This window comes from Adiantum capillus-veneris, chromosome 9 (assembly GCF_014529385.1).
Source record: "Adiantum capillus-veneris isolate H3 chromosome 9, ASM1452938v2, whole genome shotgun sequence".
Lineage (NCBI taxonomy): Eukaryota > Viridiplantae > Streptophyta > Polypodiopsida > Polypodiales > Pteridaceae > Adiantum > Adiantum capillus-veneris.
The window spans coordinates 34,569,685-34,641,773 of NC_140939.1; the positions used below are offsets into that span (position 1 = coordinate 34,569,685).

General features: G+C 40.6%; 1 protein-coding gene across 1 annotated transcript; it reads right to left on the bottom strand.

Annotated features, from left to right (window-relative positions):
* Positions 1-21,281: 21,281 nt before the first annotated feature.
* Positions 21,282-39,291, bottom strand: LOC147450321 (sulfite exporter TauE/SafE family protein 3-like). Its single transcript, XM_086520699.1, has 9 exons — positions 39,132-39,291; positions 23,800-24,000; positions 23,636-23,713; positions 23,459-23,532; positions 23,299-23,382; positions 22,519-22,569; positions 22,034-22,127; positions 21,773-21,913; positions 21,282-21,690 (listed from the first exon to the last, which is right to left on the bottom strand). Exons 1-9 carry the CDS (start codon positions 39,184-39,186, stop codon positions 21,617-21,619), a joined length of 852 nt encoding a protein of 283 aa, XP_086376825.1. The 5' UTR covers positions 39,187-39,291; the 3' UTR covers positions 21,282-21,616.
* Between the last annotated feature and the right edge of the window lie 32,798 nt (positions 39,292-72,089).

Here is a 72,089-nt window from a genome sequence, read left to right on the forward strand (position 1 = left end):
CTTCATATTGTGTCAGAGAGAAGGGAAGCCTTCCAATTCAAACAAGCTACTTTAAATCTTGTATTGTCTTTAGAACCATTTGAGAAATGGGGTTTAGACTTTGTGGGGCCAATCAAACCAAAGGCAAAGAATACACGAAATAGGTATTTTTTGGCAGCTTACTAATTATTATACTAAGTTGGTGGAAGTTGTAGCATTGAATAATAATTCAACAAATTTAGTGGAAAATTTGTTGTATAAAAAATATCACGACTAGATTTGGATGTCCCATTGAGTTGGTCAGTGATTAGGGAGGTCATTTTTTAAATCATGTCATTAAAGGGTTGAATCAAACACACATGATTTTTTACAAAAAATCAACAATTTATCATCCTCAAGAAAATGGGAAAGTAGAGAGTTTCAATAAAGTGTTGATTAGATTTTTGAAGAAGATAGTGTGAGAAAATAGGACTGACTGGGATAGAAAGTCTAATTCATCTCTGTGGTCATTCAAAATAGCTTACAAGGCAACTACATGGATAACATCTTGAAGACTTGTTTATGGATTTGAAGCAATATTACCAATGGAATTCGTGGTTTCAAGTTTGAGAGTTGTAGTTCAAAATAGATTATTACGTGAAAATTCAGTTCAACATAGACAAAGGTACTTATTACAGCTGGAAGAGTATAGGATAGTGATTATATTGTTGAAGTAATTTAGAGGAGAAGATATTTTGACCTTTAAACATCATTGAGGACCTTGGTCAGGAAACATTCAGAGTGCAAGCTCTTTATGGCACAAAGGTGCTTATTACAGTTGAAAGAGAATAGGATAGTGCTTATGTTGTTGAAGTAATTTAGAGGAGAAGATATTTCAACCTTTAAAAATCATTGAGGACCTTGGTCAGGGAACATTTAGATCTGTATGGCACAAAGTGGAGAAACCTACTAATGGCTTCAGATTAAAGAAGTGTTTTGGCAAACTTCCAATTCTTGACATTGTGCCAAAGCAACAAGTAGTAGTTGGTTCTAATTGTGTGATTACAAAGACAACAAAGAGATCAGAGATTTTCATATCAAAAAAACAGTTGTCCATGACATCGTAGGCAAGAGGAATTCAAAAATCAAGGAAATAAGGGTAAGCATTGTAGAGATGTGGTTACTGTCATCAATTACCACACCATATCAAGTGTAGGGACTCACCGCCTGGGGGGGTGACAATGGGGAACCATGGTGACTTTTTGAGAGTGTACAAAGCAAAGAAAGGACAAGAAAAACAAGAGAGAGTGTTACCATATACATGTGTTAGTGACGTGTGTGAACACACTTAGGGCCGTCGAGGCATTTTTTCCCTCACTAGGAGGTTTTTTCCCCTGTGCACTGTATATACGCCCATCACTCTAGGGATAGTTTATCCTTCCATTGCGCAATAAGTAATACAACTCTTTATTGTGTTCCTTGAGCTTCTTTGTCTTCTCGAAGCTGTGTGTGTTTCCCTACAACACTATTTTCAACAATTGATATCAGAGCAGGTTGCATCCTCCCAAGCTTAGTTGCCAGCATTGCCAGCACACGCCTGCTCACTTTCTTATATTTTTGTGATGTTTGGTGAGCATCAGTAGGTCAAAAAATACTTAGGGCTCATATCGGTCTTCATTTCCACTACATGAAATATTGTGCAGTCAATTTCTTCCTTTTATGAAGAATTTTTTTCAGTGTCATGCTCTGCATAACAAGTCCCTTACATTCTTCTTTGGGTTGTGCTTTATATCACATGCTGGTCTCGCTTTGTTTCTCCTCTTTTTAAGCAGTTTCCACATCAGATGCAATCACACCATGGCTAACAACAACACAGATGTATTCAAGATGTTTGTTGTTGAGGATGATTTGGATGGGAACAATTACCTAATGTGGGCTTACATGATGCAACATGTTCTTGTGTCAAAGGTGTTTGGAATGTTGTGTAGGGCATTGACGTACATCCTGGTTCTAAGGATACAGACAATGTTGAGGATGTTGCACGTTTTGGTGGCAGATTTGTTGTCGCCAAAGCTATTTTGCCTACAATTGAGCAAGCTTGTTGGGATGTAAGAGATGCACAGGCTCATGCATTGATTGCATCTTTGTGAAGCGCACTACTACTCCTCACATTCATCACTAAATTTGCAAAATAGGCTTGGGATATATCGAGTGGTCTTTATGCAAGTCGCAATGAGGATAAAATTGCATTGTTGCATAAAGAGCTAGAGTCATAGATTATGCATGAGAAAGATAAAATGGACACTTTCCTTCCTACTAGCAAGGATATTAATGAGCAACTTATTTATGCAGGCCAAGTCATTTCTAACAGCTCCCTTGTGCAGACTATTCTTGATGCTTTGCTTGATTCTTATTGGACCATTAGGAAGAGAATGAGGTGTAGGAGGGCCTCTTTATTTTCCATGAGCTTATGGAGGTGACTAATATTTTGACAAATAGGTGTACGCCATGTGTGCAAGAATGGTGGGTATGTAAGAGATGTGTACGAGTGGTCAAAAAATGCACTATTCCCTCCAAAAGGGAGGTGGACAATTTTATGATTTTTGGCCTTCCATAACTCCCACATATGATCTCCGATTTGAGTGACAATCATAGATCTGAAATCTACGCATCGAGCTCTTTCCATAGATATGCTACATGATATGGTTTTACCCGCTAGATTTTAAATTTCATTTTGGGGGGAAACTTTGAATTCAAATAAACTAGCCATTTTGCCTATTTGAATTCAAAAATTGTCCTTTGATTACCTTCCTAATATTAAAGGTTTGACTTCCTTAAACTACCAAATAAAGAGGCCCTCCGGACCCCATTCTCTTCCTAATGCTTTTGCTAGTACTTGGAGATTTATGACCCAAGTAAATCTTTGTAAAGGCTTCCTTCTAGCTCGTACTCATGATCAACACCTCAAAGTCAATGACTTGAAAGATAAAGAGTAAACATGAAAATAATAATATTCGGATTAAAAAAGAAAAAAATTCGGGCCAAATCCCAACACTGAAGTATATCCACGTGACATTTTCAGTTGACACCGCGGAAACATGGACTTAACCAATGCATGAAAATTAGCTTTTTTCTTCAATAAAATTTGTAAAGAAAAAATAAGCTTGGAGCAATCCATAGAGTTCAGCCTTCTTTCACACACATCTCCTATACACACTCCTTTCTCCATGAGTAACCATGCCAAAACCATAATTGAGCTTGTCATTACGCTTCCTCTTCTCTTCTCTAACATTCAAGCTTTCCATAGCTTGAATCACCCTTATCTCCTTTCCTCCTCTCATTCCAAGTAACGAATTGGTGGTCTTCAAGAGAAGTGAAAAAACTGGAGAGAGCCTTCCACAACAAACATCCTCCTTCAAATACTCCACAAAATCAAGGAGAAGACTAGCACATACACCGAAGTAAGGTTTTGCATATTGTCTTCATCAATTGAGTTATTTTCCATTCTAAATCAATTTATGCTTAAGCTCTTGAATTTTCTAAGCAATATTCTCTTTTTTTTAAAGAATAAATTACTAAATAACCACGTTGCTAACCGACACTAATCCGATGTTATTTCAAGTCTTGTACTCTAGATTACTAGATTAATACGGCATAGAGAGAGTAGAAAGCACTCTCTTTAACCATAGGTGAATGGAGATCATACTTATATTTCAAATTTTGTTGTTTCAAGTTCTATAGATTACCATACTAATATGGCATAGAGAGAGTAGAAAGAACTCTCTTTAACCATAGGTGACTGGAGATCATAATTATATTTCAAGTTTCGTTCTCTAGATTACCAGACTAATATGGCATAGAGAGAGTAGAAAGCACTCTTTTTAACCATAAGTGACTGGAGATCATACTTATATTAAAATAGCATGCATGTTTGATGATGATTAATATCTATGTGTACCTTTAAACCCCCGCCAAAAAATTTCTTTTTCTATTTTTAAGATGCACAAGCTAATTGCCACATAATCACGGGCAATCAAGTAATGGAATTTTTTGGAATTAACATTTCTATTTAAAGTGGCATTATAATTTACTCTAAAAAGAATGCTCTTATGAAAGGTTCGCAAGTTTTTCTTTAAATTGAAGAAATAGGATTTTTCTTCTTTCAAAGAGAAAAAGAGCATGTGTGTAAAATTTGTTTAGTGATACAAATAAGTTAATACTAATTATCTCAAGGAGAGTTAAGTTTTGAAGGGTAGCTCTCTCTTAATCAAAAGAGTTTTTCCTTAGAAAGGGGAATTTTCTCCCAATTAAGGTTATCCCCCTCTTATCAATTGGAAGTCCCAAAAAAATAAGACTCTTTTAGCTACATGATTCATTTTCTCCACAAAAACAACGGTAAGCCTAAATCCCATTGTACAAAAAATACTTGTTAATCTCTCATAACATGAACATTTTCCACCTACATAAGCATGCCCACTCTTAGGAATGTGGCATTTTCTTGTCTTATACTATCATTGATAAAAAGGGTCGTGCTCATGCATAAATACTCATCATCTCTTGCATAATCTATTAAAGAAAGTTTAAGATTATTTGCCTTAAGAATTGAAGTCTTTCATTCTAAAGTCAATTATTGACAACTCAAGAAAGGGTCAGTGTAGAAAGCATGTGCGTGGCTCATCTCAAGTTTGTTACTTTCAAGTTTGCTTTGTGATTGGGAAAGGGCAGAGAAAGGGATAGCTTCACGGAAGTGATGACCATGTTGCTTGAACATAAAACTCCCATGGCTTCCATGAAGATGCCCCATGGATTGTAAATAATGCAAAGAAAACCAAGGGGACTCGCCCAAGATGGGATTAACTTTAAATTTATGTTGAGACAAAACTCTAACTCCCAAGAGACTCGTTGTTTTTTTTTCATGTCGTGTTTGAGTAGACATTAAAAGGATATAAGAGCCAAAGGATTTTAATGCAAAATAACCTAATCTAAATTTTACCTAGGACTAAGAATTTATCGAGAAGGTTGGAGGTGGATATCCCTAGCATAACATAGCAGTTTAAGTATATAATTGTTTCCTACTAGTTGGTAAAAGGCCGACGCAAGTATTAACCTATGAGATACAACAGAAAATGATCCTTTCTAGCTAGGACTGAGAACCGTTGGTCTATATTTTGAGCTCAAGATCATTCAATGCCATAAAATTAGGAATGAATGGGAATGAGTCCCGGCCAGGTGATAAGGACCCGCGGACACGTTTGGAAATTGGCCTAGTCCGGGTAGGCCCGATGCTGACAGTAAAAGGAGAAAGGGAAGTGGATTCTTGAGGATCGGATAAGGAAAGAAGGAAAGGATTTTGGGAATAAATCGGATAAGGAAGGGAGTTGTGATTAATTAAGAAACCTTATTTTTAGAATTGTTTGGTAAAAATGAAACTTAGAAAGGCTAGGAACCTAAATGGGGCTATCCTACACTTGTCCATTGTGGGATGGGTGTCTACTCTCACTCCTATTTTATTGCAGACATATCGAGAACCACAAATATAATTTTCAATCCATGGGATGAAGCTGACTCAACTAGTACATAGAGGCTACAAGAGGTTGTCAATCTCTTGGAAAACAACAGACAACTCGCATCTAACTCAAGCTACACTCAAATGACTCAAATCACCAAAAGCTAGTTGCTAATCGGCAAACAAATCATAACCGTTACAACATCAAATGGCATCCAAACATTATGAAACTTCTAGGACATGTTTATAAGACCTAAGCACACATGCTTATGATCTCAAATCTCACTTTAGGTCAAGTGCAAAAATCGCAATTATTAACAGCAGTGAGTTTTTGGCATAGTCGTTTTCAACCCAGAATGCATCTAAATGCTTAGACACTACCTATACTTATTTTATGATTTTAAAGCTTAAATTCCTACTTATGTGATGAAATTAGGCTGTGGCTCGGCGACGCCAAAAGCTCTTACCTGTGGTTGTTTACGACAATGCGTAGAGCTCTTACCTGTGGTTGTTTACGACAATGCGTAGAGCTCGTACCTGTGATTGCAACACAATAGACGGCACTGCAATGTGACAACCAAGAAGGGAGTAGGAAGCGCAAGAAGGAGAGAAGTGAGCCGCTTTAGCTCACGTTGTGTTCTGTTATCCAAAAACTTACAAAATACTTACAAAAATTGGCTGTTATACCTTAGCCAAGGTTTCCGTGGTCAAAACTAATAATCTAGGAGCTCTAACTAAAGATAGGTTGATACAATCTAGAAGCTTGTAGCCCTGGCTCATCAATTGCACTGTTTATCTGGAAAGTAGGAGTTACAATATTCCCGATTTATCAAAATAATAAGTGTTTTTACAATAAAAGCTTTGAAAAATGTTATCCGAGTTATCTTGCTGCTAACATTCCCCCCCTCTCGACTGTGTCGTACCTTGACACAGCTTCATGGATTGAAGTAGTCTTCCGGTTGACAGCTGGCGAGACTGTCTTTAAGTGCATGGAGGGCTTTTTCATATTTGATTCGTCTTTCTTTATCTAGGACTTGCAAAAACTGCATGTGACTCTGTTCTTAAGTTCAATGGCTGAATAGCCAATAGACCTTGATGTAAGGTTGCTGATCATTGGCCCAAATATCTTTGTTCGCCATGTGAAGAAACCTATTATAGAATGCCTCTTTGATTGCCAACATATTGCTAGATGGCAGAAACTTACATTTGGCATAGAAGCCATAGAGGACTTCTTCTGAAGGCTGTCCACTTAAATCATAGCATAGACCTTTGTTGCCTTTGAGGAAAGACATCCATGGTGCTCCTCCTTGCTCAGGATCATTAAAAGTTTGAATGCAGGTGAGCAGCATTTTGCGGATCTTATAAATCATTACACATGAGAGGTCAGGGAGGCTCTTGAAGAAGTTCATGGCACCTGTTAGGGTTTTCACCATGTATTCTTTAGTTGCTAGTCCCTGCTCTAGAGCTGGTAGTTGTGGTGGGTAATTTAGCCATGTTGGCCTCTTCTTCTTCAGTGCATCGTGTGTCTTCCATGTCCTTACCCTTGGTACATGATAGAATGTTAGGTCCTTTTGTAGGGCTGCAGGTGCTCTTGTGAATAGAATTAGGTATCTGGGGTTCTTGTTCAAGCCGTTTTTTCTCCATTTTGGGTGGATATCATCTGAGCCTTCTGCCTACATATCCTTGTAAAGTCTTTCCTTAACCTGCAATAGCCCCATCTTTATCGATGGGTAGGGCAGTGATTGCTGATGCCATTGAGCATTGATTTGGTTGGGAGTGAGCTGAGTTACATTTACTGAGTGGAGAATTCTCAACTCCCAATCCATTTCTACTTTACATTCAGTATCTGCTTCTTGGACAATCTGCTCTTTAAGTGCATCTTCATGAGCTTTAAAAAGCTAGACCATTGGCACTTGCTCGGCTTCAGTGATTGGTACTTGAAAATCTTATTCTTCTGCTAGCCCTTCTGACGGCTTTGTTTCCATATCAGCAAAAGAAAATGGATGGTATATCAATGGTTGGTTGTTCAGAGGTTCCTGCCTCATCCAGAGTTTCTGTTTTTCCCTCTCTTAGCAGCTGATTGACTCTCTTCAATTCCTCTAGTTCCTTGAGCAATTACTCTTTTCTTTGGACCCGCATCAATGCAAGGTCTTGTCTTTGCATTTGTTCCAGCTTCAGCTCAAGTTCAAGGTTCTTGTTCCTCTTTTCTCAAGTCTTATAGACTTCATCTATTCCCTTGATTGAGGCTAGAGCTGGGTTTTCTCTTATCTGTCTTAGAAATGTTGCTTACTCATTGACCCGCTGCTCGGAGTACTGGAAAGAGGCATTAGCTACATCGAGCTACACTTGGACCTTTTGTACTAACAAAGTAGTGGTTAAAAGTTCATTGGTTACTTTTTTAGTTGTTGATCTTTGATGTTGCATGCATTGCATAACTTTGCCAGGAGCTCTACCAGCTCTTCCATCTCTTTCTATTGTTTCTCCTTTGCAATCTGGTGTATTGCTGCTTCATTTTTCAGCTCTTTAATCTATCTTTGAAGATCTACAATGATGTTCATTCTATCATCTAGCTCTCCTTGTAGAGCATCAATGACTAGTTCTAGCTCTTTAGCCTTGGCACTGCGGCTAAGTGCTGATGTTCTCATCTTGTCTGTCATCAGCTGCATTTTCCTTGCATAGTCATTTACCTGCATGATGACTTCATCATTGGTTTCCCAGCGTTCACGTTCTACCTGGGGTTGTTTAGAAGTTTGGGTTGTGTCGGTATGTGGCTCTTTTGTTGGTGCAGTGGCTTCTGCTTGTGGCCGTGGAGGTGGTTCTACTTCTCCTCCTTGAGGCTTTGTGGATGCCTCAGCTGCTTCTGATTCTTGAGGCTTTTTGGATGCCTCCATTGCTTCTGCTTCTTGAGTTGTTGTAGAGAAAGGTCCTGCTGCAGTTGTTTTGCCTTCCTTGGGTTGTTAAAAATTTGCTTGTTCCTATTGTTCGGGCTCTTTTTCCTTTGCTGCGTCGTCTTCCTTAGATTTATCCATTGGTGAATGGCTTGGACTCGGCATGGGTTGGTATTCTTGTTTTGTAGTTGGTGAAGAGGGTCGTGGAAACATCTCTTCGTGGTCATGATGTGACTCACTTTGTTTAGCCATTTTTGCTTGTCTTTGTTGCTCAGCCGCTTCTTCCATTGCTTTTCTTTGAGCTTCTAGAGCTTCCTTCAGCTTTCGCATACATCCACTCAAGCAAATCTTTGGAATCCTTTGGAACCTTCTTTGCAGGGTTCTTGGTTCTTGGTCCCTTTACCTCCCTTGGACTCCATTTTTTGGGGTCTTCACCTACAGCTTGGCGGCTCCTGTCGTATGTTTGCTTTTCTCTTTCAATTCTAGCCTTCTTTTGTTGTGGCTCCTCTTGGTGAGCTGCCACTACTTTCTTTTTCATCGCCTCTCTCCTTGCCCTGGTTTCTTCATTGTCAAAGCTTTCACTGCTAAAGGATTCAAGGGAACTTTCTTCAGATTCCTCATCTGATTTGTATACTCTCTCTGTTGATCGGGTGGTCCTTGGAGAAGGTTGAGCTGACACGATCTAGGTGTTTCGATCTAGGACTAGCGACAAATTGTCAGCCATTCCAATAGCATGATATGCTATTATTGTTAGCACTTCTGGAGAGCCCAGATATGTGATCTTTCCCTCTTTCTTTGTGCTCTTCAGTGTTGTAAGCACATACTGTGCGTGATCTCCGAGTGGCTCCACTAAAAATGCAGCTATTGTTGAGTCTCCTGTGAAAGGAGACTGTGATGTTGATGTTGACGTAGAATGGGCTTTGACAAATCTCCGAGTTACAATTTCTACAAGTCACATGCAAAACTACCTATCATAATATATATGAGTGGTTAGATCTTCAAATAAAGAATTTAAAAACACAAGGTTCAAAAAGTTTTGACCTAAACTATAAATATTTTACCAGTCCCCACTTTTTCATTGGTAGAAGTAAAAAAGGTCCTTTTTTTGTACCACCAAACCATGCTTTTACCCAAAAGTCTAGTAAGAATCTGGTAAGGCATCAAGAACAATTTGCACAAGGGAACTGTCTGAAATGAATTAACCTACAAAACCAAGTTGCTCATTGATATCCTTGACACCAGCAAGGAAAGTGTCCATATCATCTTCCTCATGCATAAGCTTTGACTCCAGCTCTTTACACATCAATGCAATTTTAGCCTCATTGCGACTTGCATAAAGACCAACTAGAATATCCCAAGCCTGTTTTGCAGATTTCACTGAACGAATGTGAGGAGTAATAGTACGCTTCACAAACAACACAATCAATGCATGATCCTGCACATCTTTTACATCCCAACAAGATTATTCAACCATAGAAAAAACAACTCTAGCAGCAACAATCCTTGTAGCAAGACCTTCAACATCCTCAACATCGCCTGTATCTTGAGAACGAAGAAGTACATCAATGCCCTGCACCTGATGTGAAAATTGCCCGAGAAGAGGAGAAAGAAAGCATGAACAACACATGCTATATAGCAAAACCATAAAAGACTATAAAGGACCTGCTATGCAAAAAACGGCACTGATAAGATTTTCACACAAATTGACAAAATAGCCTGTGTAGTATTGCCTGTAGTAGAAATGAAGGCCAAAATGAACCAGAATAAAAAATATGAGGAGACTGATCTCTACGAGGCAACCCTGAATATTTGTCAACCTGCCTGTGAACGCTGTCGAGAAATTTGCGGTCTTGCCGGGAAAGCACCGCGCTTATGGCTGTGAGAGTTTGTGAGAGAACTCAACAAAAACTATATGAAGGAGTTAAACCATAGATTCCATGAAGAATAGGGTTTGGAAAGAAGTGCAATCAAAGAAGAGTCACTCTTTCTCTCTTGCACTCACACACACAAAGAAAGAACGCAAAAGAGAATGTCAAAACAATACGAAGATGAAAACATCAAGGCTATGGTCATATCGTATCATGGGTAATATGAAAGGGTTAATGGATGAGTTAATGGCATTCAATCTTGGCTGACCAAATAGGCTACGAATTGTTCTTTGGAATTGTAGTTTTGTGCTTACCATAATATATATATTTTGTCTAGTGATTGGATTAACTGTGTGTACAAATCCTCTTGGTTCATAGCAAGATAACTACGCTTACATCAAAAGAAAAATTATAGTCTATGAGAGGTAGTATGATGGGATCCGGTGATAGAAGTATTTCATTGAGCCTTTCAGGGCCGAAGAGAAACACTATACGTTGTTGAAAGTGTATTTTACGGCTAATCCATACGTTAATTCTAATAGATCGTACAGAGTGAAAGCGATAGAAATGATCATCCTGTGGGTTATTCATCTAGGATAGTATGTGAGAAATGTAGATATGAGAGAAGTGAAGAGATGAGAAGTTTCCCTCCCAAGCCCTATTCTTGCCCGTAGGCAATAAGGATACTGCGGGGAGAGATGCACCTGTAGCAAGAGAACCTAGAGAGGATGAATTACTAAGAATGAGAGAGATAGGTTTGGTTAAGGAGATGAGATTAGATACATATATATATATATATATGTTGGATTAGAGATGAAAATGAAAACAACAAGAAATCAAGAAAACATCAATGTAGAACACATCTTACTTGAAACCCTTCGGCACCATTATTGATGGGAGAGAGAAGAAGAGTGGATAATTCCACTTTGATTGATACACCAAGTGCAAGACCTTCTTTGATTAGAGTTGATCTTCCAAGGTTAGCTTGTTGCAAGAATGGCTAGTCTCCCTCTAGGAGAAAGTGTAGGCTTGGGCTTATGTTAATGGCTAAGTACAATTAGGCATTACTACTCACTCCCTCGAGAATTCCTCTCATCAATGGCTTGAATGCTTGAGTTCCTTCCAAGGAAGAAGAGGTCCCCTTTTATAGGTGAAGGGAACCCCCAAGGGTTTACACAAGAAGAGAGGAGCCAGTGTGAACAGGAATTGGAAAAGTTGGAAATGAGCTACCCCTGCATGATGTGGGCAGACTGGGGTCCAGTATTTTGTTCATATCTCCTCAACCGTGGCTCCAAATAAAAAAGTAAAAATATGGGCAAAAACTTCAGCTCATTAGCTACGATTTTCAATTTAAAATTATTTTCCAATTCGGATTGGAACCTTGTGTAAAAAATTCATCAAAATAGGGTCCATTTATGGCAGCAAAAGTCTTCATGTGGTCTCCTTAGCCTAAACTTTCATTTAATTCCAAAGGACACCTCATGCCATATGAAACCATGAAATTGCTCCTTGACAAAGTTTTGTAATCATGCTTGCAATAATGCATTAAAATAAGTGTATCTTTGAAATCATGCCACCTAGTGTCCCACTAGGATTTGATTCTCTCCTAGTAGCTATTTAAAAAGAAATATAAGAAAAGTATAAAAAATACATAGAATATATATATATTGGAGTTTACCCTAGATATAGGATCTAGCTAGGGTGTGAGATGATAATGAAATAGTAGAAATAAAGAATCAATTCTTTTTGCCCCAAGTTAAAGAGGCGGAGCTATTGATGCTTTTCCCATAGTATTTTCTGATGGTAAAGTAAGGATATGTTACCCTTGAGAAAAATAATAGGATGAGATAGAATGCTTATTATTATACTTAAATATGTATATGTACACTATAGGAAATATAATTATGTATCTAAAAAAATACAAGATAGATCTTGTAGCATGCGTTCCCACTATGTACGTGTCACAGCACGACATCCACCCCCTCTAAACCTGCACATCCTCCGGTATGTGCCACATTGTCTCTTTGTAAGATTAGACCTCTTGTACATCTTCCTTGTCTTCTTCTTCACTGGATGATTCCAGAGCTTCATGTTCACTTTGATCTTCACCTGTGTTTTTCTCTTCTTCCTCATCCATATCTTCTAGATCATTGTCTCCTCTTCTCTTAAACATTTTAATCCTTTTTCCTACAATGGGAATCTTTACTTCTGTACCATCTAGTTTGACAAGCTGTAAGTAGCATTTTCATGCACATGCTTTACAACATACGGTCCAAACCATCTTTTTGAGAACTTACGCATGACTGTGTGCTGGTTATCAAAGCTACTATCATACACTAAAACCCAGTCACCTTTGTCAATTGCTTTGCTCCTGAGTCGATGTCGCTTATCAAAATAGTCCTTGTTTTTCAACCTTGCATTTTTGAGTCGTTCTTTTGCAGCTTCAATGTCTCCAGGTCTTCTCTCTAGCTGCCTTATACGCAGTGCAAGGAGATCTTCCCTACTAAGCCCCTCTTGCCAAGGTAGTACATTCCATGTGAGAATTGTATCCTCAATCGGCATCACTGGCTTTTGACCATGCATTAGCTCTGCAGGCATGTAGCCAGTTACTGAGCTATGTGTTGTACGATCAGCCCATAAAGAATATGGTAACAATTTTGGCCACTCACCAACTCTTCCTTCGCAAGCCTTGGCCAAAGCTTTGATGATAGGAGGATGCCCTCTTTCACTCTTTCCATTGCCTTCAGGGTTGTAAGTTGTAGTAAGAGAAAGCTTGATCCCTAATCTAGAAAAGAACTCCCTTGCTTCTTCGGCATCCAGTTCACCTCGATCTGCAGTGATTTTTCCCACACAACCATAACGGCAAATCACCTCATCAAGAAGTAATTTGCACACAGCTTCTGTGGTCTTAGATCTTAATGCTCTTCCTTTAACCTGGGTAGTTAGGTCCTCTCGTGCAAGAACCAAGTATCTCATCTGCCAGAGTCTTAAAGGCATCGTGACTAGATCCACAACCCATTTATAGTGCATGGCTAGTGGATATGTAGGGTGCAATCCATCACGATGTCGAACATTTGAATACATTTGACAAGTTACACATGACTCTACAAACTGAGATACATCTTTATACATACCCTTCCACCAGTATTTTTCTTTCAACTTGGAGAAGGTTGCCCACACACCCCTGTGTCCAGCCCATAGACTCTCATGAAACTCTTGCATGAGCTTTACTTGAGTCTCTTTTTTACATATAACCCATTGTGGTGTAGCACCCTTTTGTTTAGGATGCTTTCACAAGTAACCATCCCTTAAAAAGTACCCATATGCTTTCCTGCGTATCCTCTTGAATTCTTGTTCAGACCAATCATCCTGTTTTGTTAGAGTACTCAAGTACCTTCCAATAGAAAGCCAATCACCTTCATAAAGATCTTTCAAGAACAATTCAAGTGAATTAGTCATGCAGACATTGTTACCTTTGACATGAGAGATAGAATAGAATTTTGTGCCTACATCATCTCCCTCATCAATCATTTGTGACTCATCTTCATACCTTGCCCTTGATAGCATATCTGCCACTGTATTGTCTTTACCTGCAATGTGCTTAAACTCGGGATTTAAGGACTTAATGTAGACAATCCACCGCAACATAGCAATGTCTGGTGTTGAGCAACTTGTAATCATCCCAAGAAGTGGTAGACAATCTGTTTCTACAACCACACATGCACCAATTAGGTACTCTTTTCCACTTTTCAAGGCTGTAACCATACCCCATAACTCTCTCTTTATCTGTGGATAGTTTCTTTGGCGAGCACTTAGTACCTTTGCTCCAAATCTTACCACATACCTGTGTCCTTCTTTGTCATCTTGCCCTATTGCCCATCCAATCCCTGTAGGACTGGTATCTACTGTCACAATCACTGGCCTTTGACACTTATAGTTTACCTTTCTCAAAGTCGTTGCTGACTGGAGTAAATCCTTTAGCTTTTTCATGGATTTTACATGTGCTTCTGTCCATTTAAACTTTTGATTCTTTCTAAGCAGTTGATAAAGAGGATCAGCTACATGTGCATAATGTGGAATCCAAATAACATAGAAGACACATGCTCCCAGAAACCTTCTAACCTCAGTGATGCTAGTGCATGTTTCTTTCATTCTTTGGATGGCATCTACCTTTGATGGACAAGGTTTCCTACCATATGGCCCGCACATGTGCCCCACAATGAGCACTTCTTTGACACCAAACATAGACTTTTTCCCTGACAATGTAAGATTCACTTCTTCCAACCTAGACAAAATTTTATCACAATCATTTATGTGATTTACCACAAACCTGCAACATCCCTTGAGATCCAAAGCTTCATCTTTGTCACTTTCTTCACATCCTTTGATAGGCAAATCATCAATGAAAGGCATTGTGATTTGAGGAATAAAGTCACGTAAGACCTTATTCATCCCATTCATCATATGCGCAACCGAGTTGGTTGCTCCCTGTGGCAAGGTACACATCCTTACCAAACCCAAAGGTGTCCTCATGGTTGTCAAGTCTGTGATTTCGATTGCAAGTTGAAATTGATCATACCTTGAGTAGAGATCCCCCATTGAGTAGATTGCCCTCCCTGCAAACGCCTCTGCAAATTCATCCACAATTGGACCTGTACCTACATTTCTAATTGTCACCTTGTTCACTGGTTGCATATCTTGGATGAAGCATAGAGAACCATTCTTCTTTGAAACTGTGAACCACCTGTTTGAGTATGGAGCACAAGAAGGCTCCAAGATTCCCATTTTGATTTTCTCATTCAGTAGCTCTACTAACTTTGGCAAATGAGCCTTTGGAATTGGAATAGGCCGCAGATTCCAAGGCACATGAGGTATTGTGAAAATTACCATAGGAGCTACAATATAAGGATCAACACATCCTATCTCATGTGGCTCAAATGCAAAAGCCTTACCATGCTTTGAAAGAATTTCTTTGAAGCACTTTGTCTCCTCATGTGTTAGAAACTCCTCGCAACCAATCTGCAACTCTTGAAAGGGCTCCTTTGTGAAGGTATGCCCGATCTTTTTAGGATTCTGCAAACTTGGTTGTAAAGAAGCCTGTTCAATTTTTTCCTTGTTGTTGGGTGGTAAGGGTGAAGCTACTGGTTTCACCTTCTTTGCTACACTCTTGTATTTAGTTTCAACATGGACTTCTGGGCCAACTGTTTGGCTTTCTTTAAAGGCTTCTATTACTTGATACATTTCCATAGAGCAAACTTCCACAACTTCATTTTCAAGATGCAAACTTGACCTCATTATAGCATCAAGCTCACCCATAGTATCTACAAAAGAAACTTGTTCACACAAATCCAAAACATTTTCAGTAGGCTTTAGCAACCCACTCTTTTTCATGCCTATTTGTACATTATGCACATATTGCCTCTCATATCTCTTCAAATCTTCAAGTTTTGTAAAACATACTAATCCATTCCTTGTTACCAAGGAGCTCATTGAGAAAGTTTCACCTATTTTTGGATCAGGCGAGACCCTTTTTCTTTCTGTACCACTGCAATCCCGCTTTACAATGGTACTTGGCAAAAACCCATCATTTCTCTATGATCATGAAACTCTTTGCTTACCTTTGGTAGAGGATGTTCTCTGAGGTTGTCACGATTTCTTTCATGGTTTACACAAACTGTGAGAAATTGGACAGCACGTTTACCATCTTTGCTACGTATTCTAGCATATGCTGAACCATCGTCCATTACCTTTGTTTCCATTCGAACTCCCACAATGTAGGGTTGTCCAAGGATGAGATGATATGAAGATGTATCCTGTACAAAGAAGTTTTGGTCAATCTTTACATCACCTATTGTTACCTTCACACCTGGACATGCTGCATACAATTCACCGGATGAATTGTTTGCCACTTTTACCATCCAGCCATGATCTGTGTCCATCGGTCATTTGCACTTGTTGTAGAGACTCTTTGACATTATGTTTATTTTTGAACCATGGTCAATCAAGGCAACAAATGTCTCTTCAAGATCACCTACCTTGGCCAAAGTTTCTGTAGTAGCCCTTGCCCAATGACTTCGTGAATAGTAACTCCTAGGAATATCTTCAACTTCTTTATCATCATTTGAGAAATACACTTGCTTCACTCTCCCACTAGATTGGTAGCATCCTACCACAGCTCCATCATTCTCCTTATTTTGCAGTTGCATCCCTTGTGTCTTTGAGGTTTCCCCTTCAACCTGTGGACGAGAAACTTCAGCAAGGGTTTGCCTCTTTCTCTTGATGATGTCAATGATCTCCTCATGGAATTCACGCTTTGCAATGCCAAGAACTTCTCCCAGAGTAAACTCAATCTTGCTATTCAAGATCCTTTCCTCCAAGACTTTCTTTAAATCTGTAGCAACCTCAATATCAGATTGTAGTTTATAAGTTGGGCCTTTTGTCTTACCTTTCGTTGGCTCTTTCTTCTTTCCTGTTGTAGACTCCTCCATGAGTACTTCAGGTGGAGATGCTCCTTGTGTTGAGGGTGTTTGAGAAGGCATTGAGTCGCTTCTTCCCCCACTTCTAGAAGCTCTTTTTGATGGTCCTTCATCAGCATTCTCACGTCTGCGCTTCTCTTCTACAATTGCCTCATTTTGTTGGCATTTTGTAATGTAGGCATGCATTGACAATGAGTCCACTGGATCATTCCATCCTGTTTCTAGACGTATGCAATCACCTGCTTCATGTAGAATCTCTTTTGTAAGCTTTCCCTTTTTAGCTAATTGCATGACATTTGGCCAAATTTGACCATGATGGTCACTCACCTCTTCATCACAAAAATGTTCAATTTTTACTCCATAAGTAGCTGCCTCAACTGAAGAGGTGGCATGCTTGGTTGCCATATCTTCAACTAAGGTTTGCATTCCCCCCTTCCCAAAGTTAGTTCTCAAGGGTAGACCTGTCTCTCTTAAGTGGATTTTACCATCCTTAAAAAAGACAACATCTTTTGACAAAGCATCACTAAAACCATCACAATCCCTTCTTACATGGTCTGTACTATCACACCAAATACATCTATTAACAAACCCTTCTTTGGGCTGTTGTCTTTGCTTAGGAAGTGGCCCTGATGGTTGGCCTTTTTCTTCAAGCTTTGCAAACTTCACCTTCAAGTCACGCATTCCCTTCACAAGCTCATCTAGCATGGACTCATCAAACTTAGGAGCGATAAAAGTAGGCTTTACCATTTTGTCAGAAGTTGAGGTGGAAGGACTTGTAGTGTTTACTACCATCTTGTCCCTTCTTCTTTGTCGTTTGGCAAGCAGTGAGACAGCACCTTCAACCTCATTCCAGCCGGTCTTTATTCCTTGCTCAGCATCTTTATCTTCAAGAAGAAGCTCCAAATTTTCTTGAAACTCTTTACCTGCAGCTTGTAAGAAAAGATCTGTCTTCTCTGCATCTAGTGTGGCCCTTTCTGTCCTAGTGAGTTGTGCATAGCGCCACTCAAATTCCCTAAGTAGCTCTGTTATTGATAGTCCTTGCTTTGGCTTGACTACCCATTCTAAGAATGTCCTTTTGGTCACTCTCTCCGAGTCCTCCATGAAATATTCCTCCTTTAAAGCTACTTTGAGTTCTTCCCAATTTCTCCCATGCGCATCTTTAATTGCCCTAACATGCTCCCTAATTTCTAGAGCAACAACTAGCTCAAAGCTTTGAATCATCTCACCTTCTGACACGCGATGCAGCTCCATCTCCTTCACATAATCACGTAAGTACTTGGTTACATCTTTGCCATTGAACTGATCCATTCTGTTGACTACCTCTTGTATGGCCTTCGTTGCTGAAATCTCCCTTCTTTCAGTAGCATGTTGTTGTTGCATGAACATTGCAAATGCTTGAAACATTTGCATTGTTGCTGAGTCAAAATGCATACCCTGTTGCTCAACATGATCACCCATGGTTACCCACAAACTCTCACCCTGGCACTTTCGCGTCGGGTTCACCAAAAATATGTCGAGAAATTTGCGGTCTTGCCAGGAAAGCACCAGGCTTATGGCTGTGAGAGTTTGTGAGAGAACTCAACAAAAACTATATGAAGGAGTTAAACCATAGATGCCATGAAGAATAGGGTTTGGAAAGAAGTGCAATCAAAGAAGACTCACTCTTTCTCTCTTGCACTCACACACACAAAGAAAGAACGCAAAAGAGAATGTCAAAACAATACGAAGGTGAAAACATCAAGGCTATGGTCATATCATATCATGGGTAATATGAAAGGGTTAATGGATGAGTTAATGGCATTCAATCTTGGCTGACCAAATAGGCTACGAATTGTTCTTTGGAATTGTAGTTTTGTGCTTACCATAATATATATATTTTGTCTAGTGATTGGGATTAATTGTGTGTACAAATCCTCTTGGTTCATAGCAAGATAACTACGCTTACATCAAAAGAAAAATTATATTCTATGAGAGGTAGTATGATGGGATCCGGTGATAGAAGTATTTCATTGAGCCTTTCAGGGCCGAAGAGAAACACTATACGTTGTTGAAAGTGTATTTTACGGCTAATCCATACGTTAATTCTAATAGATCGTACAGAGTGAAAGCGATAGAAATGATCATCATGTGGGTTATTCATCTAGGATAGTATGTGAGAAATGTAGATATGAGAGAAGTGGAGAGATGAGAAGTTTTCCTCCCAAGCCCTATTCTTGCCCGTAGGCAATAAGGATACTGCGGGGAGAGATGTACCTGTAGCAAGAGAACCTAGAGAGGATGAATTACTAAGAATGAGAGAGATAGGTTTGGTTAAGGAGATGAGATTAGATAAATATATATATATATATATATATATATATATGTTGGATTAGAGATGAAAATGAAAACAACAAGAAATCAAGAAAACATCAATGTAGAACACATCTTACTTGAAACCCTTCGGCACCATTATTGATGGGAAAGAGAAGAAGAGTGGATAATTCCACTTTGATTGATACACCAAGTGCAAGACCTTCTTTGATTAGAGTTGATCTTCCAAGGTTAGCTTGTTGCAAGAATGGCTAGTCTCCCTCTAGGAGAAAGTGTAGGCTTGGGCTTATGTTAATGGCTAAGTACAATTAGGCATTACTACTCACTCCCTCGAGAATTCCTCTCATCAATGGCTTGAATGCTTGAGTTCCTTCCAAGGAAGAAGAGGTCCCCTTTTATAGGTGAAGGGAACCCCCAAGGGTTTACACAAGAAGAGAGGAGCCAGTGTGAACAGGAATTGGAACAGTTGGAAATGAGCTACCCCTGCATGATGTGGGCAGACTGGGGTCCAGTATTTTGTTCATATCTCCTCAACCGTGGCTCCAATTAAAAAATTAAAAATATGGGGCAAAACTTCAGCTCATTAGCTACGATTTTCAATTTAAAATCGTTTTCCAATTCAGATTGGAACCTTGTGTAAAAAATTCATCAAAATAGGGTCCATTTATGGCAGCAAAAGTCTTCATGTGGTCTCCTTAGCCTAGACTTTCATTTAATTCCAAAGGACACCTCATGCCATATGAAACCATGAAATTGCTCCTTGACAAAGTTTTGTAATCATGCTTGCAATAATGCATTAAAATAAGTGTATCTTTGAAATCATGCCACCTAGTGTCCCACTAGGATTTGATTCTCTCCTAGTAGCTATTTAAAAAGAAATATAAGAAAAGTATAAAAAATACATAGAATATATATATATTGGAGTTTACCCTAGATATAGGATCTAGCTAGGGTGTGAGATGATAATGAAATAGTAAAAATAAAGAATCAATGCTTTTTGCCCCAAGTTAAAGAGGCGGAGCTATTGATGCTTTTCCCATAGTATTTTCTGATGGTAAAGTAAGGATATGTTACCCTTGAGAAAAATAATAGGATGAGATAGAAGGCTTATTATTATACTTAAATATCCATATGTACACTATAGGAAATATAATTATGTATCTAAAAAAATACAAGATAGATATTGTAGCATGTGTTCCCACTATGTACGTGTCACAGCACGACAACGCTCACCAAATCTCACAGAAATCAAAGAAAGTGAATAGGTGTGTGCTGGAGGAGCAGGTGGCGACTAAGCCCGGGAGGACGCAACCTGCTCTGATACCAATTGTTGGAATTAAGGTTGCAAGAAAACACACACATCTTAGAGAAGACAAAGAAAGATCAAGGCACACAACAAAGTGTATATTACTTAGTGTGCAATAGAAAGATATATAGCCCTAGAATGATAGGCGTATATACAATGCACGGGGGGAAGGACCTCCTAGTGAGGGAAAAATTTCCACGAAGGTCCTAAGTGTGTTCACACACATCACTACCATATGTATATGGTAAGGAAAATCTCTCTTCTCATGGGTGTGTGTGTGTGTGTGTATGTGAATAACAAGTGGAGATTAGAATAACCTTTCTATCACCCAAGTGTGGTAGATTGGCTATCCCAATTCCCTCTCAAGTACCAAGTCTTGAGTTCAAGACTCATTAGATAGAACTTTGATGTCTATTGGGATGTTCCTATGACATCAAAATCTCTCTTCTCATGTGTGTGTGTGTGTGTGTGTGTGTGTGTGTAGAGAGAGAGAGAGAGAGAGAGAAACAAAAGGAAACCAGTATAAATTTTCTATCACCTAATTGTGGTAGATTACGTATCCAAGTTCTCTCTACAATATTGGATCTTAGGTTCAAGACTCATATTTGAGGTCTCTTGGGATTTGTCCTATGATTTTAAAATCTCTCTTCTTCTTCTTCTTCTCTCTCCACACAAACAATGTGTGTGTAAGTTAGTACTTAATCACATGCATAGACAACTCTGTGTGTGTGTGTGTGTGTGTGTGTGTGTGTGTGTGTGTGTGTGTGTGTGTGTGTGCATATTAAGTTTATTCATCTTCCTCCTTGGATCTAGCCTTAATTTCATCTTATATTATTAATATAATGAACCCAATGTTTCTTTTCCAATATTATGTTATTAAGTGTTGCTTAATTGTAGCCTTTGAATGGAGCTTCAAGTTTTTACCGTTGATTTTACAAGATCTAAAAAGTGGGAATGATTTTCTTCTATTGATGAAGATGAATTTTTTTTAAAATCCTTCTTAAAATACCAATTGGGTATTCTAGGAAAGTAGGGAAGTGTTCTTATCTATTGGGAAAAGGAAGAACTATGATGAGTGAAATCAAGCAATCCTAGTCATCACAATCACAACTACGAACATCACAAAAGGTTTCTTCCATAGTAGCTTTCATTAGTATGAGGTTGTGTAGCTCCTATATGTATCTTGAGGCCCCTCAAGGATCACCACATTCTTGAGAGTGATTGTACATCCCTTTATGGTGAGATTAATTCATCTACTCACAATTGCGAGTAGGAAAAAGAAAACTGATAGGGTGCAAGATTTCTTAACAAAGATTGGTAAACCCCATTTGTTTCCCTTCTTTCCAATATAAGATGGCCATTTTCACACCCAAACCACCTGTCAAACAATCACAATCATTGGTGGAAAGAGTATTTAAAACCAACAAACTCAACACATCTAACAAGAAAGGATCCCGTACCTAATAAAGTGGTGCAAAGCAAACCCAAAAAGCATAATAGAAAGATGATAATTGAGGGCCTTCCCAAAATCTTTACCAATTTTTGCATGGCATGTTGTCCCACAAGACCTCCAGTAAATGCCACAAATGATAAAAGCAATCCTACAAATACAACACACATTTGATTACATTGAATTTATGGGGGTTTGTAATACAAATATATGAACCAATATGATTGTTTATTCCTTAATAAATTTGTATTAGCAAATGAAATTGGCATACCATATGGTAAAGGAAACCTATGAAGGAATGAATATTCAATGACTGCCAATGCTGAAGTAAACATCATAACAAATGTGGATGTTGCAGAGCAAACCTGAGTAGGAAAAATAATTTTTTGAACATCTCCAATGATACATATCAAAATAATAATTATCCAGGCATGATATACCTATGGGTGCAAGCCAAATTCTAAAAAAAGTGGTCCCAAAATAAAACCTCCACCAAGCCCAACGATGCCAGCAATCGTGCCCCCTAGTGTGCTACCTATTGCGCTGATGACTATTAACTTGAATGATCCATTGCTTCCATCATTCTTAGAAGCCTTGTAGACCTTGTGGGCCACCAAACCAAAGGTAAGAACTGCTAATGGAACCTATGGTGAAAATATGCACAGAAGACCATCATTATTTTTGGCCAATTTTAATTAGACTAGAGAAGTCTACATGGTTAGTGTGCAATCAATATGGTTACTATGTAATCTATACCTGTAAGGAGTTGAATACCCAATACCATTGACTGCATGTTCGACTTTGGACCTACAAGCCACACAATGAATATTATGGGTCTCAAAACATAATAACATTCTTCATTTTCTATGTAGTAAACCTTTGATTCCCAATTTTTCCTTACCTTATCTAGTAGTGGGAATTATAGAACTCACACCAGGAAGATTATTTTTCATCACTTGGGTGACCTCCTTGAAGTTAGTATATGAAGGCTTGTCTAGAACAGAATTCATATTTCTTCTTAGGGTAGTATCCATTTCTTACTAAGATTTTTTGACTAGAATATCATTATCACAACAAGTTCATTTGGATATTTTTCAAATGCTAGCTTACAATTATGATATGTGAGTCCAATCCATTTTCAATATTTCTACTTAGCTGCTATAGGAATTCACTATTCCATAAGCTATCAAGAATGCGTTTAAGACACTCCCAAGGAACAAGCGTGCTTAATAACTTGAAACCATTTTTACAAAAACTGGAGGTGGGTCATAGATTAGGCATTTCATGCAATATCCACATATCAACCTATTGCTCTTGGGTGTTTTGAGCTTTGCTTTTGCTGGTAGGTAAATGTTGCACGCAGAAGCCTTCGTAAACCTAGTAGGAAAAACATCTAAAGTTGATATTTATATTGAGGATTGTTGAACTCTCTCTATGAAATGTTTTTTCTGTATTTGGACACCTTAGTGATAGTTGTATAAAGGATTATGTAAATAAAAACGTCTCTTAATCCTCTCACAAAAAAAGATGACGTACCTGTAATACTTGTAGACCGACAAGTACCACCCACACGAGGACCATAAAAGCTATCATCCATGAGAGGTTTTGTTTCAATATACCCTAAGGAATTATATACATGATCTCAATAAGACATTCTTGGTCAGTTAACGAAATTAATATTCAAGAAATACCTTACCAACTTCAAAGAAATTGTCTTTAAATGAATCTTCTTATGTGGAGGAGTCTTCAAACAATCATCACAGCTTTGCTCTACCGTCAACCAATAAAAGAACCTTGCTTAAAAGTCCTCTTTTGTCTAGTTAAAAAGCCACAAAATTTAAATTATCCCATTTTGTCAAAGAATAATACAAACCATCTTGTGTAGACATCTTTTGGTTTGTTTCATCTATCCATTTGTTCCTTGCCTTGTGAAGCACCCTAAAGCTAGTGACTAAGTAAAAACTAAAAATGAGAATCATTTCTCTAAACCAATTTCTCTATCCTATGTAGGTTAATAATATAAGTGATTGGAGTTACCTAGTGTAACTGTCACAAGAATGATCGTTATAAGCCATCCAGGAAACATGACATTGAGCTTAATTCCTATTGATATCCCAAGTAGCATCATGGGCATCAGAAGAAATCCTAATAGGTAATTTACAAGAGGGGCATCATCAGTTGGATGCCTTTGAAAAAGGTTGTAAAATATTGTTGATATAGAAGCCCCCAATATCATGCCTGAAAAACAAGAAACAAAAAGAAAACCATCATAAACACTTCTTACCATATGTGGGCATTGGGAATTATTGGAGCATTTTAAAAACTAGTGAAAGCAAAGAAAATAAAGAGTTTTGGCCCTGAAAAAAGTATACCACACGATAGATCTAGTCCACACATATAACAATGGTGTGTATTAGTAAATTGTATACTCTTTCCCCTAACCTATTAGACAAACAAGTATGGTGTCTTCAAGACCTTAATTTCCTTTTGCATATCCTTGTACCATCTCAAAATTTAAATGTTTCCATATTAAGTTTGTTTTAGACCAATGCTTGTTCACTTTGCACTTAATTCATACCAAATTACACAAATATAAGTTGACTAGATATGTAAAACTTCATACTTATTTTTAGGAGTGTGCATGAATAACTTTCATGTTGTGTGCATTGGCCAATATCATTGGCTAACTAGATCCCTATACACCTCAACACTATATCCTCCTTTGGCTCTACATACATATCAACCTTTTTATTTATATTCCAACATTATATACAAATTCTTTCTTGTAAAGATTGTGGGTTTTTCTTATGGAAATTCTAGATTTCTCCTCTTTGAGAGAGGAATCCAATCCACAAGGAGTCTGCCACTAAGCCTCAAATTCCTTGTCATCCACCTCTCTCTCTCTCTCTCTCTCTCTCTCTCTCTCTCTCTCTCTCTCTCTCTCTCTCTCTCTCTCACACACACACACACACACACACACACACACACACACACACATAGGAATGCACAAACTGGCTTGTAGATCACCCTAAGGCGTAAGCATGTTAATGTGACACACATTTTTGTTGACTAGCATGTGTCACATAACATACCTGGATAGCACAAATGATATTCCAAAATAGTTTGTTTTCATTGAAAATGTTATTAGTCCTTAATGACTCAAAGGTGTTTTGACAGTGCGATACGTTACAGAGTAGCGGTGGTGTAAGGAGGAATGGAGGGAAGGGAGATACGAGGGACGCCATGAAGAGTGGGGTGACCAAGTGAACTAACTTTTATTTTAACAAGCAAACAGAGCCCACTCCCTTAAAGGAGAACCTGCAAACACTGAGGAGTATAGTGTAGCAAGCTATGTAGAAGAATGCAGACAAAGGGTTCAAACCGCATCAGAATTTAGCTAGAGATTCTTTGTCTCAACCAAGGAGGAAAGAATGGCAGGTTGAGAGGACATTGAAACAATCTTAGTCATTCCAAACTGTCACCTCACCTGACAGGAATACCTCTAGCTAAACATCAAGTACTGCTCTACGTATTTCTCTGCATGCAACAAGGGAAAATTCATTAATCTTTTCAAAATTTCATGCTCAGTCTTTGGGTTAGATCATGCATATGGTCCAAGCTAGATATGATATTCCAAAGATGAAATTGCTCCAGATAGAGCTCCACTCACAGCTTACAAAATTGGCAGTTTGTATAATTGACCTTCTCTAGGGTATGGTGAGGCTTGTTAAAATGAGTTGACTAGTTATGACATTTATTCTAGATTGGTCAGTTAGAGTTAGTTCAGATCAAGACAAATTCAAATGAAATACAAAGACTAGAACTGAATGCAAAGATAGGAACTGAAGTATAAACTCAAATTGAAAATTGGGCTGGAATATATTTAGATCAGTGTAAGCAAAGTACAACAATGTGAGCCAAGTCTGCTTTGAGCTTAATGGTTAGAGTATAAAAGTACAAGAGCATCAAGAGCTCCAACTTGACACTAAGCAGTGATAGTGGTATATCCTAGTGATAAGTCCCATAAAACTGAGTAGTGAGCCCTATTTATAGTTGCCAAACTAGGCCTCTAAACGATTTTCCCTTGCATCAATTATTGTAGTAATTGGTCTTGGTAATTACCAACCGAGCCGCCCATATGAATCTTTGTTTGGGGGCCATTCCCATCGTTTACACTTGTTTGCCATTAAAAGGTTTTGGATTCCTTGGGGGAATAGAGAGGCTAGATTGGTGGATGGAAGATGCTAAAGGGAGCTCAAGAGTGGAGGCTAATGAAGATTAGTAGATCTTTGATACCATGTGGAAATGAACCATCTTAACCTTAACATTAACTAAAACAGATGACTGAAAGAGAGAGAAGAGACTAATGAAAAAGCTGAACATAAATGGTAGAAGAGAACACACCAAAAACTAAGTTCACTACTCAAATGAAAAGTGACAATAGAATGTGTTTATAAAAAATTATGGGAGAGGAGGTTGGCGTGATTGGGATTAAGTTTAGGTAGCTATAATCTAGGTCAAGTAGATCCCACTTATCAAGGGTAGGTAATCCAAACTAGGTGACAAATCTATATAGTAAACTATGTGAATCTAATCTAGAGTAATCTAATGCACCATTACAATTCAATACATTCAAGCCAACCCTATTGCTTTATGCAATTGTAGACAAATTCCCTGACTCACACTTTGAATGGAGAGAAGGCACCACTTTGCATACGTAAGAGGTCCTTTGCATGTGTAAGAGAAGGCACCACTTTGCATGTGTAAGAAGTCCTCTTGCTAAGAAATGGCCCCAACAATGATTTGGAGTTCATCTAATTGGCAGTAAAAATGGGACTATAGTGAGGCTCACTACTTACCTTTTTGAGCCTAAGTACAAGTCCAAGAGGGTTTTTACTTTCAAAGGGGTGAAATTTATCTAGGAATGAGTTTGCCTTTTTCCAAGCATTGTCCTGAAGTGCAATCCTTAATTTGTAGAGGGAGCACAATGGTACAAGCTCTGTGTGTGTGTGTGCGCACGCACAAAAAAAAGGTTGAATACTATGTACAAACAAACCACTAGGGATTCTCAAAAGCCTATGATGTACAAGACGTGGAGTACAATGTGAGGGCTATATGGGTGCATCAAGGTGGTCAGTATAAAGAATTCAAAATGAACCATTGGGGAGATCTGTAGTGCCATGTCATGTGTGTATAGTCTAGATTGAAAAGGAATGATAATTTGTCCATGTCTGAAACAGCAAACTGACAAAATTCAGATGACCAAAACGTGCATGCCAAAGTTTTGCATTTGAAATAGACTTTGAATCCACAACTGCATTTGCAAAACTCTTCCCACACTTTTCATACAAAGTGAGCTTATACAGCCCATGACATAAAATGCCAGATGCAACAATTTCATCACCGAAACTGAGATCATGTACAGTACATCTGTCATCCACAAATTTGGCTACAAGACGAAGTCTAGCAAGTGCACATACAAACAAAAGATTCTTCTTGATCCCATGTACATAAAGTGCATCAACAAGTGTGAAAGAACTGGCATTTGTAGCAGTAAGCACAATCTTTCTAACTCTCTGAAACGGATAAGAGGCATTGTTGGCACAAGTAATTGAATTCCCATGAGGGACAGACTCAAGAGAGGTGAACAAATCACGATGTGAGGTAATGTGCTTTGTAGCACCACTATCAAAATACCACACATGTGAATGTGTAGCAAAACTGACATGCATGCATCATGGACATCAGGATTATAGGTACACTCTGCACTAAAATTCCATTCTGTATCAACATCACTATCACAGTCTCCTTTCATAGAAGACTCAACAATAGCTGCATTTGTAGTGGAACAATCATTCTTCTCAGTCTCTTTGGCCTTCAACTTAGCTCACTGCTTGATCAAGTGATCATTATCTTTACAATAATGGCAATTCATCTTCTTTTTTCCCTTATCATTAGAATTGCCAGACGAATTTCTTTCAGCAAAAGCATTAGGAACATGTGATTTTTCACTTGCAGAAGAACCATAAGAAGTGGCTGCATTGCTGTTACCACCCTTTCTTTGAGCAGCAATAAAAGCCTGCTCAACTCCACGTTGTCTAGTCTTGTTTTTTTTGAAAAGTGACCCTTGCAACAACAATGTGCACAATGCATCAAACTTGACAACTTCAGGATTTCCTTGGGTCATAAGTCTCTAAGTACTAGCAAAAGTCTGGTAAGAGTCTGGCAAGGCATTAAGAACAATTTGCACAAGGGAACTGTCTGAAATGACTTCACCGTAGAAATAAGTTGCTCATTGATATCCTTGAGACTAGCAAGGAAAGTGTCCATGTCATCTTTCTCATGCATAATCTTCGATTCCAACTCTTTACGCAACAATGGATTTTAGCCTCATTGCGACTTGCATAAAGACCATCCAGAATATCCCAAGCCTGTTTTGCAAATTTCACTGAACGAATGTGAGGAGTAATAGTGCGCTTCACAAACAACGCAATCAATGCATGAGCTTGCGCATCTTTTACACCCCAACGAGCTTGTTCTATCGTAGGAAAAACAACTCTAACAGTAGAAATGCTTGCAGCAAGACGTGCAACATCCTCAACATCGCCTACATCCTCAGAACTAGGACGAACATCAATGCCCCGCAAAATATTCCAGACACCCTTTCACATAAGAAAATGTTGCATCATGTAAGCCGACATAGGGTAATGTTTCCATTCAGTTTGTCCTCAACAGCAAACATATTGAACACATCTGTATTGTTGTCGGCCATGGCAAATGCCTGCACATGATGTGAAAAATGTCCAAAAAGAGGAGAAACAAAGCGGGAACAACACGTGCTATATAGCACAAACCATAGAAGACTCTAAGGGACCTGTTAAGCAAAAATGACACTGACAAAAATTCTGCACAAAATGACAAAATAGCATGTGCAGTACTGCTTGTAGTGGAAACGGAGGCCGAAATGAGCCCGAATAAAAAATCTGAGCCCGAATCTTGAAATTTTTGTCGACTTGTGAACGCTCACCAAAGCTCAAAAAAAGCGGAGAAAGTGAGCAAACGTGTGCTGGAGCTCCTGGTGGCGACTAAGCCTGGGAGGATGCAACCTGTTCTGATACGAATTGTTGGAATTAGGGTTGCAAGAAAACACACACAGCTTCAAGAAGAGGAAGGAAGCTCAAGGCACACAACAGAAAGTGCTTTACTTAGTGTGCAATGGAAAGATAGATAGCCCTAGAATGATGGGAGTATATATAATGCACGGGGGGAAAAGCCTCCTAGTGAGGGAAAAAACGCCCCGACGGTCCTAAGTGTGTTCACACACATCACTAACACATGTATATAATAACACTTGTTACAATAGAACACTAGTTGTCTAACCTATGGATCTCTATATTATTGGGACTGAGGCTAATTGGCTAGACGCTCATTACTAGCCCATCATTGCTAACTCACTTATTTTTTACTTGACTATAGAATAAGGAGCGAGAGAGGATAACTCACTCTCTATGCTTCACCTGCTTTGTACTCTCCATCCTCATGTAGTGCTACACCCATGCATCCACACATGTGCACTCTTCAAGTTATGAGAGCCGAAGTTTGTGGCGCTCCTCCTCTCCTAGCACTTTCCTCTTCTCGGCAAGCTTTACATCGGTAACATATCAAAACTGGAAGCTTTTGTGTCTAAGGAGGCATTATGAGCTCAGCAATAGATCTCACATATCTCCACAGGGGGAGAGAGATTGAGCTTTCAGTGAGCTCAAAGAGAGAGAGAAGTAGGTCACTCAATTTAGGACAGATTGACAGTAGGTCATTGTTTTGCTCATAACTTGAGCTAGAAAACTCGAATTCAAATTTTTTTTAAAATCAAAACGGATCTCTCTTTGAGCTCTACAACTTTATAAAAAAGCTTGTTACCTGATTTGGAGTGCAAATATGTCTGAAATAAAAAACTGTGAGACTATTTTCTCAAAACATATTGTGTATTTGAGTTGAGTAAGAGAGGGGCTTCATCTCAACTTCAACATTAAAGGCCTCCAGGGAACACATAGTGGAGCAGTAAGAGAGATAGAGATAGAGATAGAGATAGATAGATAGAGAGAGAGAGAGAGGATTGGACTTTCAAACACTTCCAGCATCTTCAACTTTGACATAGTGAGAGTGTAGCTCTCCACTTGCAACTACCCAAAGAGAGAGAGAGAGAGAGCATATATTTTACAGGTTAGAGATGGAGACACAGACATAGATATACAAGCATACAAGTTATGCTTCAGTGGAGCACAATTGTCTCTTTGCTTGAGAGAGATTTTTTTTGCAGCCAATGAATTCTTATTTGTGGTTATCAATAGTTGATTATCCCTGATTCATACTCATGCCCATGTTAGCTCACAGATAGGTGAAGCATTATTTGTTGTTAGAAACAGTTTTTATGTGCTCACAGATGGTTTGATCTCTCTATGAATTTTGAGAGTGATTTCATATGCATTTTGGGCATGATGTATACACTTGTGGTTTACTTTTGAGAATGCAATCTCCATATTTCTAGATTTTTAGTCCTCTTACTGATAGGGTCTACAATAGATAGAAATAGGTAGCGACTTCTGCACTAGATATAGATCTTGTACACGAAGTATTTTCATGCACATTTTTATCACTCTAGTGGGAGGTTATGCGAGTTTATGCATAATTTTGACCCTTTGATAGTGTTGTGCTCTTCTGGGAACAGATCCTCGATGGGACAGTAATTTTGATGCTTGCATATCTATTGACACTTAATTATGTGCATATCTTACACTTTGCAGTGATTCTATGACTCATATACATTGTGTTGTAGATATTACCTATGTGTGCCAATGAAGAGCCTATTTTGGCTTGATATGGTAGTTACTCGATTTTTTCTCAGACTCGATCCGAAAGAACCCTTTCTCAGACTATGGATAATCATTGAGTGTGCTAAACCTTTGGAGGGCCTTGTGTAAGGTTTTTTTGAGCTGGCGTGTTCTTAGATGTATGAGACACCTTCGATGATACAGGTTGTTGGTGGAGATTCCCCTATTTGTGGCCTCGCCATAGGATATGTATAAAGGTATGTAGGTGCTTTTGACGCCTAGATGACAGTCTTTTGATATATATTTTTAGCAGTATATGCAATTTGATACCATGTTAGCACTCTTTTATGGTTTATACATTGATTTTATTGTTTCAAGGTTGTGCTTTTGATCTTTGCACAAAGGAGACTTTGGCAAAATTTCCACACAATATTTGCCAACAATCCTTAGTCTCACTCTCTTGTGTTTTCTCTTATCAGTTATGGCTGGATCTTCTAAGAAAGAAGAGTATTATATCCAAAAGTTTGATAGCACAAACTTCACAATATGGAACCAGAGTATGCTTGATGTTTTTGTCAATAAGGGTCTTGAAACACCATTGAAAGAATGCAGAGAAGATGTTTACCCTAATGATCAGTGGGAGGAGCTTGATGCTCATGCTATGGTGACCATTTTCCTACACCTTGGTGAGTCCATTTTCTTTACGAGTATGCACAAGACCAATACAAATGATTTATGGAAGTCATTATGCTCAGCTTGGGATGACAAGAGTGCCAACTCAAGTAAGTTTTTTCTTATGAAAAAGCTGATGCATTTGAATATGAAAGAGGGAAACAATGTCAATCTACACTTAAATGAGGTCAACAGCTTGTTTACACTTAAATGAGTTCAAAAACTTGTTTATGCAACTTACATATAAGGGAATCACGTTTGATGATAAATGAAAGTTGTTTTCTTGCTATGTTCTTTGCCTTCATTGTGCGATACATTTAACACTGCCATTAGTAACTTTGCACCTAGCGGTAAGCTTGCTTTTAGTGATGTTATTAGTGCTTTGATCACGAAAGATATTAGATGTTTGTCTCTTAACACTAATGGGCATGGTGATGCATATATGCCTACTGATGGTCATCCCAAGAAAGCCATTGCCAAGTCTGATCCTTCTAAGAGAAGAGTGAAGATAAAGGAGCTTAATGTATCTGAGTCTCCATGAGTTGAGTTTGTTCTCGATATGCCACAACCGTCAACAGATATCTTGATATTCACTGCTGACTTGAGTCTGAATGCATTATTGGATCTTGATGAGTGCTACACATAAAACTCTGTCATTGACTAAGGTGCCAATTGTAATGGGATTTATTTATGATGCATTAACAATTAAGTATCGTAGATGCATTTATTTATGATGCATTAACAATTAAGTATCGTAGATGATAGGTGGAAAAGTACGACTAGTTTATGGACGACAAGATATGATATCATTTATGGATATAGATTGTTCAATGCTAAAAAATAGTTACAAACTATCTACCCGGACATAAATTGACCATTGCTCATTAAGAGCACTTTAATAATGAATTATCCATCAATGATATCATATTTCATCATCTAAAAATTGGTCATACTTTTCCAGTTATCATCTGTAATAATTAATTGTTAATGCATTGGCATAAATAAATCCCATTACACCAGTTTCCATGTTACTCCCCATATGGAATGGTTCTCCAATTATACTCCTATGCATGGTTGGTCAAGCTAGGTGATTCGTATCCGCTTGACATTCGTGGAGTTGGAGTTGTGAAGTTATGTATGTGTAACAACACTGAGTTTATGATTTGAAGTGATAGACATGTGCTAAAGTGGACTAAGAGCTTAGTGTTAGTTGGTTCGCTTGATTTGGGCTATCCTATAGTTTTTAAAAATGGTTCTTGGATGATCGGCAAGGGAAATTTGGTTATTTTGAAGGGCTAAAAAGTTGACTCATTGTACTCTTTGTATGTTTTTTCAGTGAAAGAGAATTCCATTTATGATGTTGAGCTTCCTTCTACTGAGTTATGTGGCATAGCTGACTAGGTCATATGAGTAAAAAAGGAATGAAACAACTTGAGCATTCAAGCTACTTGCTTGTCTTCAAATATTCTCATTATAGCTTGTGTGAGCATTGCATTTTTGGAAAATAGACTAGGATTACCTCTTTGCCATTGAATAAGAAGTTAGGGAATCCTCTAGACTTACTAGATAGTGATCTATGTGGGCCTATGGATCTCTAGGGGGGGGAAATCTATTTCCTAACATTCATCAATGACTTTACTCAAAAGGTGTGGGTCTACAACTTGAAGAGGAACTAAGAAATTCTTTTTGCTACGTTTCAAAACTTCCTTGCAATGGTAGAGAACTAGCCAAGCAAGAAGCTGAAGTCTTTGTGCACTGACAATGAGGGAAATTATATCTCCACCAAGTTTAAGAATTTTTGTTGCAAAAGAGGCATTAAACAACAATTTACTATGCCATACACACGTGCTCAGAATGGAATTGCTGAGCATATAAATAGGAAAATCCAAGACAGACTCACGGCCATATTGTCTATGGTGAACTTACCTCCAGAGTTTTGGGGATAAATTGTTATGAAAATAGTTTACATCATCATCGATCACCTACTATGCCATTGAACTATAAGATTCTGTAGGAGACGTTGACTAGCAAGAAGCCGATTATGACATATTACATTTAAGTGATGGGGCATTCTCAAATTTCCCTAAAGATCTACACAAGAAGCTAGAGCACAAATTTACACAAATGCATCTTCATTGTATATTGTGCAGGATCGATAGATGGGCTTTCATCTATGGCACACGAAATCTAAAAACTTCATTTGCAACTCACAAGCTATCTTCAATGAGTGAAAGATGTGTAGTCAACCTATCAAAGAGCTCAAGTATCACAAGGTCAAATTTGAGGATGTAGCCTTCGAAGAGATCAAACAAACAACTCATCCTACTAGTGATTTTCCTACCACTGGGAGTGCTCTAGAGAGAGAAGAGTCTAGTAGTCAAGGAGTGAGGAAATCTAGTCAAGTCTCTCATGCCTTTAATCGTTTTCAAATAGGGCTAGACTATTTGTTGGTCACTGACTATGAAGAGTCTCCACGCTACCAAGAGGCTATTTATATGGAAGATAGGGTGAAGTGGGAACAAGCAATGCAATCAAAATATAACTTGATTGTGGAAAATGAGACTTGGGAGCTGACAAAGTTGCCAGAGCGAAGACAAGCCTTGCCTTGCAAATGGGTGTATAAGAAGAAATACATGACAAAAGATCTCGAGCCTATGTATAAGGCTAGACTGGTTGCTAAGGGATTCAAGCAGAAGAAAGGCATGGAATTTGATGAGATTTTCTATCTAGTAGTCAAGATGACTTCATTGCATCTTGTGCTTAGACTCGTAGCCACTGAGGGCATGGAACTCATCCAAATGGATGTGAAGATGGTTTTCCTTCATGGGGATCTAGAAGAAGACATCTACATGAAACAACCAAAGGGTTTTGAATTTAAATCTGAAAGGCTTACAAGGGAAACATTGGTGTGTAGACTTCATAAGGCATTGTAGGCCCTAAAGCAAGGCTCAAGTCAATGGTACCAGAAGTTTGACAACCGCATACAATCCCAAGGTTATATACGGAGCCAAGAAGATCACTACTTGTATACTCGGAATTTGAACGATCGATCACTTATCATCTTGATACTTTATGTTGATGATATGCACATTGCCAAGAGGTCTAAAGACAAGATTTCCATCTTGGAGAAGTCACTTAGAACACAATTTTATATGAAAGATTAGAGCTATGAAAATCACTTTCTTGGTATGCGTATCAAAATGCATATGCTTCTTCGCATGGTGTCAGTTACAATTGCTCTTCTTGGTTGTTGACTAAGCCATTGAGGTGACAAATTTATCATTAAGCACACAAAAGCCCTCTTTTACAAAATAAGATTGGGGGCCTCTTTTATCAAAGTCAAGATTGGGATGCGTGATTTCAATAAGAACAATGTCACTTACTTTGCACATGGGACCTAGTGGATTGTTCATTAGGCCTAAGAGGGTGCTATCATTTAACAAGCAGAGCATGACCAAGAAAAATGGAGCGATGGAAGAAATCCAAGCAAGATGTAAATATTTACAGATCTTGTCCTTGGGACACTTGTCCCATAGAGCCACTTGTCACTATTGATTAAATATTATTGTAGTGATTTTTATAAGCAAGAGCGTGCTATTTCAGTGTTTTTAGCCCTATCAACTACTTGCTGAATCCTTTTCCTGGCTAAAGTTAGCATGGCATGAATCTTGGCAATAAAACTGACTGCAACATGATGATTGACTTGAGAACCTGAAATTCTTGGAGCTAGAGGTTCATACCATAATTCATTTCAAATGGTGTAATCTCATAGCTCTATAAATCCTTGTCCTTGGGATAGCCTAGCCCATAGAGTCACTTATTGTTACCGAGTAGATCTATTAATGTACAATGATTTTCATGAACAAACGCTTGCTATTTTAATTAGTTTTGTTCACTCCATCTACTCTTAGAGAGAGAAAGAGATGCCAGGTTTACACAAAATGCAATTTCTTTTGACATAGATAGGCAAGCATCTTTAAACGATTGCAATGTTAAGTAGAAGGCTATAATCTTCCATATAAAGCTATAAATCAGGCTCCCTAAAAAATCAAGTAGGTAGGAATTTCCAAAGCACTGCACAATGATAAATACAACATGAGAAAATCTCAAGCAGCTAACACACCCCTTCCATGTAGGGCTTGAAATAGATCTATGTTTGATAGCACATCTTGATGCATGAATTGATGAACACTTGCATCTAAACCAAGAGTCCTAAGTAAACTATAGTAGATATGCTTGCAAGGTATGTAAACACAAGCCTTTGCATCTTACTTGACAAAGTCCTCATAAGTACACGATGAAAATTGTCCTATAGTGATAGAGTATGAGATGCCACATGTCTTAGACCCCTCAATTTCCAAAAATAAAAAATGTACTTCATTTGGGAGTATTATGCTCTCTTGAAGAACCATTGCTGCATGGAATTTGCCAAGATTATCTTCTTCTTGAAATCTTTACTGAATTGCTTCTAAACTTCACCATTCTACCATCCCTCTTTGGTGGTCGTGCTCCACTTGGGGGAGGTTGGGGATGCTAGAGCTTTTTTTTTTTGGAGGAATGTGGAATTGATTAAAATAAAAGGAAAAGAAGGAAATACATTGTCATCAAGGATGGGCTGAGGACAAGTCCAAAAGCAGACAAAAAAAAAATTACATCACGAAAATAATCTATGGTAGATACCCAGTCTAAGATTTGAGAAGAAGCTAAGGAGAGTATCTCTCCATCTGGTTCAGGGCAGATTCCATTGAACTTCATGCTGAGACAAATGTGGAGGAGTTTTCATTTCCTCAATTCTTGCTCTGATAGTTCTTTTCATATCATACAAAAAAACATATGAGACATCCTCAACTTTACCAAAATAAGCTTTATTTCTAGGATCCAAGTGTGCCATATATATGAACCCCTTAGTTGATTCCATAAGCATATATCCATTCTTGAACAGGTTCCCAACAAAATTTCCTCCCAGGTGAAAAGTTTGGGGTGGAGAGGAGCAACTCCAACATGTAGAATCTGTAGCAACTTCTTGTTTTTGGGACAAGTGAAGAAGAGATGGATGAGAGTTTCTTCCCCTTGATGACATCTTTGGCATAGATCCCTGCTCCTCCTAAAAATAATTGACATGGCCCTTGTCCATTACCCATTATGTACGATGAGCCAGAGAGTAAGGCTATGCATGATTGGTGAAGGAAATGCCCACAAACATGTAAATCTATAGCTCCACTATTTTCTGCTCCATTTGACCTTCCATCTTCCATTGAGCCTCACTTGTAGATCTCTTACAACTTCCTTCTTCTGCATATAAAAGCCAAAGATTTAGCCTTATGATTGATAATTGGTCAAATGTAGGAAGAAATGTTTGGAGTAATCCATCAACCCAATGTGTTGTGGTAGCTGGAACATTAAAATGGCCTCAGAGAGAATCAGCATTCATCCATTTCTTTCTTTTGAAGAGGTCCTTCCAACATCTAGTGCCCTTTTTAAAGCAAAAGTGGGCTCTTCTGGATAGGGAGATCTTCAACCTGTGAGCCAGAGTCCCAGTCCAGATAGAATCCAACATCATGAAGTTATAGTCATACAATATGTCAGGAGGGAGCATTTTGTACATTCTTACAGTTTACCAAGATTCCCGGGACTTAACCCGAGGAGAACCCTTGTACTTGAGCTTATGGTGACAGAGGACGACTTCTCTTAAAGAGAGACCAGACCAGGCTTGTACTGCCGTAAGTAGAATTTGTCCACATTTCAATGTATGAGGTAGGCCAAATAATCCTTGCAGAGAATGGATCTTATAATCCATTTGGCTAATAATTTTGTTGCCACATGCTCCAAGTTAGGAATACCAAGACCACCAGCCTCTTTTGGAAGACAGCAGATATCCCACTTAACCTTGGGGATCTTGGAGATTTCATCATTGCCTCCCCATAGAAATCGTCTAAAGATCTAGTAAATTTTTCACATTTGAGCTTTTGGGGCTTCCAACATGCCAAAAAATAGATCAAAGAAGACAACAGATAATGATTAAGAAAAAATATTCTAGCAGATAGAGTCGGCTGCATATTATGCCACCTGAACTTGTTGATCAGCCAGTCAAACCTCTGAGAAATAGAGACTTTGAATCCCATAGGTATTCCTAGTAATCTAAAAATCTCTCCATCTTCTAATTCCTTGCATCCTACTTGTCTGACCAGCAAAGGAATACTGTTATCACTTGTCTTGAAGCCGGTCTTTTCATGGTTGATTTAAAAGCCACTAGTCTGGCAAAAAAGGGAAAGACATTTCCAAGAATGCTTAATGGAATCCTCATCCTTCCTGATTAATCTACTAGTGTCATCTGCAAATTGTTGCAGACAAAGATCCTTGTCCAAGCTTGGGATAGAAATGCCTTTGATTTGTCCTTTCAGCATACAATCCTTTACCAACCATCCCAAAGCATCCGAGGTTATGGAAAATAGAAGAGGGGCTAGTGAAAATCCGTGTCTAATGGACCTTTAGATGTGAATGATTCCTGTGAGATCATCATTTATAGAAACTTTTGCTACTGCATTGCCAAAGGGAACATGCACAAATCTGATAATTTTTTTACCAAAGCCAATATCAGCAAGAGACTGAAGTATGAACTCCCACTCCATTCTATCATATGCCTTATCAAAATCAATTTTGAAAAAGAAAAAATCTTGACCAGATTCAATTACATGATCTATTGCCTCCCACAAGGTGATAATTGCATCCAAAATGTATCTACCTTTGATGAAACCCTTTTGTTCTTGAAGAATGATCTTATCCATGAGAGGGCTAATCCTTCTAGCTAGGGACAAGGCATAGATCTTGTAAATTGAAGTCAGAAAGGAGATAGGTCTCCAATTGGAGAGATCCTCTTTAGGTCCCCTTTTGTGGATAAGCTTAATGACCCCAGTGTTAACATTGGTAGAAAGGAGATAGGTCTCCAATTGGAGAGATCCTCTTTAGGTCCCCTTTTGTGGATAAGCTTAATGACCCCAGTGTTAACATTGGTAGAAAGATCTCCTAGTCTAACAACTTCTAACCAGATTTTGAGCAGGTATGGGGTCATGAAGTCTTGATAGGTCTTGTAGAATTCAATGGGAACCATCCACACCAGGGGCTTTTCCATCCTTCAAGGCATTAATGGATTCTCTAACTTCCCCCTCGGTAGTAGGATTATCCATGATCTTGGCAATTCTCTAGGAAGAGTAGCCTTTCTTATCAGAGCAATGAGTTTTCTAGAATTCCTTATCGAGTCCTTATGGGAGGGGGAGGAAGAGAAAACATTAGTGAAGAAGGAGTGGGCAACCCTCACGTTACCTTTATGATCAGAGACCCGGCTACCATGGGCATCTTTAAGAAAAGGTATGAAGTCTCTAGATCTTTTTTTTTTAATAAGATTGAACATGTCTTTGATTGGTTTGTCAATTCTTCCAGCCCAAAAGTCTCTAGTCCAAGCTAGGGCACTACTAGCATCTAGGATCTCCTCCTGCCTAAGTGTTTCCTTGAGGTCAATTAGCTCTTGGTGGGGAGGATCTGTTGAGGAAATTTTTTTCTCAATGGAAGAGATCTTGTCCCTAGTCATCACTCTTCTACAAGATCTAACGTCCCTAGCTCTCTTCCTTAAGTTAGTAAAAAGCCTTTGAATACTCTCTCTCTCTCTCTCTCTCTCTCTCTCTCTCTCTCTCTCTCTCTCTCTCTCTTGAATATGAGGTCTTGAGTTCAACTCTCCTCGCCGGCGGATAGATCTTTAAGGTCTCTTGGGATAGTTTCCTACGGATAGATCTTTAAGGTCTCTTGGGATAGTTTCCTACGACAATAAAACAATCTTCTTCTTCTTCTCCTTCTCTCACAAATAGGAAAACTTACATTTGGAGAGAGCAACAGATGATTTTGAATCAAATCCGAGGATTAGATTCAGCATAGGAATGAAGATAGTTCCTCCGCCTACGCCCCCACCAGAGCCGAGCCCCGCACCCACGAAGCCCACCACAGCTCCCAAGCAACATCTCTAGCTGAAGGTAAGAGCCTGCATGATTGAAAACGAATAATAATGCACGACCGCACAACAAACAAAGACGTCAGAATCGACTAAAACCTGCAACTCACTGGCCAATATTGAAGAGAAGCCATGTTGGGTAGCATGCGCAGCACTAACTCCTGCATGCGCGCTCGCAGGGTGCGTGCATGTGCTTTGAGAGAGAGAGAGAGAGAGAGAGAGAGAGAGAGAAGCCCAGAATAGCAACTCTTGAACCTTGCTTTCTTCGTGCGTGTGTGTGTGTGTGTGTGTGTGTGTGTGTGTGAGTGAGAGAGAGAGAGAGAGAGAGAGAGAGAGAGAGAGCGCTCATTCATGCTGCAATCACCTGGTTTGTGTGTGCGATACATAATGCGGCAATGAGGTTTTCGTGTCCTCTACTTCTGTTTCAGGTTTTCCAGCGGCAATCGAAGGGAGCTCTCTCTCTCTCTCTCTCTCTCTCTCTCTCTCTCTCTCTCTGTGTGTGTGTGTGTCTCCGCTTTCGGGTTTATGGTCGAGTCTCGTTGTGATCTTTTGCAGCTGCCTCTTGGCCTATTCTCTCAAAAAATGGCCTTTGCAAAGTGTCCATGTGGAGCACTCAACTCAACCATGGGATCAAGGGTTCTTGTGCAAAATCAAAGACGCTCTTAGATCTCGTCCGTCCACTGGTAAAAACCAAATTAGGCATTCCGAGATTAGTTTTTATGGTGGGGTCCTGAAATTAGTTGAGATCTATTGTTTTAACTTTAAGTTTATGGAGAATCAAATCTATTTCAAGAAAGTGCATGCGGACGTGATTGTTAAGGCCCCTTGCTCCTGAAGCTAGTGGTGAGGGTTCAAATCCCGGTTGGGAAAACGAAGGCATCTCGAGATTAGGGCTCCATGTGGCTAGCCTCTTGAGATTCGTATTGAAAAATCTAAACTTAGATCCCGAGTTTAATTTCAGCAAATTGATTATCCTAATTGATCATCATTTTGCCTTTCACTTGGGACCATTGATCCCATGGTTAAGACCTTGTGGAAACCAAAGCAATCCAGCACTGCTACACATCCCAAAGCCTCCATCGGGTTCCCCTTGGTGAAGAGAGGTCGAGGTAATCAACAGTAAGGACGGGGAAGTCGTAGTCAAGGCCTCTACATACCCAATTCTACCCCAAACTTGGAGAAAAAAAACAGCAAGCTTCTTCTCTCTCAATCATGTCCAAAACTCCAGCGGACACTTAAAGGGGAGCCCTGTCGAGGCATGTGGTAGAGCCCTAACTTTCACGGTGATTGGCAAAGCTCCAGGCCATGATTGCTTTTGCAAATGACTGCTCTTGGATCTTGCAAATGGCCCGACGCCCTAGCTTTGGAAAGCTGGGTGGGCGATCGGGTATCCAAGGCAATCCCTCTCAGAGCCCCGTCCCACCAAGCGCATGGGGGGCTCAAAGCATTGCAAAATTTTGGAATCGAGGTCTCGCCAAGCACCTAGAGCACTTGGAGCGGCTACTTGCATGAGTTGCAGCTGCTGTAAAGAAGTGCCTAAAGCTTAATTTTTGGAGCGCATAGATGAAAGTTTAGAGCATGGTCACGTGAGGCGCATTTATCCATAACTGGAAGCTCGGCCTCTTGTGCTCTTTTTCAAATTAAAAGCGGCTACTTGCGTCGGGCGAAGTGGTCGCACGAGCACGACTGAACTGAGCTTACTGTCACCTGAAGGTCGTATGCGAGACATGAGCCGGTTTCCAAGTGCTGCAAGCCTGCAACTCCAGAAACGCGCTTGGAGGCGGCCAACACAGGGCGCTAGAGAGAGAGAGAGAGAGAGAGAGATTCATTGCCAGGCAAATGACAGCCACGCAAAACGTTGACGTTGTAGGTTGGATAGAGCTGACTGCAGATAGCTAGTTTCAATATGGCCCGATTACCATTCGCAACTACGTTGATTTTGGCACAGTATAAAACAATGGGCTTGGTAGAACTGAGGAGACTCAGTTTTATATGCGTGACCACAACTCGGCTCAGTTATCCCGGCCAAATAACTAATAATTGCGCCCCGTGTGACCATTACCTTACTTAAATAAGAGCCTTCATCACATATGTCATTGTCTAGCAAAGCCACCTTCCTTGCACGATTTTGACGCATAATATAAAAGCTCTGTGTGTGACCTTGTTCAATGCTTGCAGCGCATGACAATAGTGAGCTCCTACAATCCCTTGAAGTGCTTAGTCTGACGGGGCTCTCAGCTCTGCCATCATCTTGCAGCTATCTTTTACTTTTTGTTGCGGTGAATAAAAGCTGACCATCGTAGCATGGGCTTCTCTTGCCTATCCAATATTGTGACAGGGGTATGAGTGACTTTGATGGAAGAAATTTCAATTAGGGAAGGCACAATACCTTAGGACATGATCATTTGACACATAGTTACTAGTGATGCAGAACTAAGCCCTCCATCATGGTCACATGTCAAGGGTCACATACATCATACTGTGTAAAGATTATTAGTACCTAGAGGTGAGAGGTTGTAGTTTGCACGACACTTGTCGGTGAGAGAGAGAAGCCACACGTGTTTCGACTCATACTCCGACTCTCGAGGTTACTTGGTGATGGAAGGCTCATAGCCAAGCAACCACTGCTCACCGATGCAATGAACCACCATTGCCCACCACCAGTGTTTGTGCAACAACGATGCTAAAAGGTAGCCAGAGGCACCTCCACACAGGCTTGCAAGCTCACTTTTTTTACTTTAACACTTATATATGCACGGCATAGTTCTACTAAGCTTTGCTACTAGGCCTGGTGTGACCATGTTTGGGGCATAATTATCAAAAAGTTACTAATAATTATACATCGCGCTGACCCCTTACTTTCTGCTATCCAAAAATTACATGCGCGCACATGCGCGTGTGCACACACACAGAGAGACTTGCATAATTATCAAAAAGTTACTAATAATTATGCCTCGTGTTGACCCCTTTACTTTCTGCTATCCAAAAATTACACACACTGTAACATTTAATGATCTATATAGTAACTTGTGTAGTGGAAAAAAACATACACATAGTGAGCATTTCATTAATAATAGATTCCTAATGAGCATAGCAAGAGTGCTTGGATGGAGAGAGCAACAAAAGCATAACACCTAGTTAGATAGGCATGAACAATACTTCAAAAAGAGAAAGAAATTAAGCTCTTGACAACAGTTGAGGACCGGATTTACATGGAGCCGGGAGTTCCCCCTCCAAAAGGCTTTGTATTATAGGTTTCCCCCATCAAGAGAGACATTTTACAATACAATACTTTGTGTTCCTTCAATAACTTGCTGGTGTAATGAATGTAAGGTCTCCGACCCCGAGTGAAAACAACACCATTGTACCATGAAACAATCATAATGAAAAAAGTTATTATTTTTAGCAATTTTTCAAAATCTGTCGATGCCATGATGTTAGAATGTTATAAAGCTTCCAAAAGTGAATTAAAATAATTTTTGTGGAAAATTTTCAAAAATAGTAAGTTTTTGGTCGCCCGACCCGTTTAGTTTTAACCGTCTCGAAAAACTGCACCCGTACACCGAATTTGAAAAAATGCATTTTCGGATGCCGAGGGCTGCTAAATATGGCAGGTACTCGAGATTATGCACCTTAGTTCTAGCTTAGCATAGCAAGTTTCGGCATCAAAATCTAATTAGAATTGCCCGTCAAGGATTAAAAACATTTTTTCATAAGGTTGTGCGGGGAGGCACCGGGGCTCGGGAGCTATGTGGGAACCGGATCTAGGCCACTGCTGAGTTGATATGGCAGGTAGAGGGTGCCCTCACACACAGATAGGGCTCGTGGGCTACTTTCCCAGCTTGAGAGATAGTGAGTGAGTGACTTAGAATAGCAAATGGGACACTTTGCAGCCCATGCACCCTATGCAAGTAACCCTGCCCATGAAGGCTTGATCAGTGGACTCCAGACCAGCATAGCAGGTGATTTAGAAATTTTGAGCTTGTGAGCCTATATAAGAGCATGCTCACACACACACAAGCACATATATGCTCACACACACATACACACACACCTTGGGGAGGTGTTGCCGGCACACATAGCCTTTGGAGAAGGAGAAAAAGACGGAAGTGTTGTCCAATTCTCGCCACAAGAAGCTCCATTGGATCAGAAAATTGATTCAAATTCAGCCCAAACTACGGTAACATAAAGCTAATTTCACGTTATGATATAATTCCTTCTATGGTTCTCATAATTCCGCTGCTAGTATGCATAATCACATTCAAATTTCTCATTAGACACTCTCTAAATTGCTATATGATTATTCCATTGCACATTCTTAATTCTAATTGTCAATTATCCAAATAATTAACCTTAGGGCCAATTTCCATAGAATAAGTAGGGGGCTATCAGAAATCTCTATGTCTTGAAGTAATCAGACCTCTCGTATAAAGGAGTTTGCTTATTGAAACTAATCCGTCATTAATCCACTAGGAAGGGAAAATCCTCTTACCTATGCATATGGTAATTCTGCATTTTTCTACTTACATTAGGAAGGTGATTTAGCATGTCTAATTCACCCCTCTAGTAATTTGATTAGTAAAAATCTGAAATTCCTAATTGCTTAGGCCAAGTATTTAATTTTAGAGCTAATTCCCGCAGGAACAAGTAAGGTACTATCCATAAATTACTATGTCTTGAAGGAAATCTAACCCTCTCGTATAAAAGGAATTGTTCAATGATTCTAATATGTCATCTTGGTTTTTATGGTACTCTTGGACATTAGTTCTTTTTCTCCAAGTTTGTCAATTAAGTAGTGACTATAAAATGGCCCCAATAAAGAGAACTCGCTTCGGTGGTGCCCACAACCGCAAGGCGGGAACAAGCAACGTGAATGGGAAAGGAAAAGCTCCCATGGACGACCAAGTACCGGCCATCTCACGGGTCAATGACAAGGAAATGGAGGAGGTAAGTCACATTTTTAATTCAAGTTTTGCTTAATTTAACATTGCATTCGATAAGTTAGGGAAGAACATATCAGTTCACAACATTTGAATTGAAATATATCTTAATTTCCAAGTAGGAAAGAATGATTGTTGGATATACTGTTTGAGATAGGAAAAACTGTTTGCTAGGGAAAATTTAGCTCGGCCTGTTCATTTCTATTTCCAATGTTGATACTAGTCCGAACCCCCTCATGATCACAGGGGGCAGAGTTCCTGGTTAAGGGCTCTTGAATCCATGACTGTTGGTTAAGCAGTGGATACCCACGTCTGTTGGTTAAGCGGTGGGAACCCACGTCTTGCGTTCTATGCGGTGGGAATGTCCACGTCTGCTGGTTAAGCGGTGGACATACGTAGTTGTATGGGCAACTAGGCAATAACGGGAGGAGTAAACTCTCGCTGGAGGAGGGATGTTGTACCTCCAGAGCATTGGAATTTTAATGAATAAGTTTGAGTAGAATTTTTACTAGAATTACTGTCTTGGTGCCGCTTGCAATACTTGTTGAAGGGCTGTATTAAGGAACTTGTGAATCGGAAACTAATCAATGAACTTATGTAACATTTAATGGCCTAAAATCTTATTTGTAGCGGAAATTAGCATGAACATAGTGGGCATTTCATTAGAATAGATTCCTAATGAGAATTACAAGAGTGCTTGGGTGGAGAGAGCAACAAAAAGCATAACACCTAGTTAGATAGCATCGACAATACTTTCAAAAGAGAGAGAGCAATTAAACTATTGACAACAGTTGAGGACCGGATTTGCATGGAGCCGGTCCCCCCTCCAAAAGGCTTTGTATTATGGTTTCTCCCATCAAGAGAGACATTGTACGAATACAATTCTTTGTGTTCCTTCAAGACTAGCTAGTGCAATGAAGATGGAAGCTTCATACACCAAGCAAAACACTTAATCAAACACAACTTGAATTATCCCCGTTCTCAGACCCAAGACCTCACACACCTTCGAAGATGGTGAGAGCTAGCAGGGTATGAGAGTAGATTGAGAGGAAAAAGAAGTATCTTACGAGAAAGAAGTACATCTCCTCACATAATCACTCATATTAGCATAGCTTAGCTTAGTAATTAGCTTGGTAGAGAAGATGAGCATGCATTGAAGCTTGGCTCTTGGTTGGATTTGCATCCACATGCCAAGAGAGTGTTGATGTAGGCTTCTATCTCACAAGCTTGGAGTAGGTGATGAGCTCTCCATTAAAGCTTGGGAGGAGATAGAGTGTTTTCCCTTCACACATGGTCCAGTGTGAGAGTGTGTGTGTCAATGCCAAGCAAAAATCAGTCCCCTCTCTCTCTTGGGCGAGCCCTCGCTGCTAAGTTAGTCTGGCTTTTGCTTCATTGGACCTCCCCAGGTCAAGCCAATAGAGATTAAGTAGCATAAGTGATAGCCTTCTGACATGTGTCCCCCTTTCCCCTTTTGTGAGAGCTTTAGATAATTAAATAATTAAACTAAACTCTCATTGGACCCCTTTGCCTCCTGGCCAATAGGAATCAGGCAAGCCATGGGGCTCCTGAATGCTCATTGGACCCCTTGGGAGACTGCCCAATAGTCTTCTAGGACAGTTAATTCTTATTGGTTTCTTTTATTAAATGTTTTTAAATTAATTAAACTAGATTTACTCTAGCCTAATTCTCATTGGTCCACTTCAAGGGTCTTCCAATAGGAATTGGGCACACCTTGTGGGCATCTGGCCTAGGGAGCTGACATGTGTCCCTCATTCCCTTTGTGTAAAGGGAGCCTGTGTGTGTGTGTGTGGCTTTCTCTCTCATCCCCTAGCTTTGGGGCTCGCCCCCTCCCATGTAGGGATGTAGAAAGACTTTTTGGGCACACACTAAGCATCCAATTTTCCCTAAGGTTGACCTTTGGACACAACCTTTGAATTTTGGAACCTTAGCATTTTGGAAGTCTTAATGGGCTGAACCTTAGGGTCTTTTTAGCCCATTGTTTCACATGGCTCTTTTGCAGATGGCCCCCCCCTTTGGATCCCTATTTTCCCTCCTTTGGATCCCTACTGTGGCCGGTCTGCTAACTTAACCAATATTCTAGCTTTTTCTCCCTTGGCACTTCCCCACATTAAATGATCAGTTTAATATGAGAAAATCATTTAGGAGAATTAGATATTGATTATTATGACATTACCTCTCTCTTGAAATCATAGTCGTCCTCGACTATGGTGTAGAGAAGATAAAGCATATGCATGAGTCCTTTTCTTAGCGGGTAGAGGATCCCTATGTTACCCTACGACATCATTCCATAATGGATGACTAGTCCATTTGGCGCTTGAGAGCCTGAGGCTGCCGCAAGCATGTCTGCACATTAGTCCTATCAATCTTCCATAGTAGAGTGACAAGCTCTACTTGGTGTTCGGGAGACGTCGTCTCCGCAAACTTGATCTAAGCATGCATACTACTTCATTTTTGTGCACAAATAAAGAAAAAGAGAGTCTTATAAGACAAAAATTTGTGTTCATTTTTAACATTTTGTACATTTGCTTACTCTTGGGAAGCATTGTAAGCATTGACAAGGTTTAGGTTATCCTTTAATTGTATGCCTTGCATCCATCTAGCATCTTCAAAAGGATAATTCTTAAACTTAATAAGATATCGTCTGATAGTCTTACCGCCTCTTAATACCTTGTCTTCATGTCGGAGAATGGACTCGGGCTGCAGCACCTCCTCGTGGTCCTCGATCTCCGGTGGGTCTTCAATAGTTGGTTCTTGAGGTGGCTCTCCTTTGTAAGGCTTTAAGAGGCTCACATGAAAAGCATTGTGTATGAGCCAATGATTGGGCAACTTAAGTTGATAGGCCATCTCATTGATTGGCCTAAGAATCTGGAAGGGACCATAGTACCTTTTTGCTAGTTTAGCATAGTACTTTTGGTGGCCCGTAGGATTCTTGCCCGTCGTGTGCCTTAAGCGAGCCTTGGGAAACTTTAACAAGACCCAATCGTTTTCTTTAAAGGCTTGGGCTCTTCTGTGCTTGTCAGCAGCAGCCTTTTGCCTTTGCTGTGAGATAGAGATAGCATCCTTAATCTTTTGGAAAGATTCTTGTAGGTCTCGGCTATACTCATCTGCAGCGAAGATCTTCCCATGTACCTTAAGTAGCAAGGGACTTTTTGATCTTCCCTCAATTACCTCGAAAGGTGCTTTTCCTGTAGAAGTATGTACAGTGTTATTGTAAGCATACTCTACTAAGGGTAAGTACTTCTCCCATTGGGATCTTTGATCTACTTCCGTTACATAGGCTTTTAGTAGATCGAGAATAGTTAGGTTAGCTATTTCACTTTGGCCATCAGTTTGTGGATGATAGGCCGAAGAGAAGTTTAGCCTTGTTCCTAAATTCTCAAAGAGACCCTTCCAGAAATTACTGGTCATTCTAGGATCTCTATCCGACACTATGGACATTGGCAAGCCATGGTACTTGAAAATTTGTGAAATGAAGAGGGTTGCCATTTGATGGGCTTTGATAGTCTTTTTGACAGGTATAAAATGAGCTTGTTTACTGAACCTGTCTACTATCGTCCATATTCCCGTATTCCCATGGATAGACTTAGGCAATCCAAAGATAAAATCCATGGATATGCTCTCCCACGGTGAATTAGGGATTGGCAAGGGTTGAAGCAATCCAAGTTGCTTCCCTCTATCAAATTTTGTCTTTTGACATACCACACATTTGGAAACATACTCATGTATGTTCACTTTCATGGTAGGCCAATAGAAATATGTTTCAATTCCCTTTAGGGTAGACTGAATCCCTCTATGCCCCGCATATGGGGGAGCATGAGATTCATACATTACTTTCTCACGTAGTGAGTTAGTAACGCATAGTCTATTGTCATAGAGAAGATAACCATCTTGTAAAGTAAATGGTTCTTCTTTCTTCCCTAATGCAAGGGCTGAAATCACATCTCTAAAATCGGGATCAATAGCATACTCATCTATCATTGAAGATAGATCATTGTGAGTTGCTATGGAAACCGCATTCACTCTCGGTCATCTTGAGAGTGCATCGGCTACTTGATTATGCTTGCCAGCAATGTGAGCAATATGAAAATGAAATTGCGAAAGGAAATTTGCCCACCTCATTTGTTTGTCGGAGAGCTTGGTCTGCGTCATGAAGTACTTAAGACTTTGGTGATCCGTTCGCAGAATGAAAGGAGTCCCCAATAAATAGTGCTTCCATGAGTCTAAGGCATGTAGAACTGCAAGGAGTTCTTTTTCGTATATGCCTAGAGCTTGCTCAACAGGGTCGAGCCTTCGACTCTCATAGCCTATGGCGTGCCCTTCTTGGAGCAAAACAGCCCCAAGGCAATCACCACAAGCATCACATTGGACCTCAAATGGTTTTGAGAGATCCGGTAGTGTAAGCACAGGTTGAGAGATAAGCTTTTCTTTAAGCTTTTCGAAAGCATTGTTCTCCTTAGCAGACCACGTATACCTAACATTTTTCTTTGTTAGGTCATGTAATGGTCCCGCAATTTGTGAGAACTTTTCTATGAAGCGTCTATAGTATGCACACATACCTATAAAGCTTCTTAGTTCATGAAGATTCCTTGGTTTAGGCCATCCTTTTATTACCTCTAACTTGGATGGATCCATTTGGATTCCATCTTGAGAGATAATGTGACCTAAATATTGAATCTCTTGCAAGAAAAATTCACTTTTCTTTCGATTAACATAAAGTTTATTCTCTCTTAAAACTTGAAATATTACCTGGAGGTGTTGCTTATGTTCCTCTAATGAATTAGAGTAGATGATAATATCATCAAAGAACACTCCAGTGAAGGTTCGATGAGGTCTGAACAGCTTCTCCATCAAGCGGTTAAATGTGGCTGGTGCATTAGTCAAGCCAAAAGGCATGACAATGTATTCGTAAAGACCAAATGTAGTACGAAATGCGGTCTTTACAATGTCTTGATCAACTATCCTTATTTGATGATAGCCACTTTTTAGGTCAATCCTACTGAAGTAGGTCGATCCTTGTAGCTTATCAAATAGGTCTTCTACCCGTGGAACGGGAAACCTATTCTTGATAGTGATCCTATTTAGTGCTCTATAGTCGACACACATACGATATGTGCCGTCTTTCTTTTGCACTAATAGCACAGGTGAGCAAAATGGAGACGAGCTAGGCCTAACCATGCCCTTCTCAATTAACTCATGCACTTGCCGCATAATCTCCTCTTGTTGAGCTTGAGAAACTCTATAAGGAGGTTTGTTAGGCGGTGAACTTCCTGGAAGAAGTTCAATTGCATGGTCGTCATTACCTCGTTTAGGAGGTAGCTCACAAGGGATGTCGTCAATAAAGACATCTTGAAACCCCTTGAGAAAATTGGATAACTCTAATTCCTTTTGGTTGCTTTTATTTTCTTTTGCTAAAGCATTAGGTTCATTTTGAGAATCTTTAACAAAAATCATGTACACGGAAATAGAGCTCTTTATTGACTTGTTGAAAGCTGGTGTATGTACAATGGGGATGGTGTTACCCATCTCCCTAGCATCTATATACATGTCCTTTTCCCTGAACTTAAAGGAGATTCTCCTTTCAGGAAATTTAACATGGGCAGCCAAACGGTCAAACCATGGTGCCCCTAGGATTACATCCTCATGCTTGAGAGGAGAGATAAAGAAATCCTCTTTGTCCACATAGCCTTGGACATGAAGCCTCAATTTCCCGATTAAGGGAGTGACTGAAGCTTCTTGCCCCTTGAAGGCACTGTCTGCGGGTAGGATATCTCCCATCTCGTAGGATTGTATGCCTAGCTTGGTGGCTAACTCCATAGATATGAAATTGTGAGTAGAACCAGGGTCAAAGAGAATAAAAGCATCATGTTCTCTTACCTTTCCCCAAGCATGGCATAGAGGAGATCCTTTGTGGTGAGTTTGGTGAATCTCCTCCTCTTGGATTTCAACCAAAGAAGCTCTAGGAGGATCTTGGCGGTTGTTCTTTTGGGGACAAGCGCGGTACGCATGCCCTTGTTCGCCGCACTTGAAACACCGGTTATCTTTACGATAACGCTCAAGCTCTTCAGGAGAGAGTTTATTCTTTCCTTTGTAAACTCCCTTCTCTTTAGCTTTGTTGGAATTGCCCTTAGGAGACTTTTGGACATTGTCCTTCCCCTTAGGCTCATTGGAACCCTTGTTTTCCGGGGGCTTATTATTTCTTTTACCCCCCGTTTGGAAATTGATTCGCGAGGCCACCATAGTATGGTGTATTACCGCCGATATGGTACGTGGCCTTTGGGAGTTGACATACTCCGCCATTTCTTCGGTTAAGCCCGCACAAAATTGTTGCTTTTGCTCTCCAAAATCCAACTTTTTGAAGACAGTGGCTTTGAGTTGTAGGTCCCAAAACTTGTCTACATATTTGTGGATGGATTCATTGGGAGAGAGCTTTAAGCTTCGCCATTCGGTGAGTACCTTGTCTTTGGCATCGGTGGCCAAAAACTGCTTCATAATGGAAGCTCTTAAAGCCTTCCATGTTCGTGGAGCTTCACCGTTGGCTCGTAGGCTAGACCACCATTGTCTGGCGGACTTTTGAAAGTGCATAGCTACATGGCGTAGCTTAGAGGACTCCGTGAAGCCCTCATCTCCAAACGCCGCATCGAATTGCTGGATAAAGGCCAAAACTTTGTCTGTAGCACCGAAGGTGCCATCATAGGTAAGGAAAGAGATGCTCTTCCCTCCCTCTTTGAATTTCTTCAGCTTGGACGACCTCTTCCATGCGGCATAGGATTTCCTATGGCCTCTTCTTTTTGATGGTTCAAAAGTTGCACCATCACTTTCTTCAGAAGATGAAGAATTTGAAGAAGGTGGAGAAGAGGGTGACCTCTTTCTCGCCTTTTTCTTGTCTTGATCTTTGTCGTCTTCACCATAGCTTTCATAAGAGGAAGAGGATGAAGAAGATGGAGAAGAGGGTGTCCTCTTTCTCGCCTTTTTCTTCTCTTGCTTTTTATCATCCCTCTTTGAATTATGGCGTGGAGAAGAGTGTGATGGTCTTCTCCGCTTTGGTGGTGATGGAGAGCGTTTAGCCCGCCGTCTTCGTGGAGCCATCTCCGCCGAGGTGGCGGGAGACTCGCTTCTTTCTCGTTCCTTCGGTGGAGGCTCTTGAGTTCTCCTTTGGGAAGGAGATGCATCATCAAGAAGTAAGTTCTTGAGCCCTTCATATGGATTCTCTTCTTCTTCCCGAATCGGAGAGAGACCTCTTTTGGTAGTCTCACAAGGAGGCTTCCTAGGTGTTCTCTCGTCATGGTGATGAGCTTGGAGAATCCCGTGAGCACGGAGCTGCCGTTGCACTTCACTTTGGAGAGATGGATTGCCCATGGCTTGTTGAAGCCTAGAAACAAGATAATTAACAAGCATTGAAGCATCATTAGTAGCTTGCTCATGAGCAAAATCAAAGTTATCAACATTAATTTCACTCTCTTTAATATTGTCAGCCATTCTAACAATTTTTAGGTGTAAACTTTTTAGGTGTACTTTGGCACTTCAAGCCCTAGTTGCTACTCCTCTTTACCCCTTTAGAAAAAGCACTCAAGCTACTGTACCCGCGGCTCGAATACCATTAATTGCAAGGAATAGAAGAGAGGGTCTTTCGACACCAAAACAGCACCGGCTCCTGTCAAGCTTCTAATAGCTCAATAGTGGTTAAGCCGTAGGCAAGCCCCGTAGGACTCCACTATTAAGACCATAGCTCTCGACGGTGATGCCCCGTTAACTGCACAAAGGCAGGCGCACTGCAAGGCTGAAAAATCCCTATTCTACTTACTCACAGGCAATTAATAATACCAACCATTTGTAGCTAGCTTGAGGACCTCCCTTCTTGAGCGAGAAAAGAGAAACCTTGAGCTCTGATACCAATGTAACATTTAATGGCCTAAAATCTTATTTGTAGCGGAAATTAGCATGAACATAGTGGGCATTTCATTAGAATAGATTCTTAATGAGAATTACAAGAGTGCTTGGGTGGAGAGAGCAACAAAAAGCATAACACCTAGTTAGATAGCATCGACAATACTTTCAAAAGAGAGAGAGCAATTAAACTATTGACAACAGTTGAGGACCGGATTTGCATGGAGCCGGTCCCCCCTCCAAAAGGCTTTGTATTATGGTTTCTCCCATCAAGAGAGACATTGTACGAATACAATTCTTTGTGTTCCTTCAAGACTAGCTAGTGCAATGAAGATGGAAGCTTCATACACCAAGCAAAACACTTAATCAAACACAACTTGAATTATCCCCGTTCTCAGACCCAAGACCTCACACACCTTCGAAGATGGTGAGAGCTAGCAGGGTATGAGAGTAGATTGAGAGGAAAAAGAAGTATCTTACGAGAAAGAAGTACATCTCCTCACATAATCACTCATATTAGCATAGCTTAGCTTAGTAATTAGCTTGGTAGAGAAGATGAGCATGCATTGAAGCTTGGCTCTTGGTTGGATTTGCATCCACATGCCAAGAGAGTGTTGATGTAGGCTTCTATCTCACAAGCTTGGAGTAGGTGATGAGCTCTCCATTAAAGCTTGGGAGGAGATAGAGTGTTTTCCCTTCACACATGGTCCAGTGTGAGAGTGTGTGTGTCAATGCCAAGCAAAAATCAGTCCCCTCTCTCTCTTGGGCGAGCCCTCGCTGCTAAGTTAGTCTGGCTTTTGCTTCATTGGACCTCCCCAGGTCAAGCCAATAGAGATTAAGTAGCATAAGTGATAGCCTTCTGACATGTGTCCCCCTTTCCCCTTTTGTGAGAGCTTTAGATAATTAAATAATTAAACTAAACTCTCATTGGACCCCTTTGCCTCCTGGCCAATAGGAATCAGGCAAGCCATGGGGCTCCTGAATGCTCATTGGACCCCTTGGGAGACTGCCCAATAGTCTTCTAGGACAGTTAATTCTTATTGGTTTCTTTTATTAAATGTTTTTAAATTAATTAAACTAGATTTACTCTAGCCTAATTCTCATTGGTCCACTTCAAGGGTCTTCCAATAGGAATTGGGCACACCTTGTGGGCATCTGGCCTAGGGAGCTGACATGTGTCCCTCATTCCCTTTGTGTAAAGGGAGCCTGTGTGTGTGTGTGTGGCTTTCTCTCTCATCCCCTAGCTTTGGGGCTCGCCCCCTCCCATGTAGGGATGTAGAAAGACTTTTTGGGCACACACTAAGCATCCAATTTTCCCTAAGGTTGACCTTTGGACACAACCTTTGAATTTTGGAACCTTAGCATTTTGGAAGTCTTAATGGGCTGAACCTTAGGGTCTTTTTAGCCCATTGTTTCACATGGCTCTTTTGCAGATGGCCCCCCCCTTTGGATCCCTATTTTCCCTCCTTTGGATCCCTACTGTGGCCGGTCTGCTAACTTAACCAATATTCTAGCTTTTTCTCCCTTGGCACTTCCCCACATTAAATGATCAGTTTAATATGAGAAAATCATTTAGGAGAATTAGATATTGATTATTATGACATTACCTCTCTCTTGAAATCATAGTCGTCCTCGACTATGGTGTAGAGAAGATAAAGCATATGCATGAGTCCTTTTCTTAGCGGGTAGAGGATCCCTATGTTACCCTACGACATCATTCCATAATGGATGACTAGTCCATTTGGCGCTTGAGAGCCTGAGGCTGCCGCAAGCATGTCTGCACATTAGTCCTATCAATCTTCCATAGTAGAGTGACAAGCTCTACTTGGTGTTCGGGAGACGTCGTCTCCGCAAACTTGATCTAAGCATGCATACTACTTCATTTTTGTGCACAAATAAAGAAAAAGAGAGTCTTATAAGACAAAAATTTGTGTTCATTTTTAACATTTTGTACATTTGCTTACTCTTGGGAAGCATTGTAAGCATTGACAAGGTTTAGGTTATCCTTTAATTGTATGCCTTGCATCCATCTAGCATCTTCAAAAGGATAATTCTTAAACTTAATAAGATATCGTCTGATAGTCTTACCGCCTCTTAATACCTTGTCTTCATGTCGGAGAATGGACTCAGGCTGCAGCACCTCCTCGTGGTCCTCGATCTCCGGTGGGTCTTCAATAGTTGGTTCTTGAGGTGGCTCTCCTTTGTAAGGCTTTAAGAGGCTCACATGAAAAGCATTGTGTATGAGCCAATGATTGGGCAACTTAAGTTGATAGGCCATCTCATTGATTGGCCTAAGAATCTGGAAGGGACCATAGTACCTTTTTGCTAGTTTAGCATAGTACTTTTGGTGGCCCGTAGGATTCTTGCCCGTCGTGTGCCTTAAGCGAGCCTTGGGAAACTTTAACAAGACCCAATCGTTTTCTTTAAAGGCTTGGGCTCTTCTGTGCTTGTCAGCAGCAGCCTTTTGCCTTTGCTGTGAGATAGAGATAGCATCCTTAATCTTTTGGAAAGATTCTTGTAGGTCTCGGCTATACTCATCTGCAGCGAAGATCTTCCATGTACCTTAAGTAGCAAGGGACTTTTTGATCTTCCCTCAATTACCTCGAAAGGTGCTTTTCCTGTAGAAGTATGTACAGTGTTATTGTAAGCATACTCTACTAAGGGTAAGTACTTCTCCCATTGGGATCTTTGATCTACTTCCGTTACATAGGCTTTTAGTAGATCGAGAATAGTTAGGTTAGCTATTTCACTTTGGCCATCAGTTTGTGGATGATAGGCCGAAGAGAAGTTTAGCCTTGTTCCTAAATTCTCAAAGAGACCCTTCCAGAAATTACTGGTCATTCTAGGATCTCTATCCGACACTATGGACATTGGCAAGCCATGGTACTTGAAAATTTGTGAAATGAAGAGGGTTGCCATTTGATGGGCTTTGATAGTCTTTTTGACAGGTATAAAATGAGCTTGTTTACTGAACCTGTCTACTATCGTCCATATTCCCGTATTCCCATGGATAGACTTAGGCAATCCAAAGATAAAATCCATGGATATGCTCTCCCACGGTGAATTAGGGATTGGCAAGGGTTGAAGCAATCCAAGTTGCTTCCCTCTATCAAATTTTGTCTTTTGACATACCACACATTTGGAAACATACTCATGTATGTTCACTTTCATGGTAGGCCAATAGAAATATGTTTCAATTCCCTTTAGGGTAGACTGAATCCCTCTATGCCCCGCATATGGGGGAGCATGAGATTCATACATTACTTTCTCACGTAGTGAGTTAGTAACGCATAGTCTATTGTCATAGAGAAGATAACCATCTTGTAAAGTAAATGGTTCTTCTTTCTTCCCTAATGCAAGGGCTGAAATCACATCTCTAAAATCGGGATCAATAGCATACTCATCTATCATTGAAGATAGATCATTGTGAGTTGCTATGGAAACCGCATTCACTCTCGGTCATCTTGAGAGTGCATCGGCTACTTGATTATGCTTGCCAGCAATGTGAGCAATATGAAAATGAAATTGCGAAAGGAAATTTGCCCACCTCATTTGTTTGTCGGAGAGCTTGGTCTGCGTCATGAAGTACTTAAGACTTTGGTGATCCGTTCGCAGAATGAAAGGAGTCCCCAATAAATAGTGCTTCCATGAGTCTAAGGCATGTAGAACTGCAAGGAGTTCTTTTTCGTATATGCCTAGAGCTTGCTCAACAGGGTCGAGCCTTCGACTCTCATAGCCTATGGCGTGCCCTTCTTGGAGCAAAACAGCCCCAAGGCAATCACCACAAGCATCACATTGGACCTCAAATGGTTTTGAGAGATCCGGTAGTGTAAGCACAGGTTGAGAGATAAGCTTTTCTTTAAGCTTTTCGAAAGCATTGTTCTCCTTAGCAGACCACGTATACCTAACATTTTTCTTTGTTAGGTCATGTAATGGTCCCGCAATTTGTGAGAACTTTTCTATGAAGCGTCTATAGTATGCACACATACCTATAAAGCTTCTTAGTTCATGAAGATTCCTTGGTTTAGGCCATCCTTTTATTACCTCTAACTTGGATGGATCCATTTGGATTCCATCTTGAGAGATAATGTGACCTAAATATTGAATCTCTTGCAAGAAAAATTCACTTTTCTTTCGATTAACATAAAGTTTATTCTCTCTTAAAACTTGAAATATTACCTGGAGGTGTTGCTTATGTTCCTCTAATGAATTAGAGTAGATGATAATATCATCAAAGAACACTCCAGTGAAGGTTCGATGAGGTCTGAACAGCTTCTCCATCAAGCGGTTAAATGTGGCTGGTGCATTAGTCAAGCCAAAAGGCATGACAATGTATTCGTAAAGACCAAATGTAGTACGAAATGCGGTCTTTACAATGTCTTGATCAACTATCCTTATTTGATGATAGCCACTTTTTAGGTCAATCCTACTGAAGTAGGTCGATCCTTGTAGCTTATCAAATAGGTCTTCTACCCGTGGAACGGGAAACCTATTCTTGATAGTGATCCTATTTAGTGCTCTATAGTCGACACACATACGATATGTGCCGTCTTTCTTTTGCACTAATAGCACAGGTGAGCAAAATGGAGACGAGCTAGGCCTAACCATGCCCTTCTCAATTAACTCATGCACTTGCCGCATAATCTCCTCTTGTTGAGCTTGAGAAACTCTATAAGGAGGTTTGTTAGGCGGTGAACTTCCTGGAAGAAGTTCAATTGCATGGTCGTCATTACCTCGTTTAGGAGGTAGCTCACAAGGGATGTCGTCAATAAAGACATCTTGAAACCCCTTGAGAAAATTGGATAACTCTAATTCCTTTTGGTTGCTTTTATTTTCTTTTGCTAAAGCATTAGGTTCATTTTGAGAATCTTTAACAAAAATCATGTACACGGAAATAGAGCTCTTTATTGACTTGTTGAAAGCTGGTGTATGTACAATGGGGATGGTGTTACCCATCTCCCTAGCATCTATATACATGTCCTTTTCCCTGAACTTAAAGGAGATTCTCCTTTCAGGAAATTTAACATGGGCAGCCAAACGGTCAAACCATGGTGCCCCTAGGATTACATCCTCATGCTTGAGAGGAGAGATAAAGAAATCCTCTTTGTCCACATAGCCTTGGACATGAAGCCTCAATTTCCCGATTAAGGGAGTGACTGAAGCTTCTTGCCCCTTGAAGGCACTGTCTGCGGGTAGGATATCTCCCATCTCGTAGGATTGTATGCCTAGCTTGGTGGCTAACTCCATAGATATGAAATTGTGAGTAGAACCAGGGTCAAAGAGAATAAAAGCATCATGTTCTCTTACCTTTCCCCAAGCATGGCATAGAGGAGATCCTTTGTGGTGAGTTTGGTGAATCTCCTCCTCTTGGATTTCAACCAAAGAAGCTCTAGGAGGATCTTGGCGGTTGTTCTTTTGGGGACAAGCGCGGTACGCATGCCCTTGTTCGCCGCACTTGAAACACCGGTTATCTTTACGATAACGCTCAAGCTCTTCAGGAGAGAGTTTATTCTTTCCTTTGTAAACTCCCTTCTCTTTAGCTTTGTTGGAATTGCCCTTAGGAGACTTTTGGACATTGTCCTTCCCCTTAGGCTCATTGGAACCCTTGTTTTCCGGGGGCTTATTATTTCTTTTACCCCCCGTTTGGAAATTGATTCGCGAGGCCACCATAGTATGGTGTATTACCGCCGATATGGTACGTGGCCTTTGGGAGTTGACATACTCCGCCATTTCTTCGGTTAAGCCCGCACAAAATTGTTGCTTTTGCTCTCCAAAATCCAACTTTTTGAAGACAGTGGCTTTGAGTTGTAGGTCCCAAAACTTGTCTACATATTTGTGGATGGATTCATTGGGAGAGAGCTTTAAGCTTCGCCATTCGGTGAGTACCTTGTCTTTGGCATCGGTGGCCAAAAACTGCTTCATAATGGAAGCTCTTAAAGCCTTCCATGTTCGTGGAGCTTCACCGTTGGCTCGTAGGCTAGACCACCATTGTCTGGCGGACTTTTGAAAGTGCATAGCTACATGGCGTAGCTTAGAGGACTCCGTGAAGCCCTCATCTCCAAACGCCGCATCGAATTGCTGGATAAAGGCCAAAACTTTGTCTGTAGCACCGAAGGTGCCATCATAGGTAAGGAAAGAGATGCTCTTCCCTCCCTCTTTGAATTTCTTCAGCTTGGACGACCTCTTCCATGCGGCATAGGATTTCCTATGGCCTCTTCTTTTTGATGGTTCAAAAGTTGCACCATCACTTTCTTCAGAAGATGAAGAATTTGAAGAAGGTGGAGAAGAGGGTGACCTCTTTCTCGCCTTTTTCTTGTCTTGATCTTTGTCGTCTTCACCATAGCTTTCATAAGAGGAAGAGGATGAAGAAGATGGAGAAGAGGGTGTCCTCTTTCTCGCCTTTTTCTTCTCTTGCTTTTTATCATCCCTCTTTGAATTATGGCGTGGAGAAGAGTGTGATGGTCTTCTCCGCTTTGGTGGTGATGGAGAGCGTTTAGCCCGCCGTCTTCGTGGAGCCATCTCCGCCGAGGTGGCGGGAGACTCGCTTCTTTCTCGTTCCTTCGGTGGAGGCTCTTGAGTTCTCCTTTGGGAAGGAGATGCATCATCAAGAAGTAAGTTCTTGAGCCCTTCATATGGATTCTCTTCTTCTTCCCGAATCGGAGAGAGACCTCTTTTGGTAGTCTCACAAGGAGGCTTCCTAGGTGTTCTCTCGTCATGGTGATGAGCTTGGAGAATCCCGTGAGCACGGAGCTGCCGTTGCACTTCACTTTGGAGAGATGGATTGCCCATGGCTTGTTGAAGCCTAGAAACAAGATAATTAACAAGCATTGAAGCATCATTAGTAGCTTGCTCATGAGCAAAATCAAAGTTATCAACATTAATTTCACTCTCTTTAATATTGTCAGCCATTCTAACAATTTTTAGGTGTAAACTTTTTAGGTGTACTTTGGCACTTCAAGCCCTAGTTGCTACTCCTCTTTACCCCTTTAGAAAAAGCACTCAAGCTACTGTACCCGCGGCTCGAATACCATTAATTGCAAGGAATAGAAGAGAGGGTCTTTCGACACCAAAACAGCACCGGCTCCTGTCAAGCTTCTAATAGCTCAATAGTGGTTAAGCCGTAGGCAAGCCCCGTAGGACTCCACTATTAAGACCATAGCTCTCGACGGTGATGCCCCGTTAACTGCACAAAGGCAGGTGCACTGCAAGGCTGAAAAATCCCTATTCTACTTACTCACAGGCAATTAATAATACCAACCATTTGTAGCTAGCTTGAGGACCTCCCTTCTTGAGCGAGAAAAGAGAAACCTTGAGCTCTGATACCAATGTAACATTTAATGGCCTAAAATCTTATTTGTAGCGGAAATTAGCATGAACATAGTGGGCATTTCATTAGAATAGATTCCTAATGAGAATTACAAGAGTGCTTGGGTGGAGAGAGCAACAAAAAGCATAACACCTAGTTAGATAGCATCGACAATACTTTCAAAAGAGAGAGAGCAATTAAACTATTGACAACAGTTGAGGACCGGATTTGCATGGAGCCGGTCCCCCCTCCAAAAGGCTTTGTATTATGGTTTCTCCCATCAAGAGAGACATTGTACGAATACAATTCTTTGTGTTCCTTCAAGACTAGCTAGTGCAATGAAGATGGAAGCTTCATACACCAAGCAAAACACTTAATCAAACACAACTTGAATTATCCCCGTTCTCAGACCCAAGACCTCACACACCTTCGAAGATGGTGAGAGCTAGCAGGGTATGAGAGTAGATTGAGAGGAAAAAGAAGTATCTTACGAGAAAGAAGTACATCTCCTCACATAATCACTCATATTAGCATAGCTTAGCTTAGTAATTAGCTTGGTAGAGAAGATGAGCATGCATTGAAGCTTGGCTCTTGGTTGGATTTGCATCCACATGCCAAGAGAGTGTTGATGTAGGCTTCTATCTCACAAGCTTGGAGTAGGTGATGAGCTCTCCATTAAAGCTTGGGAGGAGATAGAGTGTTTTCCCTTCACACATGGTCCAGTGTGAGAGTGTGTGTGTCAATGCCAAGCAAAAATCAGTCCCCTCTCTCTCTTGGGCGAGCCCTCGCTGCTAAGTTAGTCTGGCTTTTGCTTCATTGGACCTCCCCAGGTCAAGCCAATAGAGATTAAGTAGCATAAGTGATAGCCTTCTGACATGTGTCCCCCTTTCCCCTTTTGTGAGAGCTTTAGATAATTAAATAATTAAACTAAACTCTCATTGGACCCCTTTGCCTCCTGGCCAATAGGAATCAGGCAAGCCATGGGGCTCCTGAATGCTCATTGGACCCCTTGGGAGACTGCCCAATAGTCTTCTAGGACAGTTAATTCTTATTGGTTTCTTTTATTAAATGTTTTTAAATTAATTAAACTAGATTTACTCTAGCCTAATTCTCATTGGTCCACTTCAAGGGTCTTCCAATAGGAATTGGGCACACCTTGTGGGCATCTGGCCTAGGGAGCTGACATGTGTCCCTCATTCCCTTTGTGTAAAGGGAGCCTGTGTGTGTGTGTGTGGCTTTCTCTCTCATCCCCTAGCTTTGGGGCTCGCCCCCTCCCATGTAGGGATGTAGAAAGACTTTTTGGGCACACACTAAGCATCCAATTTTCCCTAAGGTTGACCTTTGGACACAACCTTTGAATTTTGGAACCTTAGCATTTTGGAAGTCTTAATGGGCTGAACCTTAGGGTCTTTTTAGCCCATTGTTTCACATGGCTCTTTTGCAGATGGCCCCCCCCTTTGGATCCCTATTTTCCCTCCTTTGGATCCCTACTGTGGCCGGTCTGCTAACTTAACCAATATTCTAGCTTTTTCTCCCTTGGCACTTCCCCACATTAAATGATCAGTTTAATATGAGAAAATCATTTAGGAGAATTAGATATTGATTATTATGACAACTTATGTGTTGAACAACCATGTGTGGTAGTAATTAGATAACAAAAAGGAAGTGTGAGTATGGGGTGGAAAGTGGGGGCTTGGCTCGGGTTGCCAATGTCTATAAGAAGGGTGGTCCCGATTGGTCGGGAACTCTCCGTCCCCATAGTACTATAAATTGATGCTAGTATTACTCATTGCCCCAAGAGCGGCGAAGTCTCAAGTGTATGTGCCTCTGAAAGCTATGGGGAAAAAGGCACTCGAGACTTCTCTCCTCTTGGAAGGTGGGATTTAGGACCGATATTTGATTAGACATGCTTCCCCTGCGAGATGGAACTAGATCCCGATGCTAGTAGGCTCGAGCTCAATTCACTTGGTGATGAGAGATCGTCCGCTAGTTGAACCCAAAACCACGTTGTTTGTTTCCGCTGTAGATCTAGTGGCCATCAGGTTTACCATCAGATCCGTCGTTTGAGACAACGGGGTGGGGACCTCACAATGAAGATGGAAGCTTAAGGCACCAAGCTTACACTTGAAAACACAACATCAATTCCCTCACAGTCTCAGACCCAAGACCTCACACACCTTCGAAGATGGTGAGAGCTAGCGGGGTATAAGAGTAGATCAAGAGAAAAAAGGAGTATTCTTACGAGAAAGAAGTATGTCTCCTCACATAATCACTCTTAATAGCTTAGCATACCTTAGTAATTAGCATGGTAGAGGAGATGAGCATGCATTGGAGCTTGGCTCTTGGTTGGATTTGCATCACAAAGCCAAGAGGAGTTGGTGTAGGCCTCCCTTCTCACAAGCTTGGATTAGATGATGAGCTTTCCTTCATAGCTTAAGAAGGAGATATGTTGGAATTAGGGTTGCAGAGAAACACACATAGCTTGGAAAAGACGAAGGAAGCTCAAGGCACACAATACAGAGTGTGTTACTTAGTGTGCAATGGAAAAGATAGATAGCCCTAGAGTGATGGGCGTATATACAATGCACGGGGAAAAAAACCTCCTAAAAAGGGAAAAAATGCCCCGGCGGTCCTAGTGTGTTCACACATATCACTACCACATGTATATGGTAACAAATCCCCCTGGAGTGATGCGGTAAAGAAGAGCTGGCACATGAGTAAAGGGAAGTTCCATGCCCTAAGGACATGATCAGTCCACAAAGGGGAGTAAGCCCAAAGCTTTGCAGAAAGCTTCAAGCTTCTCACGAGACAATGCCTTTGTGAAAAGATCTGCAAGGTTGTCCTGTGTTGGCACATAAGCCAAGCTGATCTCTCCTGCTGAGAGCCTCTCCCTGACATAGTGGTAATGCACCTCAATGTGCTTTGTGCGAGCATGAAAAACTGGGTTCCTCACGACTGCCAATGCGCTCTGACTGTCAGTGTAGATAGTGTTGGCAATGTGCTGTCCAACACCCAAATCAGCCATAAGGCGTCTCAGCCATACATACTCAACCGTAGCTGTGAAGACTCCCCTGTACTCAGCCTCACAACTTGAACTGGACACAGTAGGTTGCTTCTTGCTCAACCATGATATACATGAACTTCCAAGCATGAAACAAAAACCTGATGTGGACACTCGCGGGTCAAAACAACCAGCCCAATCTGAGTCCGAAAAAGCATGTAAGTCTGGCGGCAATGATCCCCCCTTGGGATAAAACAAGCCAAGATGTAAAGTGCCACTAAGGTAGCGGAAAATCCTCTTGACAGCCTGCCAATGCTTAGACCCTGGGCTACGCATAAATCTGTTGACCTGTGAACTGCAAACTGAATATCCGGCCTCGTGTTGCATACATAAATGAGGCAGCCAACAGCAGTTTGGTAAAGAGTGACATCAGCAGGATTGCCAACATCATGTAGACTTAACTTCAAACCTGTTTCCATGGGAGTGGCAATAGGTTTGCAATCCTCAAGTCCAAACTTACATAGCAATGTCTCTATGTAACTTTTTTGACACAAGGCAATATCACCATCACACTGCTCATTAGGGAATTTCGGAGGTCATTTGGAGGGCCTTCTAAGAAAATGTACTTTTTGCACTCTCTCTCTAGAAAAAAATGGCAAATAAAAGAGCTGGGTCTTTCATAGTAAAAGTTCAAAAAGTGTACTTTAAGTAGATTCCTTACTCTTCTGAACATTCGTTCGTAATGATTGAGGGATAATCCTCTTTTTAGTTGCATTGAATGAACCTCATCAATATGGAGGGAATGAGGCTAACATGGAGGGACGAAGGCGTAACCGCTATTCACTTTCCATTAAACCTGCACATTTGGCTAATGACGCACTCCTCAAATGGCACAAATGTTACCCAGAAACGAGCCAAATATCACCTTCACATTGATTTGGACAGTGAGTACCAACCATTGATTAAGCGCAGTAAAACAAACACACATATACCTCCCGCTTCCATAGACACGCTCAGAGCTCAGGGAGCTAAACACATAGATATCTGGACGAGAGGCTCTCTCTACCTTAAGAATCCAATGACAAATGCGTCTCCACCGTTTGTCAATCCTACAAGCTTATTGACCTTTGCTGGTGATGGAGAAAAGGGCCTTCTGGGTTATTGTAAATCTCTTACAAGAGAAGCTGAAACTTACAAGAGAATTCTCCAAGCTAAACAATGTGAGATTGTTCGCCTTTCACATTTACATTCTACAAATCAGGTTACCATTTTGCAACATAAAACAGAGGTACAAGAACTAAAAGGAAAGGTGCGAAGTTGTCAAATGAAGGACACCATCTTGGGTGGTCGTATCCGAAAGAAGAAATTGCGCAATCTTGAAACATTGCAGGTTGCATCAGGAGGTCTCAAGAAAAGAATCCGAGCATTAAGGTGATGCTTCTTGGTTGGCTACATTGTCTTAGTTAAGTAATCTTTTTGTTTTTTCTTGTTATGCATTGTTTTCATGTGCCTAAATAGTGTTAGTGAAGCAAATTTTTTGTTATTTACTTATGCATTGTCTTCATGTAGAGATTCAATCTATCCTGACAAGGAAAACATTGACCCCAAAGCCAATATAGGAAAGAGATTGAAGCCACTTATAAGTAGAAGCCTGGCAGCAGATATAGTACATGACAAGAAGTTTAAGGTCCTACAACGAAATGTAGTGGACCGCTTTATTTCAGAGAACTCAGTGCCTGCAAAAGAGATACAAGGCACACTTGATTCACTTGGTGTAAGCAAAAGAGGATATTCGGCTATCCAAAAGTCTGTCTCATCCATCTTTGTTAAGAAGGGTATAAAATCCAAACTTCTACCATCAGCCTCAAGTGTTTGGAAAGAGAGGCTTCAGCTTAACGAGGCACAGGGAGACTATCTTGGACAGCCCTATCATATTAAAGCAACTTACAGTGGCCATGGAGCAAACATGGCATATGATGAGTTCAATAATATTTTTATGGACCTGCGGATATTACAGAAGAGAATGGTGGAGTTTTACAACATCACATTTGAAGAGTCACAAGGGGTATTACATTTTGTGTTAAAACTGGATGAGTGTGAGCTTGTTAAAGAGAAAAAGCTAGAGCGTGTTACTATTACTTTAATGAATAGAGCCCTCTCAAAGTATCCCAATGATGATCCTTTATATTTTAGTGCTCAATCAGAATCTAACATATGGTGGCTTGGTGCGTTTGAGGTAAGCGAGATTCTCAGGTAAGCTCAAATGTTCACATCTACTTAAGTCTCATTTATTTTGTGTTGCAGGTAAAGAAAGAAGATCATGAGATTCTATATTGGGTGTTCCATCGAACTAATATTCCGGAGGTGATTGATCGATAGACTAACCAGGGAGAGGTACTACGTCTAGATGGAAGGGGAGACTTTCAAGTTCAGTGGCATCTTGCAGGTGACCTCAAAACATTAAAGTGCATGTATAATTGTGGAATGGGTGCAATGGCAAAGTCGCCGTGTTTGTTCTGCATGGAGCCTGCAAAGGTCATGGACCCAAAGTGGTGGAGAAAAGCTCCAACACGTCACATTGAGGATCCTGCTTTTCGACCGGTTTTGAAAATACCACTTGTGAATGTCCACATTTGTACAATGCATGCCCTTTGTAGAATTGTGGAGAAATTGGTCTACTTATACATCGGGTTTGCTTGGAAGATTAAGAACTCGGCAGAACGACAAGTAGCCCTACAGTGCTTAGAAATGGTACTGTCGGATATGGGGCTTCATGGTGGCAATGTGAAAATCCAGCGGGATGAAAAGTATCAACTGCTGAGAAGGATGTCCCATGCAAACCATCCATCGGTGGGGTGAAGGCACGGAGGTTTTTATCTAAGCCCCAAGGTACAAGAGATCCGAAGCTAACAAAACATGGAAAAATATATAACACATCTTATGTTAGCAAGGTAGAGTATCACAGCTGGAAAAAGCTACATATTGCAGTCAAAGACCAAGAACCAACTACTCCTAACGCGAAGGCTGAGGTTTGGCGATCAATAGACATCCTATTTTTGATGTGCGACAAAGATGACTGGTCACAAGGTGATATGAACAAGTTCAAGGAAAATCTCAACCTTCTGAAAAAATCATTCAAGACAGCATGGACAAACACCCATATTGCTCACTACATGGTATTATCGTGTATTTCATTCTCTCTTATGTGCAAATATGTGACTGTAAAACATTCTAACTAATCTGTTTTCATATCCAGCACATCATCTTCAATCATTTACCATATTTTATACAAAAGTATGGGAACCCGGCAATATGGAATACCCAAGGGATGGAAAAGTCTCATTACATGGGAAGAAATGCTTATTTCAGGCACACACGACCTAGTGGCTCTCGAATCAAGGCTAACAGTTTGAGAGAACTATTTGAATGGTTCTATCGTAGAATCATTCATCGAATGCAGGCAAAGTAAGTCTTGGCAAATTCAGCAACAGCACAAGCCATCAGACATTTACAACAACAAAAAGTTAAAAGATCAATGGCATACAACAACTCCGGAGCTCGTGAAAGTCAACGAAGGTGGAGAGAGACAATGGTGTATGTGAATCACAAGTGGAGAAAGATACTCTGAGTGGATGAGATTGTACAAAATTTATGTAATACATGATCTTATACAATTGCTACTTGAAGTGTATCAAGATTTTGAAGGTTCAATTTTGTTTTTTGGCATGTCACCCTTGTAACGAATCATGAGATGTTTGCCATACTCTAAAAGTTCATCTGGGTTTTGTCTACCAAGAGCTAGTGCCATTGCTGTGTAGGTGTAGTAATACGCTGCCCGACCACCTATATAGCCCGGGCAGTAACCAAAACAATCTCTAGCAAACACTTTGTCCACAAGAATGACTTTATCTGCACTTTTGGGCAGCACCGGTCCACCCAAGAAGCGTGATAGTATCTTGAATGTGTATGTTGCTATTGAACCCTCTTGTGACATGGAATTGTGAAAAACTACTATCGGCGACTCGCAAAGCTTTGAAAGGTACTGCGCTAGGGCCGCATCCCTTCCTCGATACTCTCGAGTCCGCCGCTGAAGGAAGTCATCCTTGTCAGCAATCCAAGACTGCACATATCATGTCAGAAGTGACACAAAGAGAGAGAGAGAGAGAGAGAGAGAGAGAGAGAGAGAGAGAGAGAGAGAGAGAGAGAGAGAGAGAGAGAGAGAGAGAGAGAGAGTTACCATGAAGCTCTCATCCTACAGAAAGAGGTTTTCTTGCCACAGGTCTACAGATGTAGTTGACCCCTGACCTGAAAGGTTAAACCAATCCTCCACTTCTTTGTTACTTGTTGATGGTCTTAGGCTTTGTCTTATTGCTTGGAAGGTGGCTTCATCAAGTAGTGTCTCCTTGTATTTTTCAGCTTTCTCAAAGCATCTTCGAAGGCATTCCATTGGATTGCTGGATGTTTCCATTGCCTCATCATCACTACTATCCTCTGAAACAAATCCACTCCTCTCCTCTTGGACTCTGGAAATAATAGCCAGGGAGAAATCCTCCCTTAAATAAAAGACACTTTGCACATCATGTAAGAAGATATAGGTCCTGTCTCCAATCCTGAAGTCAGGCACAGCAGGCAACATCATCTGAGCATGCTTCTCAGTGAAGTTACTGACATCCAATGGAAGTTTGATTTCTGTGGTTTTCACAGAGAGCATCTTACTTCTTTGTACTTCAATTGCTTCAACCTCAAGGTCGACTGTGCCTTCAACCTCCTCGACTTCTTGTATATGAGTTGTCTCCTCGCATTCTTCATATGGTGCTGCATCCTGCTCCTCTAACACCTCATCAGGATTCTGCATGAGGAATCCAAACAGGCTGTTCAGGTAAATCATAAAGCCAAAGGACTCCTGAATGAGTTTGCATTCTTTTTTATGCAAAGGGCAGGCTGAATGTCGGGAAGAAGGTGGTAATTCCCTATACTTCTTCAGTCCCTGTCCCTTTCCACCACAGTCATTTAAATGCACAAGAGTCATAGTAGGCAGAACAACCCTCCCTACCTGCACCATCACTTCAAACTTATCTCTGTAGGACTGCAAGAAATTACTGTGCTGAGCTAACAGGTCTTCAATGTCAAACTTTGGATTAAACATAGAATGAACTAGATCAAACTTGTCCCCAGCACCACAAGATGCTGCAAAATCAAACAGCCTCTCATCAGTTGCAGCTGGGTCTTCCAGAGAAGACACATCCTCTTTGGCTTTACATTTAGTTGCACAGGGACTACTTTCTAGCACATCTGCATCATCTGAGAAGTCTATATTCCTCTTTCTTGTATTTTTCTTCACAAGTATTATACAGGGCACCACAACCTTGTAGGGTGAGGGATCCTCTTGCCCTGGTGACCTCTCTGATTGATCTTCACCAATTGACTTTTCTTCAGATATGTCCTGACAAAAGTCAACAGTTCTTTTGGCAGAAACATTAAGCAATTGAGCCTGCAAAGGTTGAAATCCTGGCACAAGCTTTGGGTCTGGTTTCAGCCTCTTCTGCCTACTGGACCTTAATCCTATTCATCAGGAGGCATGACAAGTCTCACTCTCTCTCTCTCTCTCTAGATATATATATATATATATATATATATATATATATATATATATATATATATATATATATATATATATATATATATATATATATATCTGTCTCTCACCAAAGCACAAACAAAAACACACATAGTCTCTCTCTCTCTCTCTCTCTCTCTCTCTCCAAAGAACACTTAAAAAATACACATAGACTCTCCCTTTCTCTCTCTCTCTCTCTCTCTCTCTCTCTCTCTCTCTCTCTCTCTCTCTCTCTCTCTCTCTTTGTATGTGTCTATTTGTACTAAAGGCGCGCAAGGACGAAAACGTGCTTTTTGCAACTCTCTACGCGCGCCTTAAGTACAATTGAGGGAAAGGCGCGTAAGGATGTAAACGTGCTTTTTGAGAGAGTCATAACTATACTATAGGCGCGCGGAGAGAGCTGCAGCCAGTGTTTGATTGGCTCTGCGCGCCGTTAGTAACGGGGACAAAGAGGGGAGGGAGAGAGAGAATGTGTATATCTCTGTGTGTGTCTCTGTGTGTATGTGTGTATGTGTGTGTGTGTGTGTCTGTCTATGGAAGTATGTGTTGAGGTGTGTGTGTGTATGTGTTGAACAACAGTCTGGTTTTTTCTTTGTTTACACACACACACACACACAATTTGTGCCAACTATTGGAAATACAGAGAGAAAGAGTGAGAGATCACCTTTTGTTGGTGGGGTTTGCAGAAACTCCAAGGGAGGTGTCTCCTCCATTGCTTTTTGTGTGTCAAACTGACTCTGTCTCTCTCCCTCCCTCTCTCTCTCTCTCTGAGAGTAAGGAGTCCCTCTCTCTATCTCTCTCTCAATCTGTGTCTCTCCCTCTCTCTATCTCTCTCACAATCTGTTCTCCAAGTCAAGACACAAACACCCTACATGCTCTTACTTCTTGAGTCCGGATCGCTTCCCATTGAGGTCTTGGGCATGGAAAGGGTTGTGGAGTACATGCGTAAGACACAACGTAGCCCTTTGCATCGACTTCCTAGAATCGCATATGAAGCAAGTCAAAAGGTTCAAAAGACATACAAGAGCAAAATACTAAGTTCGGGGTGGATGCTTGATATCAAGAAATGGTTTGGAAGATGGGATGCATGTCACTTGGTCAAGGATGCGTCGATCGACTCCCATGTTAATGAGGCCTTCTTACAACGCCAATGTATCATGGCTTGGGAGAAATCTGGAGGTTCTCGCTTCAGCCATTACACCACACACGTTGCCCCAAACTACAAATCTCTCTTCTTCTCGGAACGAGGTAACCGAACCCATTCCTATATCCTTGAGCCCATCCCGTTGAGTGCGATCCGCACCATTGCCTCCATTCGTCTTAGCTCCCATTCTCTACGCTGCGAGACAGGACGTTGGGGCACTGGCGAGGAGTGTCATCGACTTTGCACCTTATGCCCTCGTCAAGTGCGAGAGAGTGAGTACCACACACTACTTGAGTGCTCAGCTTTTGACCACATTAGGTCCTCTTTTCTCCATATATTCAGCCATGAGCTCTCCCTACATACCTTCCTCTCCCAACCACGATGTGGACTCTCTATTGCGACGCTCATTTCAGCCATTTTTGAGCATCGAGAGTCACTTATGAACTCCACTCACACCACGTGACATGTTCATTTGGTCCCATAGGTCATATTTGACCTCCCAGGACGATAATAGAACTATCTATCTATCTATCTATCTTTCTCTCTCTCTGTCTCTCTATCACTCTCTCTCTCTCTCTCTCTCTTTATCACTCTCTCTTTCTATGGCTCTCTCTCTCTCTCTCTCTCTCTCTCTCTCTCTCTCTCTCTCTCTATTGTTCTCTCTCTTTCTCTCTCTCAAAATCACACTTATAACGGATACACACGGCGGCGCCCCACGTGTTACTATAAATTAGAGTATAATTGCATGTTGTCACACGTGCGGTCATTATTGAGACCGTATACTTTTGTACGTCATATATAGAGGTCAAGAGAGAGAAAAACCACACCTCGTGAAAGAGAGTGAGTGAAAGAGAGAGAGAGAGTGCAAGAGCCGTCGTGTGCGTCTCCGACAACAAGCCGACCCATCGACATAACGAAGGTCTGCCTCTCCCTCTGCCTTTGCCTCTATCTCTCTCTCTTTGTTTCTGTCACAGTACCATGCTCAGTCTTAACAAACAACACACACAAACAGTCACAAACACAACACACACACACACACACACTCACAAACACACATATAAAACATACACACACACACAGAGACACAAATATAACATACACACACACAGACACACACACACACACACACACAAATATAACATACACACACACAGACACACACACACACACATAGAGAGACACACACACACATAGCCTCTCTCTCTCTCTCTCTCTCTCTCTCTCTCTCTCTCTCTCTCTCTCTCTCTCTCTCTCTCTCTCTCTCTCTCTCTCTCTCTCTCTACCAAAGGCGCGCGTAGAGAGGCATAACCGGTGTGCATGTCTCTATGCGCGCTGTTAGTACTGTGCATTGACCAGTGTATGTCTGAGTGTTATAGAGAGAGGATGTAAGGCGGGGAGAAGAGAGAGAGAGAGAGAGAGAGAGAGAGAGAGTATTTCTTTTACCTTATACTAACGGCGCGCGGAGGTGTTTGTTGACGTCAAAACGTGCTCCACGTGGGCGTGCTCCACGCGCGCCTTTAGTAATGGGCTCTCTCACTCTCTCTCTCTCTCTCTCTCTCTCTCTCTCTCTCTCTCTCTCTCTCTCTCTATTTAAATATGCTAAGCTATAGAAAGGAGAGAGAGAGAGACAGAGAGAGAGAGAGAGAGAGAGAGAGAGAGAGAGAAAGACTCTTCTTTTTGTGTACAGTGAAATGGCTAGAACAAAAGCCACTGCAAGGAAGGCAGGCAAGGGACCAGGATTAGCATCTAAAGCAAGTAGCAGATCTGCAACCCCAAAGAAAAGACCTGGAAAACCCAATAAAATTCTGAAAGGGCCAAGGGTGAAGAAGTTACAAACCTGCATGGGACTTTTCAGAGAAATCAGAAAGGCACAGAAATGTGTAGATTTATGCATACCAAAGCTACCCTTTCAGAGAATGGTGAGGTCCATATGTGACGAAGCTACCTGGGGCACCAAAAGGTGGAAGGTGGAAGCAACAGAGGACTTCCTACTGGAGTACTTCAGTGACATGACCATTGTTGCAGCCCATGCCCACAGGGTTACTATAATGGACAAAGATAGTGAGACACTGAAAAGAATAAGGTGGAGGTATGACAAACTACCGGTCCCCAATGTCTGCAAGGATAAGAAAATGAGGGAAATTTTGTTATACCCCCCAGAGCTAGTGCCAAAACTCACAGTTGTAGATGTCACACATGATGTGAATACAAGGGTAAGGGCAGAGACAATTGCTCACCAAACAAAGGACATGAGGGAAGCAGAGCTTAAGGAGAAAGCAAAAGTAGCAGTGGAGTCCCAGAGGCAAACAGAATGCAATGTGACCTTGTCCATAGAGGCAAGCAATCAAGAAACTCTACTTTCAATGAAGGATGGTTTGCTTGCAGAGATACCATTTGTAGATGGAGCCAGAAAGCTAGCTCTGGAAAAAGTGGACATTAATTTATTGCAGAATCCAGATGCTCAGATTTCAGACACAATTATCTATGCTTGTCTTAAGTAAGTGTTACTATCTTGCTAGCTTTGAAAACTCAGATAATAGGTTTGCTAACTCAGGTAGAGTCTCTGCAGCCTGATCAAAAGTCAACTCCCACTGCACACCCACACAGAGGTGTTTCTTCTTGATCCACAAATGTCAGTGATTATTAGACAAAAGAAGAGTCCATCTGGGACCTTTGAGAGTTGGTTTCTCCATTGTGCTATGCTGGAAGTTACTGTCATCATCTTTCCATATGAGAACAACCATCACTGGAGTCTCATATGCCTTGATGTTGACCAACCAGCAGTGTGGGTGTTCAATTCAATAAAAGGAACCCACCCTGAAATTAGGCTGTAAGTGTTTTGTATCAGAAAGTGTTTCTTATAGATATCCATGTAAATTTGAAGCCTCATGCTAACATCTTGACGCTGCTTTGTG

Coding starts and splice junctions, on each gene's coding strand:
- LOC147450321 (XM_086520699.1), bottom strand. CDS start 39,186: ATGCTGAATCTAATCCTCGGATTTGATTCAAAATCATCTGTTGCTCTC. Junction 22,570..23,298: donor TCGGTCTACAAGTATTACAG/GTACGTCATCTT, acceptor TGTGGCTTGTAG/GTCCAAAGTCGAACATGCAG. Junction 21,691..21,772: donor GCTTTGCACCACTTTATTAG/GTACGGGATCCT, acceptor ATTGTTTGACAG/GTGGTTTGGGTGTGAAAATG.